The sequence below is a fragment of the Erinaceus europaeus genome, chromosome 1 (genome assembly GCF_950295315.1).
Source record: "Erinaceus europaeus chromosome 1, mEriEur2.1, whole genome shotgun sequence".
NCBI classification, from domain to species: domain Eukaryota; kingdom Metazoa; phylum Chordata; class Mammalia; order Eulipotyphla; family Erinaceidae; genus Erinaceus; species Erinaceus europaeus.
In genome coordinates this window covers 19791573-19862414 of record NC_080162.1, presented here as the reverse complement: position 1 = coordinate 19862414, position 70842 = coordinate 19791573, and the positions used below count along the sequence as shown (strand labels likewise).

The window sequence follows — 70842 nt, the reverse complement described above, 5'->3', positions numbered from 1 at the left end:
AAAAATACAGTTTACTTCATTGCAAAGCAATGTGACTATAGACAAAATGCTAATTTATGAGAAAATATATCAACTAATCAAATATTTAACATAAAAATGGAAAATATGGTAATAGCATGATACTATAAATATTATGACATAATGTTGCAATTAAAATGGAAAACATTAGAAATTCCAGTATTCGCAGAGACCTAATGGTATACTATAATAGGTAAGGACCTATCTTACCTATTGTGAGTAATAATAATTGGAGCGATTGTCATCCTAAAATCTAGAGATTTCTCTGCTTTGTTTTGTTAGTATCTGCTGTTATAGTGATGCAAATGTGAACTGAAATTTCTGTACAGTGTTGGTTTTCCTCCACTGTCCCTTTGTCTTAGACCTGTCCCATAATTAGTCTGATTTTTCTGCTACTGATAGCCATTTGATATGTTGTCCTAATTCTTATATGATAGCAATACTTTAGGCTTTATATAAAATTAAAATATATTTATCCATCTACTTATTTATTAGTAGCAGAGAGAGAAAAGGAGGGAAAGAATCAAAGCACTACTCTGGGGCCTTCTGTTCCCAAGCCCAACGTTGTAATCACTGTACCACCTCCCTGGGCTATTGCTGTAAAGTTTTTACATGGCGCAGAAATGTAATTAATTAAAACCCATATTTCTCACAGCCTGGGAGGTAGCACAGTGGCTATAGCACTGGGCCTAAGAACGTGAGATCCTCAGGTCCTGGGTTTGATCCTTGGCAACTGTGTGCCAGAGTTATGCTCTGGTTCTTTATCTTGCATGTATACTTTTTAAGCCATAGGCTGGGAGGCAACTAGTAGAGCATTAGCCTTGCATTCTTGAGCTTCCTGGTTCAATCCCCAGCATTACATATACTAGAGGGGACTCTTTGCTTGTCTGTCTTTTTCTTTGTCTGATAGAAACTTTTCTTTCATTTACAATAAAATATGGATAAGTAAATGTTAAAAAAAAAACCACTCAATGCTTATATAGCATTTATTTATGTATATAGAATTAATTAATAAACAATGTAAAATTTTAATTAAGAAGGCAAATTAACCAATATTGTTAGGATCAGAAAATTGTGCTGTTAAACTTGTTCATCAAAAATATTTACAAAAGAAAATGCCAAAGGAAATGCATTATAAAGACAAAACTAATCGACCACTAAGAGGCTCTTATCTAAAAGTACATGCAGATATCTGTAAGAAACAGTACTGAGCGTCTGTGTATTATTTGTCATTCAAGGACACAACTGGAAACTGATTTGAAGATTGAGAAGGAATGGAGGCAGACTTTGCAGGAAGATCTTCAAAAGGAGAAAGATGCCCTATCTCATCTTAGAAATGAGACCCAACAAATCATTAGCCTTAAAAAAGTAAATGTTTTGCGGTGGGGAAGGTTGTTGAGCGGGTATAGTGCATGCCTCTCATACAGGAGACCCCAGTTTTAATCCTGGCACTGAACATGATCAAATAGAGCTCTGGTCTCTCTTTCCTCCAGTATCCACTCCTCTCTCTTAGCCTGCTTCTCTTGTCTCTCAAAGAATAAATAAAATAGGGCCAGAGAGATAGCTAACTGTCAGAGACCTGGTCTTGGATGTATGTGGCTCCATATTCAGTCCCCGGCATCGCATATGACAGAGCTGAACAGTACTTTGGCCTTTTACTCTTTCTTTTCTTTCTTTTTTAACCAGAGCACTGCTCAGTTCTGGCTTTTGATGATGCAGGGGATTGAACCTGGGACGTTGGAGCCTCAGGTGTGAGAGTCTCTTCGCATAACCATTGTGCATAACCACCCTCCTAAAAATAAATATATAGTGGCCCTGAAGGTGATACAGTGAATAAAGCTTTGGATTTGCAACCAGGAGGTTCCAAGTTCAATATCTAGTATCTGTGTCATAGGGATAGTCTGGTGGTTCTTTCTCTGTCTCACGAATAAATAAGTGAATCCTTTTCCTGTGACTCAGAGAGGCAGAGAGACCAAAAGAGAGCACAACACTGATGCTTCCTTTAGTCTGCTGGAGGTCTGCACAAACCCGGGTCACGTACATGGCAAACAGCACACAAGTGAGCTTTTTTTGCCAACGCAATAAGTAAATCTTAAAGAGATGTTTTGTTTTAACTTTTTTGGATCATCACTGTAATTTGACTGGTCCAGACCAACTTTTTCAGATAGAAGAAGAGAGATAACAAGAGACACCATAGCACTGAAGTTTCCAGGCTCCAACCTAGGCCATGTGCATGACAAGGCAGGTATGCTCCCAGTGGAGTGATGTCACCAGACCCTATTTTTAACATGTTTGAAATGGAGGACTAGAAGGAGCCTGTGTTGTCTGCTGGGTCCACTTTCACATTTACCCAGAATGTGTGTTAGTATCCCTCACCCTCCACAAAGAGTCACTGTCTGCCCGCAGCTGTCTGCCGTGCGCATTCCTCCCTCCTCGGTTAGTAACTGCGGATCTGCAGATGTAGCTTCTGCATTTTTTTTTAAACTTTTTTTTTTTTTTGGCCTCCAGGATTATCGCTGGGCTCTGTGCCTGCACTACAAATCCACTGCTCCTGGAAGCTGTTTTTTTTCCCTTTTGTTGCCCTTTGTTTATCGTTTTTGTTGTTATTATTATTATTGTTATTGCTGTCATTTTTGTTGGATAGGACAGAGAGAAATCAAGAGAGGAGGGGGACAGAGAGATGTAGACACCTGCAGACCTGCTTCACCACCTGTGAAGCCATCTCCTGCAAGTGGAGTGCTGGGGGCTCGAACCGTGATCCTCACGCCGGTCCTTGGGCTTTGCACCATGTGTGCTTAACCCACTATGCTACTGCCTGGCCTCCAGCTTCTGTATTTTCTTAAATGTTTTTTCATGTCTTTTCCTTGGCTTTGTTTCTTAAATTCCATATATGAGTGATGCATAACTGTTTTTTTTTTTAATTTACTTCATTATTTATTATTGGATAGAGACAGAAATTGGGAGGGCAGAGGAAGATACAGAGGGAGAGAGACCTGCAGCCCTGCTTCACCACTCATCAAGCTTTTCCCCTGCAGGTGGGGACCAGGGGCCTGAACCTGGGTCCTTGTGCACTGTAATGTGTGCGCTCAACCAGGTGCTTCACCGCCTGGCCCTTCATAACGTGTTTTTTTTTTTTTTTTTTAAGAATAAAAGTAAATATAAAGAAATAGCTAAATGGGTATCGTGCAGGACTTGCGTGCCTGAGGCTCCCTATTTGATCTTTGGCACACTGGCGGGGTTTTTGTTTGTCTTCTCTCTTTCTGTTGCTCTCTTACTAGCTCATATGAAATAAATAAAATAGCTGTATTCAGAAATAGCAGCTGGGGAAGTAGCTCAGGTAACTCGTGCCTCCTACTCCAGCTCCCCAGCACCGCATCTAACTTCTGCCTCATATTAAATAACTACTTAAAAATAAAAGTGGACTAGAAGGTTGGGTGATAGCATAATGGTTATGCAGAAGACTTACTTTCCTGTTTAAGCCCCGGTACCACATAGGAGTGCTACAGCACTGGAGTAAGCACTGTCTGTGGCTTCTCCCTTGCTATCTGAAAAACAGATCAATGAAATCATACATGTGTGAGGTCCTGTGTAGAGGGAAACACAAGTAAATCTGGTAAAACTGAAAACTTTATTATTGATTTATTACTTGAGTAGAGTCAGAGAGAGAAGTGGGGGGGGGGAGAGTTAGGTTGGGAAAGAGACAGAGAGACAGCCCTGCTTTCCTCCTTATGAAGCTTACCCTCTATAGGAGGAGACCAAGGGATTGAACCTGGGTCCTTGCACACTGATTTGTTTGATTAACCTGGTGTACTACCGCCTGGCCCCTATTATTTCTGTTTTTCTCAGAGCACTGCTCAACTCTGGTTTATGGTGGTGGTGGTGGGGGTAATGAACCTGGGGCTTTGAGGTCTCAGGCATGAGATTCTCTGCATAATCATTATGCTATCTACCTTCACCCAGAAAAGTTTATCTTGAAAGTTTTTTCCCCCATTTGTGTTGCCCTTATTATTGTTATTGTTGTTGTTGGATAGGACAGAGAGAAATTGAGAGAGGAGGGGATGACAGAAAGTGGGGGAGGAGAAAGATGGATACCTACAGACCTGTTTCACTGCTTAGGAAGTGACCCCTCTGCAAGTGGGGTTCGAACCAGGATCCTTGAGTGGGTCCTTGCACTTTGCGCCATATGCACTTAACCCGATGTGCTACTGCCCAGCCCCCTTGAAAGTTTTTGTTAAACTGCAGAGCTAACACCTTACACATAGAAGATTTTACTGCTCCCAGGATGGCTTTTTCATTCAAACACAGAGACACAGAAAAGGGAGAGACATGTGACCTAGCCAGTGATCTATCTGTTTGATCTAGTCACAGCTAGTTTCAGGGACAACCAGATTGGCTGGGGAGATAGCAAAGATACTCTCATGCCTGAGGCTCTGAGGTCTCAGGTTCAGTCCCCAGCCCCACCATAAGCAGGAGCGGAGCAGTGTGCTGATTCTCTCTCTCTCTCTGTATCTTTCCCTTTGTATCTCTCAAGAAAACAAAACAATTAGATTGTTTTAATTATCAAAAAAGAGATAATCAAATCATAATATACATTTATAACAAGGAAAAAAATATGCCAGTTCTTTTAAAAAATTACCAGTAGAGTGGCTGGGGATAGCTCACCTGGTAGACTGCATGCTATGTTGTGCTTGAGACCCTGGCTTTGAGCTCTGGCATCACTTGGCCACGCACAGCACCTAGTTAGTTCGTTGAATGCTGACGTAGTGTTACGGCATCTCTCCTTTCTCTCTCCCCATTTGTCTCATTTTCTCAAAATAACTAAAGAATAAAACGCTGGGCTATGGAGGCCGCTCAGCAATATTGTGCGTCCCTTGCGACCTGGGGTTCATTGCCTGACAGCAGATTTTAAAAAAAGAAGATGAATTTATAATACACACACACAGCCAAGTAAGTAGATTAAATGAGTGTGAAATAATTAAGGATGAAAACTAGACGTAGGAAGTTCTGTGTTTTTTTTTTTTTTTTTCATTCAAAGCTAAAAGCTATACATGTTCCTAATTAATGATGCGTGTATATGTGGAGCTTCTTGTTTCTCTTAAAGTGAATTTTCTCTCTTACTATTTTGAAGGAGTTCCTTAACCTGCAGGATGAAAACCAGCAGTTGAAAAAAATCTATCACGAGCAGGAGCAGGCTCTTCAAGAACTTGGCAACAAACTTAGCGAGTAATTTCTCTTTTTTCCTTCTGCTAAGTAGTTTTGACTTTCTTAAATGCACAAGTGTGCTAAACTTGTTCTGCTAAAGTCAGAAAAATTTAAATGTAGGAAATAAAGATACGGTGGTCCAGGAGGTGGTGAAGTAGATAAAGCACTGGACTCTCAAGCATGAGGTCCTGAGTTCGATCCCTGGCAACATGTAACAGAGTGATGTCCGGTTCTTTCTCTCTCCTCCTATCTTTCTCATTGATAAACAAATAAAATTAAAAAAAAAAAGATGAGCTATTAAAGAAAACATAACCAAACAAAAACTTTAAAAATTAACAAGACTAGAATGAAAAGATTTTGTTAAAAGTTATGTTCACTTTAGCAACCTTATCTGGCAGCCTTTTCTAGTAGATGAAAAGTAAGACTTCAATTTCTTCAAATCAAAAATTTCAGAAGTTCATTTAATGTATTTTTCTCAGGTTCATAACAGTCAAATTTTCAGATGGAGAAATCTTTCTCCAATTGTTTTGAATAGAAAGCAACATGGGGCTGGGTGGTGGCACACCTGGTTGAGCGCACATGTTACAATGTGCAAGGATCCAGGTTGGGACCCCAGGTTCCCACCTGCAGGGGACAAACTTTGTGAGTGGTGAAGCAGTGCTACAGGTGTATGTCTTTCTCCCTTTCTGTCTCCTCCTGCCCTCTTGAACTTCTGGCTGTCCCTAGCCAATAAATAAAGATGAAAGACGGAAGGAAGGGAGAAAAAGAAAGGAAGGAAGGAAGAAAGAAAAAGACACACTGAGTAGACAGGTGGTGGTGCACTCGGTGGAGTGCACATATCACAGTGTGGAAGGACCCGGGTTCAAGCCCCCAGTGCCCACCTGCAAGTGGTGAAACAGTGCTGTAGATATCTCTCTGTCTTTCTTTCTCTTTCCTTTACCCCCTTCCCTCTCAATTTCTGGCTGTCTCTATCCAATAAATAAAGATAATAAAAAGAAATAGAAACCAACATTATGAGAATTGAAAGGTGTTTTATGCCATTTGGAGTCGGGGGTTAACTTCCTACATTGTGCTGCTATTGCAGTTAATATTATTGGGTTCCTAGAGACAAGATGGAGAAATGACGTTCTGTTTTTCTCACATTTTCTTTAAAACAATTTTTTTATTATCTTTATTGGATAGAGACAACCAGAAATCGAGAGGGAAGGGGAGATAGAGAGCAAGAGAGACACCTGCATCCCTGCTTCACCACTCGTGAAGCTTCCTACATGCAAGTGGGGACTAGGGGCTTGAACTTAGGACCTTGCACACTGTAATGTGTGCACTTAACCTGGTGTGCCACCACCTGACCCCTTTTTCTCACATTTTCTTCCTGTTCACTATACCTGCATTTTGGGTTAGCAGTTCCACTGATGTGCCAAGTGTCTGAGGTAAACCGGAAGGTTTTCGTCTAAACTGGATATACCACTATTATATTGAATATATATATCAATTTATTTACCAGAGCACTTCTCAGCTGTTGCTTAGGGTGGGACTAGGGATTGAACCTTGGACCTCATAGGCTTAGGCATGATAGTCTTTTGTGTAACCATTGTTATCTTCCCAGCCCAGAAAACCTCCTCTTTTATATGTAGCTCTAGAGACTGAACCAAGGGCTTTTCACATGGGTGATACTGCCAGACAAGCCATTCCAAACCTTTTTTTTTTTTTTTTTTTTTTACCACCAGAGTTGTCATTGGGATGCAGTGTCTACTCAACTCCACTATTCCTGTGGGCCATTTTCTCCTTCTCCACTGCACTACCTCTTGGCTGCCCAGTCCAATGTTTTCATTCTATATACTTATGAGTGGAAAGAGAGAGAAAGGGGGAGAGAGGGAGAGAGAGAGAGAGAGATCAAAGCACCACTGCCCCATCCATGGAGCTGCCCACCAGAGCCTCACACATAGTGATGTGTACTACCTGTTGAACTAACTCCTGACACTCAGAGACAGGGCTTCACCTCTCGACAGGGTGACTTTTCCAAATAGAGACAGAGGCAGAGAGAGTGAAAGAGACCACAGCACTGAAACTTCCTTCAGTGCTGTGGGGGCCAGGCTAAAACCTGGATCTCACACAGAGCAAATCAGCACACTTTATTTATATATAGAGAGGACCAGAACACGGCTCATCTCTGGCATAAGAGGGTTGCGTGCTTAGCCACGTGCATGATGAATAACCCGGGTTTGAAACCCCTGTTCACCACATGCGAGTATTGTAGCACTGGAGGAAGCTTTGGAACTGTGGTATCTTTCCCCTCCTCTCCGTCTGAAAGTTATTCACCACCCACAGCGGTGAACCCCAAATAAGGACAAAAAATAAATACACAGACACACAGAGATAGATTTATTTATTAACAGGAGAAGAGGAGAGAGGGGATCAGAGCATCACTCTGGCACATGCAGTGCCCAGGATTGACTTCGAGAACTCCGGCTTGAGAAGCTAGCACTTCGCCCACTATGCTGCCTCCCAGGCTGTTGAGCACATATTGCTGAGCTGGGAGAGACCCCTGCAGCACTGCACCACCACTCAGGAAGCTTTCCTCATGCAGGTGGGGACTAAGGGCTTGAACTTGGGCCCTTGTGGATTTTAACATGCACTCAACCAGGTGCCTACCGACTGGCTCAATTTTCTTTTCTTTTTTTCTAAGATTTGTTATTATTTCTGTCATTGCACTTCTCAGCTCTGGTTTATGGCACTGCTATAGAATTGAAACTGGGGGGTGGGTGTATATAGCACACTGATTACCCCAACAGACCCTTATACCTGAGGTTCTGAAGTCCCAAGTTCAAACCCCCTCCCCCCGTACTTCCATAAGCCAGAGCTAATCAGTGCTCTGGTAGGAAAAAAAAAAAAATTGGGAGTCAGGTGGTTTATTCCCTTTTGTAGTCCTTGTTGTTTTATTGTTGTAGTTATTATTGATGTCGTTATTGTTGGATAGGACAGAGAAATGGAGAGAGGAGGAGAAGACAGAGATGGGGAGAGAAAGACACCTGCAGACCTGCTTCACCACTTGTGAAGTGACTCCCTTGTAGGTGGGGAGTCGGGGGCTCGAACTGGGATCCTTATGCAATAAATATATATAAATTTAAAAAAAAAACTGAACCTGGTATCTTAAAGTCTCAGGCTTGAAATTTGTTTTGCATAACCATATGCAGTGTCCCCAGTCCAGCCTGCTTATTTATCTATTGATTTTTTGATAGAAATTCTACAAACTTTATTTAGAAATCAGGTCTAATGATCTTTAAAATTAGTATAGGCTTATCACTGACCTATCTTTAGAAAAATATTTATTTGTAAAGGAAAGTGGGGGAAAGATCAGAGTATCATTCAGACATATGTGATCCTGGGACTCGAACTCAGAGCCTCATGTTTGTAAGTCCAGTGCTCTATCTCTTTTGCCATTTCCTGAACCATAAGATTTATTTTTATTTCATATTAGTTTCCCATGAGAGGGAGAGGTCAGAGCTCTGCTCTGGTACTAAAATCAATCTGGGGCTAAAATCAGGAACTTTAGACATGGAAGTCCTAGTTGAGGCATCTCTTCAGCCACCACTGTTAACATACTTGCATCTGTGTAATGTGGACTTAGTATTCACAGAGATCAAGCTTTGAACCTTAGTCTTCCCATTACGTTAACATATATCTAGATAAGATGGATATATATAGTTGTTTGTTTTCTTCTTCTACCAGAGCACTGCTCAACTCTGGCTTATGGTGGTGTGGGGGATTGAACCTGGGACTTCACAGAGTGTCAGGCATGAGAGTCTCTTTGCAGAACCATTGTGCTACATACCTCTGTCCCTATTTTTTTTTTTTAATCTTTTATTTACTGTATAGTCAGCCAGAAATTGAGAGGAATGGAGAGGTATAGGGAGACAGAGAGACACCTGCAGCCCTGCTTCACCACTTGCAGAGCTTTTCCCCCTACAGGTGGGGGCTAGGGTCTTGGGCCCCAGGTCCTTGTAGATTGTAGCGTATGTGGCACTACCCAGCCAGCCCAACCTTAGCTTTCCCGATTACCTCTGTGACCTGTTACAAATGACTTATCCTTATCAGGCCTTCTTTACTCTGCACTGTTTCAGTCAGAGCCTAAGTATGTAAGACTTGCTTGTTCTTACCATCATATAGAGGGGCGCCCACAGTACCATGGCATTCCTCTTAGGTGCAAGCATTTGGAGCCAGCCTGTGTGCCATGGCCATGGTAAGGGCTGTCTTCCAGCCTCTACTTTCTTCATTGCTATAAGATAGTTTTCTTTCTTTCTTTCTTTCTTTCTTTCTTTTTTTTTTTTTTTAGACAAATAAGACGATACATACAAAAGTTATACAGCATGGTAGCTGGTACACTATACCCTATAATGATAGCTATTATAATTGTCATAATTTCATGAAATGCCACTATTTCCTTAAAAGTACATTTTGCTTTAAAACATTTAAGAGAATACAGAAACTGCTAGCCAATGGTGATCATAAGTGTCATGCAATAATCATGCTTACAAAAAAATTACGTTTCTAATGAATTACTGAATTCTCTAATTACCTATACTGAAATTTGGACATACTTGTATTCTTTTTAGGTCAAAACTTAAAATAGAAGATATAAAAGAAGCCAATAAAGCACTGCAGGTGAGTAGGAAGTCTTCTTCAAGTAGAAAGGAATGACTACATATATTACTTGAGTCCTAGTATAGAGACAGAGTAAATGGGGAACTTGGTTGACAGAGATCCATCTCTTTCCCATATTATGATGTCGTCAGAAAAGTCATGACACATTTATGCATAGAAATACATGTCGTGACTTTCCCAACAACCCAGTAGAATCAGGTATTAATAACTGTTAGAAACCCGTGGGAATAGTTTTGCCCATTTTCCTACATGTGTCTACAAATGAAATTGCCTTTAAATTTGAGGATCCTTGGGAGTTGGGCAGATAGCCCAGCGGGTTAAGTGTAGGCAGCGCAAAGCACAAGGACCAGCGTAAGGATCCCGGTTCGAGCCCCGGCTCCCCACCTGCAGGGAAGTTGCTTCACAAGTGGTGAAACAGGTCTGCAGGTGTCTGTCTTTCTCTCCCCCTCCCTGTCTTCCCCTCCTCTCTCCATTTTTCTCTGTCCTATCCAACAACAATGATATCAATAACTACAGCAATAAAACAAGGGCAACAAAAGGGGATAAACAAAATAAATAATAAAAACATTAATTTGAGTATCCTTGACTTACTCTACCTATTTTTTGCCTGTCAACAAATGACACACATTACCCATCTGAAATGGGTATATGAATTGAGTAGGTGAAAGGGACTTGCATATAAGGTGTAAAATAATGCCAAGCTCATGCATTTCACATGGTTGAAATATATTCCTAGGTACTGCTGGAGTAAATTACATTTTTCTGTCACTAACAAAACATTTTAGGGGGTCGGGTGGTAGGTAGCACAGCAATAAAACAAGGGTAACAAAAGGAAAAAAATAGCCTCCAGGAGCAGGCACCAAGCCCTAGCGAAAACTCTGGAGGCAAAAAAAGAAAAAAATTATAGAGGGGCCATGCAGTGGCATACTTGATTAAGTGCACACATTACAATGCTCAAGGACCCAGGTTCAAGCCTCTGGTCCCCACCTGCAGGGGGAGAGCTTCATCAGTGGTGAAGCAAGGCTGCTGTTGTCTTTTTCCCTATCTCCCCTTCCCTCTCAATTTCCCTGTCTCTAATAATAATAAAAAAAAAATTATGGAAATGTTTTGTGTGTTGTGTAGCTGAGCCCTCATGCATTTTGATTGTACTGCGCTGGGCTGCTTTTTTTTCAATCACAGTAGAGGAAGAAGCATGACAGTACGAGAGCTTCCCCCTATGCGATGCCGGTGCTACAGCCTGGACTGTATGTAGCAAGGCATACATCCTACTTACTGAGCTTTCTTGCAGGCTCCAGGTTTCCATATATTTAGTCTACAAATATTTTCAGTATGTATCTGTATGTTTTAATTTCTAAAAAATTTTCTTAGCTGAAGAAAATGTTTACAAATGTTAACTTTTAGTGTTAGCAGTTTTCTCATTACATACTTTTCCTCCTGCTAGGGGCTGGTTTGGTTGAAAGACAAAGAAGCCACACATTGTAAACTCTGTGAAAAAGAATTTTCACTTTCCAAGAGAAAGGTAAGGAAAGTTAGTTTACAAGTTTTGGTGCAAAAGAAAAAAATTTTTTTTATTGTCAGGAATTAGGGGCCAAGTTTGTTCCTCACATTTAAACGTTTATCACACATAATCCCAACAAAGAACTGAGGAGAAAACATTTTCAGGAATTTTAAACTTACTGAAGAAAACTGAGAACACCCATATTGCTGGAGAGAGACTAAGAGCAAAAGAGAGAGGCCTGAGAGCCCTCTACTCACATGGCAGCTGGCCCAGCTAGGTAGACCCCAAGCCGAGCCCATACGTCTAGCTTACATATACCCAAGCCTGCCTTCACCGCTTTCTGAGCTTCACCCACACCTGCCACCACTCCCCTTTCCTGATATGGCCTTCCCGCAGGCACACCTATGTGCCAGGGAACATGGGGAAACATGCGCTCTGGCTCAGTGCGAGGTGCAGCAATGTCTGTGTTCCCTTGTTACTGCCCGTCATTTCTGATCTCAGCTCTAGAGGGCATATTGTGGTGTGTGATACGAAACCTAGGGACCTTGGAGCTTCAGGCATGAGAATCTTTGCATAACTATTATGCCATCCCCCTCCACCCCCCGCAGATGACTTCTAAGTTGACTCATAAAGCTTTTTTCCCTTCTCTCTCCCCCCCCCCCCCATTGAATAGCATCACTGTAGAAACTGTGGAGAAATTTTCTGTAACGCTTGTTCCGACAACGAACTGCCCTTACCTTCTTCACCAAAGCCAGTACGGGTTTGTGATTCCTGCCATGCGCTGCTGATTCAGAGATGTTCGTCTAACTTACCCTGAAACAACAGAACTAAACCTTTGTGTATCAAGAGTATTATGATGAATGTTATGAACATGTATTTAACGTATGCAGACAGCCTTTATTAAGCAGCTTTCAGACAGTACTGGTAGCAGTTCTAGCTTTGACATATTTATTATAGTAATTAGGTTGTGTCATTTGATAATCCCTTCTCCGTTGTCACTAATCTTTTTTTTTTTTTAACAGGGCATGCTCTAAATAACTTTAGCCTAGTTTCTAATGGATGTAATTCTTAATACTGTTGAAAGGCCAGATAGCAGAGCTAACACACATTTTGCCTTATTTTGTAAAGACCTTAAGAACAGAGATCATTGTCAAGTTGCTGTTTGATGGTGCCTATGATTTTAATGCACTTTAAAGCTTCGCAGTTCTCAGAAAAATTTCAATCGCAAATCTTTCTTTAGAAACATTAATAATCCAGTTCAATAGATTATTCACCAGTTTGGTTAAGGCTTCAGTTATTTTGCCTTTCCTTTGTCCATTTGGAAACTAGAAAAGGCCAATATTTTACTCTAAAAAATCCTCCTTTTGTACTTCCTTCCTGGGAAGACTGGGTTGCGCAGTGGATAAAGCTTGGTTTTTTTTTTTTGCCTCCAGGATTATTTATTGCTGGGGCTCAGTGCCTGCACTACAAATCCATTGTTCCTGGAAGCCATTTTTTCCCATTTTGTTGCCCTTGTCATTATTGTTGCCATTGATGTTGGATAGGACAGAGAAATCCACTTGTAGGTGGGGAACCGGGGGTTTGAACCAGGATCCTTTCTCAGGTCCTTGCGCTGTGTGCCATGTAAGCTTAACCTGCTGCGCTACTGCTTGGAGTTCTTAAGCATGAAGTAGAGTTCACATATGCCAGAGTAGTTTTCTGGTCCTGTCACTCTCTTCCCCTCTTCTCATTAATACATCTTTATGAAGGAAAAAAAAAAAGTGGGGGGAGGTGGGGAGCCCCAGTGCTGGGGCAGGGCGGAATGCAGCAGTACTTCAGTACGTACCTGTACCTTTTAATGAACAATGGGTTCTAGAGTTAGCGACTCAGCTTAGGCTTCTTGGAGCAGTTACACCACCATCCATTTACCTACTTACTGGTCTTTCCATATGCTGCCTGATTTGTTGTTTTTTAAAGTTAAGCATATATTTCCTTCAAGATTGAAAGCATAAGTCCTTTCCCTGATAAAACCTATTAATAGCAGGGGAGTTCTACTCTAGATAGGCTGTCTTCAAAGCACTAGAGAAACCCAAAAAGCATTAAAACTTTATATGCCTTTCATAAGCTTCATTTAAAAAACTTTTATTACATTTCCATTCCAGTAACTTATTTGTAATGTGGGCTATAGGAGAAAAGTTCACTACATACCTAGTAATTTTATTTTAAGCCAGGGTCTGGAGCAGACAAAGATATGGCCTCTGTCCTGTCCTGCCATGAAAACTGTTTCAAGCAACACTAACCTGTTATGCTTACACCAGGAACATCAAGTATACATAGTTATCCTTATATAGATATCACTACTTGGAATGCCACTTTTATTCTTTTTTTTTTTTTTTTTAACCAGAGCACTGTTCAGCTCTGGCTTTAAGGTGGTGTGGGAGATTGAACCTGGGACTTGAGAGCCTCAGGCATCAAAGTCTCTTTGCATAACCATTATGCTATACCCCCACCCCACTTTTATTCCTATTAGTCTAATTTCAGCCATGCACTTTTAAGTCTGTGAACCCATTCCAGACATTGTAGCTTACATGCATCACTCCTAAGCGTTTATTTATAGGGTTTCTTTTACTATAGTTTCCTTTCCACTTGAGTACGTAATTTCATTAAAGCTTAATATTAAATATCTAAATTGCCAAAGCATGAAACTAGTATTTTACTTGAAATGTTATTTTCTCCAGTAAGCTTTTGAGGTCTTAAGAAAGGATATGCACATTTTTGGCAATTTTAAGTACAGTCATAGAAATGTTCTCAACAACTACTATAATATCGAACTGTTTTGGATCAAAGGGATGAATTAACTTTTTCATGATTGTTAAAAATGAGATGAAGATGAAAATTTTTAAATGCTAGTTTTATTACTACGCTTGGGCCAATTTCAAAACATTTTTTTTGCTAAAAATTCAGTCAACATTTAAATGACCTTTAGTTCCTTTTATTTTCCATTTATACTTTTAGGAACCTGACTTTTATGATAGCAATACAACATAATCCATTTAATTTTGGTTTAAGTTTTCTTGCCAAACTCAGTTCTACTTTGTGACTGGTAAAACCTAAAGATTACCCCACAGTCTATCTTAACACATATTTTCTCGTCTAGCTATCATGGTGCCAATGAATTAATTCTTTTATCCTACAATGTTTAAAAATGTGAATTTTATAAGCCAAATAAATGATCTGGAAAGTTTATGTGCTTTGGAAATTTTTATTGACATTTTATACCTTTTCTAATTAGGTGGTGTGGACCCCTAATGTGTTTCAACAGTGAAAAAAATCAAAGGGTACAAATACAAATCATTGTGGGCAGGGATAGACATGCGCATGCCGGAGGCTCCAAAGTCCTAGGTTCAATCCCCTGCTCCACCATAAACTAGAGCCAAGCAGTGCTCTAGTACATATATATATTCCTAAATTAGATCAATTTATAGTACCCTGTAACAATAGTGAATGTCACACGATTATCTCCCATACAAAAAACAAGTTAACAAAAAAGTTTAAGAACTGAATTCAGTTGTCCAAGAGGTGGCACCATAGGTGCCAGAGTGAATGTCTGGTTCTTTTATCTTTCTAATAAACATTAAAAAGACAAACAAAATTGGATCAATTTAGGAGTGGGGAAAAGCCCCATTGTTCAAAGGAATTGAATGTAAAAATCACCTTAAGAAACATTTTTCAGTACTTAAGTGCTGAAGGGATCAATTCTGGAGTCTTGGGCTAGAATCTGTAATACTCTGACCTCTAGGTAATTATGAATATTCAAAACTCCTATGCCTGATAAATTATGCAAGTCACAATTAATACAGAATTAGTCACCTTCATGCTCCTTTAGGCTTTGTGTTTACAGTATTGTCCAGAAGAAATTAAAGTTACATAAACCACACTATTCTTAGTACCACTGTTTGTAGAGCTAGTAGCAAAATGCATCAACCCAAATCTTAGGGAAACAGCACACGCTTAGAAGTAGTATATAAAAACTCATCAACATCAGTGGCTTGAATATAAAAATTTATTAAGTCAAAGTATGCAACAAATAAAACCTACAGAAAACAGATTTTTTTCCCCCACCACAATCTGTTACTTTACCAAATAATTTGAAAACATTCCATCAGTCATTATAAAGTTTTTAAAATACAAAAGAAAGTAAGTCTGTAAGAAAGTCTAGTAGACCCGATGCTGTGAAGACTTTGCTGGCTTTGCTTTAGTACATCCCACGCCATCCACCTCCACCACTCATGCCACCTTGACCATAGTAACCACCACTGCCTCCACCACCACGACCTGAAGGAAAAGATAGGAAGAATCGTTTAGGAGTTTAGCAGCGTGCAAGATATGAACTACATTAACTTTTGGTTTTCTGCATCACATTCAGGTACTAGCACAGACCGGATCAGAGTAATCAGAGACACTTACCATAACCACCCAAGCCATCAGGAGTACCATATCCTCCACTGTAATTGTTCCCCATTCCCATTCTTCCAACTGACCCATAAGCACCTTGGTTATCTTAAGGGGGGAGATAGAGACCGATTACTAAGTATGTAGCCCTGATTAGAAAAACAAGTTTGAGGTTGACTGTTAAGTGCCCAATACAGCTCATTTTAAAGTATTTTACATACCCATTCCATCTCTGCCGTAGCCTCCCATTCCAGAGCCTCCCATTCCAGAGCCACCTCCAGGAGTAGAATTCAAGAAGAGTTCAATATACCGATGTTCTTCAGGGGGGAGGGGAGAGAGATGGAAACAAAGAAGTCATTTGTGTTGCACAAGGCTAAAAAAGAGATTTCACCAAAAAAGTATACAGTGCATAGGTTTAGGCCTGTTTCTTTTAGCTGTAAGATGAATCATTTCAGAGCCAACTGGTTTACTTCTTGCATGCAGCAGAGTGATGCTCTAGTTGGTATTATCCCCCACAACCGTTAAATATATATGTATCTCCCAGGTTTAATCATAGAACTGGACTTTTAAGATTAACATCTAAGAATTATTTTTATTTAGTGACAAGTAACAGGTAGAGTCAGATTAAAAAAAAAATCACTGGTTGAGAAATTTAACAGCTTAAAAAATGTTTTGGTAACATGAAGCTACTTAAGTTGATCAATATAAATGAGATTAATCTGCAATGGCACAACAACTCTGGAACGTAGAAACAGCATGCCTATTTCCCCCTTATAGAAACTCATATTCCAGCAGCATGTCAAGCAAGACTTCAGAGTCCAAAAATTCACTTTTCAATAAATACTCCCTTATCTGGAGATAGAAGCCATATGGCTTTAGATCCCACACAGCTCCCAATGGTTAAACAGCTATATAGACATCCTAGAAGCTTACACTGGACGAGTTATGGGAAAGTCCTTTCATGTGAGCAAGATCACATCTAAGTCAAGGACACTTACGCATATTATTCTTATCTTTAGACATGGCAGCTACTGCATCTTCATGTGTCACAAATTCTACATCTGCTTCTCCTGTTGCTCTGCCATCTGCTCCAATATCAATATGGACTCGTATTGGATTTAGTGGTGAGAAGAACTAAAAAAAAAAAGATAAATACTTGTCATTTAATAATAATACAATTCCTATATGTAGCTGATTCAGATTGTCATTTAGTTCTAAGCACCATTTAAATGAATTTTTAAAAACTGTCCCAAAAGGAACCTAGAATATAGGTAGGTAGGTTGGTTGGTACCTAGTAAGACTGAGGCAAAGTTTTTTTTTTATTTTTTTTTTTATAGAAACAGACAGTAAGCACACTTACTTGGCTGGCTACTAGGTTTCTATAATTATTCAGTAGTAAGTATGGATGTAATCAAATTTGATTCATGAGCCTTTCACAACCAAACTGATCCCAGTTTTAGACTATTAATAGCAACATCTATTCCCATCATTTCCAACTCCCTGGTCTCCAAGCCCCATAGTCTAGAAAGTAAATTAAATCACTGAACCATATACCATGACCACTCACATTAGCAATGTCGTTTTCAGTTGCACGAAAAGGTAATCCTCTCATATGCACAAAATGACCACCATGAAAACCTGAACTTGCATCACCAGCTCCACCATAGCCATGTCCTCCCATACCTGCAGGGTAAGATTTCCAAAGACAATAAGCTAATACATGTAGAAGAGAGAACATCAGAAACCATGTATTTCTTCCCCAAACACATCTAATTCCTACTTTCACAACCAAGAAATTTAAAAGACTGAAAGGAAAACTTAGCAGTAAAAGTAGCTATATGTAGCTACACATTCATATAAAGTCCTATCTGAAATGTGCCTGGGTTGATTTTTTTCTTTTATACAAAGTCACCCATATTAGACAATACACTAATACTTCTACAAAGACTCTAATGCCTGAGGTGCTGAAGCCCCAGGTTCAACCCCAGGCACACCACCATAAACCAGAGTGGAGCAGTGCTCTTGCCTCTTTAATAAAAAAATATTTAAGTGGTTGCAAAGCAAATCTTAATAAGAATGCCTTTAATATTTACCTCTTCCATCTCTCATTCTGTCATCAAAGCCTTCATTTCCATAGCCATAATTATTATAGCCACCATAGTCATCAAAGCCTCCATAACCTGTATAATTTAAGAAGAGAGATATGAATACACCTTAAAGAAATCTATTTCTAAATTTAATTCACAAAAGTATACTTTATAGTAACCAGCTGGTTACCTTCTGATTACAAGTTTGCAATTCCCAATGTAAACTTAAGTGTATTATTGGGAAATAAAAGCAGTTAGCACTCAGTGAAAAATAAAAAATCTCAAAGGATACATTTAGCTATCAAATATTTCAATATGTCAAACAGAAAATGTGAAAATATGCCAATATTGAAATTTTAATTTCTGATAGAAGTTTATGGAGGTGTCAATATGTGCATCAATCAAGTCCCATAGTTAAACATGGAAATCCATGTTTTCATGAACAGGTTTTAAAACCTAGTAGGTACTGAGATTTCTGCCATTTCTATATTTCTTGACAAAAATGTCAGGAACGTTAAGAAAATGACAACAGAACCTTGTTCATTAGATACACATACCACCATCATATCCATCACCTCCTCGTCGCATTCTGTCATACATACTTCCACGCCCAGCTCCATAATAACCCCCTCTTCCTCCTATCGGTCTATCATATGGTCCCGGTCGCTGGCCCAGCAATCTTCTTGGAGGATCATAAAATCCTTTGATTTCACTCCTGCTACTTCTGAAGATCTCAATATACCTATTTAGAAATGGTTGAGGGTACAGGTTTCAGCATAAATGTATTAGAGTAAATAAGATATGGGGCAAAATGCAAGTTTTTCTATAACTAGTCACACAACCCAAACCCAATTTAAATTGCCTAAATACACTGTAAGTCAACATTTTTACACCTACAAACTTAAATAGTTAATATTTAAGTTTTACATAGACAAATTAGTCAATTGAGAAAATTTAGAAAATAAACATTATTTTAGTTTGTTTCCTTTACATAAATGTTTAGAGAAAATATCTGATTATACAAAAGTATCAATAGCCTATAGAGAATGGAAACAATCTAATTTTAATTTAAGCAAACTTATTAGCATTAATTCCCCACCCAAATCTGTAGTTTGCAAGTTAAATTTAGAGAATCATTAATTTTTAAAACTACCCCAGAAAAATGTTATAACCCCCCCAATTAAGCAATAGTGACCCACAACCCCCAAAAAGAAAATTTAACACCATCCCAAACTCTCCATCCCCACCTGTGCCCTATTCTTTCCTTGTGTTTCCCCAGAGCATTTTCTGCTATCTCCTTTGAAGCAAACTGCACGAAGGCCTCCCCTGTGCTTCTCCCCTGGTAGTCCATCGTCAATGTTATCCCATTTGGCACGATTTCCAACCCTTTAACCCAAGGACAAATAACCCCATCAAGGGGAACAGTGTTAAAGGCTGAAACATTCCCAATCTGAATCAATTATTTAAAACAAGTCAAAACAAAACAAAACAAAACAAAAAACTTAATTTCCCATCACCCCATAATACAAATGCAAGAATTTTAAAAAAAAACATCATTGAATTACATAAAAATTTCTTGCAACCAGTGTCTTAATCATATACACATTCTATAGCCCCACCTAAATTACATTTAAAAAGATCAAATTTAACCATGCTCCATAACTCATGGTTCATTTCATCATACATAATTATGCAAGTTCATTACTCATCAGTTAAACTTTTACATATTCTTTTATACATTCAGAACTGAATATTAGCTGGAGCATATTACATAATATATTACTAAATACAAACTAAAAAAATTCCCACAAATGGGTTTTTAAAAATAAAATTAAATAATACAAATGCAAAATCAAAACACTACTAAACTTTGACTAATACTAGAGGTACCTTGAAAGAACTGAACTATTTCCTCTTTGCTGCAACCAAATGGCAATCCACGAAGTCGCACGGTCCCATCACTAGCGTCATTTGGACCATTATGTTTCATAACCCAATCCATGGCAAAACCGTTTGACTTAAATGCTATAAAAATAAACAAGCACATAAAAAGTAGTCAATCAAAACACTGTTGCCAGAGATACTAAAAAACATCTCTCTGCTTTGCACAATAGGAAATGTAATAACCTTAGCTCACTGACTGCAGCAACAATGTCACTATTCGGGGTAGGCAAGACTGGGTAGATGAAGGGAAATCTGTTCCCTGCCTTCAGCATAGCTCTGGTCCGCCATCAGGTCAGACCGTGCCTCTTCACAATCTCTCAAATTTTCATTCACATTTTCACCTGACCAGCTATAGATTCCTTTAATCTTTCAAGCTGCATCTAGCACCACCCATCCACTTCTACAGTAAGAATCAAAAGTACAATGAATACTGATATTCAAGAAAAACGGGATCACACAAACTTACTAGATGCCCTACAATTTTTGAACACATCACACTGCTTCTGAATGTACAATTCCCATCTTCAATTTAACCTCTAGTTTAAAGAGCAAGTTTAAAAATTACTTAGGTCCAGTTTTGAAAGTAATGTAAAAAGGCTGTTAAAAAAATGAATGCTAATAGTATCAGTGCTTTTTAAAGCCACCTGCTTGGAAATTACTGTAGACATTAAAAAGTGTGGAAAGGTTAACTGAGAAACTCACTTCTTCAAAATTACCCACCCACACATCCAGTTCCACTCCAGAGGCAACCATTTTTTTTTAAAATTACAGAACATTAAAAAAAAAAAACTGGATGCAGAAGTCCTTCAGCTGCAGAAACTTACCAGAATCTTACAAATTTCACTATGCAGCTGTAGGAATCCTACTCACCTGAACATTTCAAACCTTTCCCTCACCACTTCCACCCCTGTAAACAAAACAATTCGTTCACTTGATTCCTTTACACTTGGAAGATTATATTGCACATCAACAGTACTAATTACTTAATTGCATATAATCAAACTATCAGCACAAATGTTCAAGATATAATCTGCAAAGAATAGAATCCCCCCCCCCGAACCCATGCATTTAAATTAATGTAGATTTCCAAATGTGTTTAAATCTCACATTTATATATATGGTTAAAAAAAAAAAAAAAAAAAAAACCCAAGGATCCTAGTAGCCGCTCTACACAGTACAGTTTTTTACCTGCAGTACAACTTGCATGCACATAAATGATACAATACTGAAACAGAAAAACCTCTGGGCTTGAATTACTTTTCTGCCAGGCACTGGTTAATTTAAGTAAGCTTCTATGTTTATAGCAGTGGTGACTATACTTCACTGAGCTGTTTTAGCATTTGTTCACTCTGCTTAGTGTGCAGCCCAAGTTGTTGGATTTTTAAAGAACCCTGTAAAACTACTGGAATATACTCCACCAAAAAAAGCAAGCAAGCAAACAAAGAAACAAAAAAATCCCCACAAAACTACTGAGCCTTGAAGGGTAAGAACTATTCAGTTTTAGGAGGAAACAAAATGAAACAAACATGTTACAGTAGATCTTTTCAGAAGTCAAGGAAAGTTTGAAGAATTTTAAGTATTTGCAGTAGGCATATTTCCTGAAGAATTTTTAAAATACTGTGCTAGAGCAACCTCCTAGAAAGCTGTAGGCTCCAGATCAGTTTTGGGGAAAAGAAGTAGCATCCCATGTTAATTCCTCATGGGAAATTTAAGAACATTGCAAAATCAATCTAAGCTGTTGTTAAAAGATCTAGTTTAGTCCTTCCCCCCTTTCTTTTAAATCATCAAGCACTTTTTTCAATCTACAAAGACTATTTCAGGAAAAATGCAAAATATGGGAACTGACTTCTCTTTAAAACCACTCTAGACTGTTAGCACAATTTTAAATGGGGGGGGGGACTAACCTCATTTATCTACCACGTTCAACATCACACTTAGATTTTATATGTCTAACTCCACTCAGATGAGTATGAAAAAAAGGACACACACAAGAGAATCACACTACTCAAAACTGAATCCAGAATTCTACTTCAAAACCACGACAAATTCTGAAAGTTTACAAATCATTCAGGATAACCTATCTCAACCTTTCTTGCAAGTGTCATAGCTAATCATAATTCTGCTTTAAGAACTCCAAGTGTTAGTACTCACTAAATATAAAATTCTGTAACAATTTAGAGACACTATCTTTGAAGTTTAATGAGCAACACAAGTATTTAATACATAACTTGAACGTTTTTAATGGTAGCCCACTGGTCCTACAGAACAATGCACTTCATTTTTAAGCAAAAAGTGGCTGTAAGGTTTAGCTGCAATAAAAATTGTACCCCCCCCTTTCTAATGCGCTTGTGCTCCTTAAGCAAACCCACTGTTATTAGTACCTCAAGGGAATGTCTCCAAAATTATAACCTACTTCATCAGTTCAGCCACTGTTTACTGTAGTTAGTCAACAAAAAAGAACATGGTTTACTAAAAATACCAGAGATGAGAGGGATATCCAGATTTACTCAGGTTATGGAAAACAGTAAAAAAAAAAAAAAAAAAAAAGTTTCTTTCTAGGTCGATCCAACTACTACAAACAGAGATGGATGTTTTTCAGAGTTCACTGAAATAAACCTTTTCAACAATAGGACTTCAGTTCTTTAAATCTGGAAAAGTAGACAACTTCACGTGAAGGTTCTTACACACATCACTGGGAATTCATTCCGTGACCGTACTGTCTGTCTGTCCCTCTTTTGGCACACTTTACACCAACCTCTCTTAACCCAGACATCAAACCGCAGGACCGCCTTCAGTCTGCTTTTCTGCCGACCAGGCATATATATTTGCCAAAATACTGCTGTGCTCCCACCCCAAATAAAAAGATTGCGTAGAGAATAACCCGCATCTCTCTCTGTTCGTTCTTTTTCTTTTTCCTATCTTGCCTGTACGCTCCAAAGGACAAGCATCTTCACCTTAAATAAAGGAAGCCGCTTCCCTTCTCGGCCCGCACGGACCATCCTGCACAAAAGCCAGTGCGCACACCCCACCCCTAGAGGACCTGTTTGAAACACGCTCATTCCACATGCCTGTTTGACAAGTTACCTGGCGTTTCTGCTTCAAAATAGTTGACCCATCAAATCTTTAAACACGTTTTAAGCGTGGGGGTGGGGGAGGTGGGGGGGGGGAGAAGAGAAAAGAAAAAAAAAGAAAAAGAAAAAAAAAAAACACCTTGGAAGACGAGTACGTACTCTGTTTCGAAGTTCCAAACCTGCCATTTTAAGGGCTGGCTAAGCGTCCATTACTCCTCCCCGGAGACCTTCCGTTTATCTAGCTGCCCTAGAGACCAACACGCGCGGCCGAGCGCGCCCTTCCGCTCTCCCCGTCAAAACCTTCGCCAGCGGGCGGCGGGCTCACAAAGGAGGGGCCGTCCGCCTCCTTTGTCCTGGACTTGGGAGCTGAGCGCCTTCGTCGCCGTCGGCTTTCCGCCCCCAGCTCGCTCCCGGGGGTGCGCGTCCCAGGCCTGTGGCGGCCCCGCCGGCCGAGGCTGCGGAGGAAGGAGGCGGAGGCGGAGGCGGCGGCGGCGGCGGCGGCGGCGGCCGGGCCCGTCGGCGCCATTTGCACCGGGGAGCGCGCCGGGCCGTCCCCGACCCTGCCCCTCCCGACTCCCCCAGCCGGGCCCGCGGCTCGCCTCCTCCCCCACCTTCGTCACCCTCTTCCAGGGCGCAGCGCTCACCCCCCGGCCTTCTAAGGCAGTTTGCGTGTGCGTGTGTGTTTGGGTTTTCCCGGAGCTGAGGGGCAAAGAGTAGAGAAAGGGAAGGCCGGAAGCCCAGGTGGCCGCGCCACCCTTCTTCCAAGATGGCGGAGGCCGAGCCAGCCGGGAGAGAGGCCGCTCCCGAGTCCTCCCCCTCCGGCCTCCGCGGCGCCCACTCACTCGCACCGAAGGACGCCCCGCTCCTGGCCCGGGAGGTCGCCCTCTCTGAAGCGGGAGGTCGCCGGGGGGCGCAGCTCGGCAGCCTCCGAGCGGCGACCTCCACACTCCGCAGCCGCCGCCGCCACCCCCCGCACCCCCAGCCGCCTCCCGCGCCGTCCCTTTCGTCCTCCCGACTCCGTTCTGGAAGCCGCCAGCCCAACCTACCCCCTTTTACTTCAGATACCCTGTCGGGCTACAGTAGCGCCGACGCCGGTGCTCGCGAGGTCCGATCGTGCGGAGAGAGAGGCCGCTTCTGGGACGGGAAGCTTTTCCACAACGGACCCTCCCAACCGTCTCCGGCTTTGGCAACCGCTCAGCGAGCTGCGCAGCACAGCGACTGGCTGGGGGGATGGGAAGGAGCGAGCGAGGCGGAGGGGGTGGAGCGAGAGCCGCGAAGACCCGCTAGCTCCGGTCTCGCGAGGATAAAGGAAATCGCGCGTAGCCGCGGGCCCTTCAATTGCGCGCGCGCGCGCGCGGGCGGCGGACGGCCCAGTTGTGGAGGGGGAGAGAGAGGAGCCGGGCTTTCTCGGAGAAAATGCCGTCCGGGGCTCCGCCTCGCTTGCTGACAGTAACCCCCTCGACTCTTCCCAACACACCTTTCCGACTTGTCTGGGGGGCTGCTGAGGGGCGGCACTGGCTGGTTCGGAGGGAACCGTGCTGGATGGAGCACGATGGAAAATTCCTGCCGCCGGCCCCGCCTCGCCCAGAACGGACGGCGGCGAGGGGCCCCGCGTGCTTCCGCGTCGCCGCCATGTCCGCCGTATGCAGGGGCGGGATTTGTTTTGTTTTGTTTGCCGCGAACGTAACAGTGGCGTCCGCCAGGCCCTGATTTTGGCGCTCTCGGCAGGAACCCCCCAACCTTACCCTTCTGGGTCACCCCCGCAACGGGGCCCGAACCCCGGGCCCCTCCGGCCACCGCTCTTGGCTCGGCCCTGGCCTCTCCGCCAACTTCAGGTTTGCAGAATGAAGCTCCACACCTTGAAAGATGGTTGGCACGAGCGAGACCTCGTACTTTGTGACCTAGTGATTCCAATCTAGTACTTCCCCCCGCCCCAGGATGATCTCTTAGGGGCCTTTGAGGGAGATAGGCTAATTATGCAAAGGGACCCACGCCTGAGGCGCCAAAGTCCCAGGTTCAAGCCCCTCACCCCCATCAGCCAATGCTCTGGGGGGAAAAAAATTTACTAGGGGTAGATAGCATAATGGTTATGCAAAGAGATTCTCTTGCCTGAGGGGTCAAAGTCCCAGCTTCAATCCCCCTCATCCCCGCCATAAAGCAGAGCTGAGCAGTGCTGTGGTAAATAATAATGATACTACTACTACTACTACTAATAATAACCTGGTTGAGTTCACACAATGCACAAGACCAGGGTTTGAGCCCCCGGCCCCCACCTGCAGGGGGAAGATTTCACGAGTGGTGAAGCAGGGCTGCAGGTGTCTCTCTGTCTCTCTCCCTCTCTATCACCCCCTTCCCTCTTGATTTCTGGCTGTCTCTATCCAATACATAAAGATAATAAAAAAATGAACAATAATAATAATAAATTATTGATGGGAGAAGAACCAGAGCATTACTCTTGGCACAGGAACAGTGAGGATTTGCCTTTCATGGCATTAATGCCCCTTCAGATCTGCTGAAGACAGGTAAAGAACTGGCTAGGTCAGGGGAGGGACGATGTAGGCATCTTCGCAGGTGGTAGAAAAACAGAATAATGTAATAGCAATGGCTCGGATGTACTGAGGATTTGTGGAGCTAGTGACTGTGTTCAATCCATTGACTTTTTGCAATGCTAAAAGATTATTTTGGTTGTCACTGAGGCCTCACCACTCCAGGTACTGACTTTTCCAGATGAGATAACAGACCACAGCTTCCTACAGTGAGATGGTGGCTGAGCCTGAGCCTGAGCCTGGGCCACGCCCGTGACAAAGCAAGTGCACTGTCCACGTGAGCCCTGTTGCTGGCCCAAGGTGATGATGGTTATCGGATTTTAGAGCTAAGCTGTGAGAGTGCCAGAGACATGGGAAGAGTCGCTTGCCCCAGCTATACAGCTGGTAGTAGTAGAAGCTAGAATTTGAACCCAAATGATGTTGCACCTCTCACCCAGGGGCTCATACTTAGCTGTGATGTCAGATGGGCAACTCTTGTGGCGTGATGAACGTTACAGATAATTTACCCATGCATTATAGAAACAAGCTTCCAAAAAAAAAAATTTTTTTTTTTAATTTAGGTTACATGAAGTTACATCTAACAAATACTGGACTTAACCAGTTACTGACTGAATGAAGACTTTCTAAGAGGCCTGAAACTTGATAGTCTTTTTTTTTTTCTTATTTATGTACCTATTTATTTATTTATCTATTTATTTTAATGAGAGCAAGACAGATAGAAAGATGTACAGAGATTGAGAAAAGAGACTGTTTAGCTCTGTTTTATCTTGGTGCTAGGGCTTGAACCTGGGACCTTGGAGCTTCAGACATGAAAGTTTTTTGGTAGAACCATTATACTGTCTCTTCAGCTCCCTTTTTCTCTCTTTTTTTCCTTCTTTCTTTCTTTCTTTCTTTCTTTCTTTCTTTTTTAATAGTTACTATTCCTCCAACCACCCACACTTCATCTGAGTACTTTCCTTGGTCTTTCTTCCATGGGTCCCAGTTACATTGCTTTTTTTTTTTTTTTTTTAACCAAAGCACTGCTCAGCTCTGGTTTATGGTGGTACAGGGGATTGAACCTGGGACTTCGGAGCCTCAGGCATGAGAGTCTCTTTGCATAATCATTATGCTATCTCCCCCTGCCCCCCAGTTACATTGCTACTTTTTCAGATCTTTTAATCTGCCTTGGTAGATGGGATGCAGTAGTTCTTTTCATCTTTGCCTGAATCCAAACAATCTATTAATGCTAGATTAAACTGAACATTCATTCATTCATTCATTCATATCATACTTATATTGTATGCTTATGGATCCCATTCTGAAATAATTAATGACTTCATCATACTAGACAATGATGTTTTCTGCTTTTCTTTTTGTACAACAATTTATTTTTGTACTGAATACCATTGCTTGCCAGTAGGAATGCTTCAGGAGGTCTCGAAACTGTACATCAGGCTCAACCTGACGCTGTTGACTGGCTACGGAAGAAGGGCCAATGCTAGAAGAAGAAGAAGGACTTGAAATTATTACATGCGCTCCTTTTTCCTTTTTGCCTCCAGGGTTAGCGCTGGGGCTCGGTGCCTGCACTAGGAATCCACTGCTCTGGAGGCCATTTTTCCCGTTTTTGTTGCCCTTGTTGCTGTTGCTGTTGCTACTGTTGTTGTTGGATAGGACAGAAAGAAACCTAGACAGGAGGGGAAGACAGAGAGGGGGAGAGGAAGACAGACACCTGCAGACCTGCTTCACCGCCTGTGAAGCGACTCCCCCACCCCCCCTGCTGGTGGCGAGCCAGGGGGCTGGAACAGGGATCCTTACAGCCGTCCTTGCACTTGGCGCCTTGTGAACTTAACCCACTGTGCTACCGTCCAGTTTTTTCTGTTATTATTACTCTAAGTAAGAAATTTTAGTTTAAAAAAACATCATATTGAGGTAAACTTAATTTTTATTTAACTTATTAAAATAAGTATATTTCTCAAAACAAACAAACAAACCAGAAAGTATCAGCTAGTCCCATGAGATTGGCTCAGGTCTGTTGCAGTGATCTCCACTGAATTGTTCCCAGATTGATCTCCATGGAATTATTTCCATAGAGATGGTTAGACCTAAGGATTCCCAGGTGCTTTGGGGATTTACTTTTTTCCTTCTCTTCTTGTCTTCCTTTTTGTCATTTCATTGTTTTTCTGTTAGCATAGATATCAGAGGGACTCTGGAGAGGTTATGTTAGAAGTCATAAAGCAATAGATGAAAAAATGAGAAGGAAATAAAAGTTCTCCCTCTAGCCCCAGGAAAACAAAACAAGGAACACGTCATCCTGTATTACACCATCATGGTGAAGAGGAAAGGAAATTTCCATGTAGAGTCTGAGAAGTTGAAAGGGATTGCATTTTTTTATGGGGAGGGAAGACATTAACTGAAAGTCGGTTAAGATGCCATATCTTCAATGACATTCTAAAGTAGCTCAAAATCCAATTATCATAATTAATCTTTTTCTTTATATGAAAAAAAGCAGGTAAACTAAAAACATAACAAAGCCTACAATAGGTTTCTAGAAGTGTATGTAATTAAGTCCTTTTTGAACACTGCCTTACTAAGATTTTGTGAAATGCTTATTCTTTGATTTAATTTGCCTAGAAATGATTTAATTGAAAGCAGTGCTTTTCCTTATCATGATTACACACTAACCAGTGGGAACTCAAAAAGGAGAAAGCACCTAACATATATTTCTACTTTTTGAAAGTCATTAAAACTTTTTTTTTCTTTTGCCTCCAGGGTTATTGCTGGGGCTCTCTGCCTGCGCTGCGAATCCACTGCTCCTGGAGGCCATCCCCCCACCCCCCAATTTTGTTGTCCTTGTTGTTATTCCTGCTGTTGTTGGATAAAACTTTTTTTTTTTTTGATAGGACAGATAGAAACTGAAAAGAGAGGGAGAGGTTGGAAAAGAGAGACACCTGCAGGCCTGCTTCAGTACTTGCTAAGCTTACCCCCCTATAGGTGGGTAGCAGGGACTCAAACCCAGGTCCTTACACATGGTAATGTGTGTGCTCTCAGGGTGGTGCACCACTACCTTGCCTGCAAAACGGTTTTTTTGTTCCAATGTGAAGAACAAAGAAATCAAAAGATAGTTACTTAAGGAATCGGAATAAAATCATTGTACTACTTTGTATGTTTTGTAACTGCTGTAAAACACTACACAAAGGGGGCCAGACAGTGGTGCACCTCTTTAAGCGCACACACTACAGTGCGCAAGGACCCAGGTTCAAGCCCCTTGTCCCCACCTGCAGGAGGAAAGCTTCATGAGTGGTGAAGCAGAGCTGCAGGTGTCTCTGTCTTCCCCTTCTACTTCTATCCAATAATTATTAAAAGAAAGAAAGAAAACATTACATAAATAATAGAGTAAGAGACGATCTCCCATTGCATGTGACTTTTAAGTTTCTGTGTGGTAGCTACAAGCTCAGTTTTCTGGGGGCCAGGTGGTGGTACACCCAATAAAACATACAAGTTACCATGTGCAAGGGCCTGGGTTCAAGCCCCCAGGCCCTCCCTGTAATGGAGAAGTTTCACAAGCAGAGAAGTTCCACAAGTGGAGCAGTGCTGCTGGTGTCTCTCCCTCTTTCTCCCTCCTCTCCCTCTCTGTTTCTACCACTATCAGAATAAAAGAAAATGAAAGAAGAAGAAGAAGAAAAAATAAAAGGCCACCCGGATATGTGGAGTCATCATGCAGGCGCTGAACCTCAGTGGCATATTCATCTTTCTCTCTTTAAAATTTAAAATATATTTATTTACTATTGTATAGAGAAACTGAGAGGGGAGTGGAAGAGACAGAGAGGGAAAGAGACAGAGAAACATCTGCTGTAGCCCTGCTTCCCCACTTGTGAAGCTTTCCCCTGCAGGTGGGGACCCGGGGCGTGAATCCGGGTCCTTGCACATTGTAATTGTGCTTAGCCAGGTGTGCCATCCTTAACCAGGTGTGCCATCCTTAACCAGGTGTGCCATCCTTAGCCAGGTGTGCCATCCTTAGCCAGGTGTGCCATCCTTAGCCAGGTGTGCCATCCTTAGCCAGGTGTGCCATCCTTAGCCAGGTGTGCCATCCTTAGCCAGGTGTGCCATCCTTAGCCAGGTGTGCCATCCTTAGCCAGGTGTGCCATCCTTCTCTTTCTGGCTTATCTCACTTAACATGATTCTTCCAGGTTCCACCCACGATGAGGTGAAGAAGGTGACTTCATGAGAGAGGAGACACGAGAAGCTAGAGTATAACTCTGCTACATGTAGTTCCACGAACTGATCTGGGAATCTCAGGCATGAAAGTCTGATGTTATCCAGTTGAGCTATTTCCCCAACTGCAATCAAAATTAGTTTTACGGAGCAAGAGAGAAAAAAAAGGGAGGGGCCAGGCGGTGGCGCACTGTATTAAGCGCACAATGTACAAAGGGTAAGGACCTGAGCAATGATCCCGGTTCGGGCCCCCCCTCCCCACATGCTGGGGTTCACTTCACAAGCGTCAAAGCAGGTCTGCAGGTAACTATCCTTCTCTCCTTTATCTTCCCCTCCCCTCTCAATTTCTCTCTGTCCTATCCAAAAAAAAAAAAAAAAAAAAAAGAATGGCCACAGGAGCCATGGGTTTGTAGTGCTGGCACCGAGCCCCAGAGATAACCCTGGAGGCAAAATAAGAGAAGAAAAGAGAGGACACATACTTGCATATATGAGGTCCTTATTTCTTTTTTTAAATATTTTTAATATTTTTATTCCCTTTTGTTGCCCTTGTTTTATTGTTGTAGTTATTACTGATGTCATTGTTGGCTAGGACAGAGAGAAATGGAGAGAAGAGGGGGAGACGGGGCGGGGGAGAAAGACACCTGCAGACCTGCTTCACTGCTTGTGAAGCAACTCCCCTGCAGGTTGGGAAGCTGGGGGCTGGAACCGGGATCCTTACGCCGGTCCTTGCGCCATGCGCCATGTGCGCTTAACTTGCTATGCTACCTACCGCCGACTCCCAGTGAGGGCCTTATTTCATCTCTGACACCACTTAGGAGGACGTGTTCACTGATGACCTTGCACATGGAAGGCACTCTCAGGGCTACATTCTTCTAGGTTATGGGGGTAGGTGAGCAAAGTGCAAAGGACGGAAATGGAGAAAGAGCATCTCTCAACCTCTAGGGGCGACACTACACTTGACTGACAGTAATCCAAACCAGAGAGCTGTGGTGGGAGGATGAATCAGCAGGTGGAGTATATGTTTTGCGTGAGTGAGGAGGTGCTCTGGTCTCGGTCTCTCTCTCTCTCTCTCCTTCTCTCTCTCTCTCTCTCTCTCATCCAGGGATAAGGCTGGAGACTCTGTCCCTGGTGCATATACTCTGGATGATAAGGACCAAAGTCTGGAAGGCTGCTGACTGGGAGCAGAGGGGCAGGTTGTGCTTTGGGAAGGCTATAGGTTACTGGCGACTCTAAGGGATGATGCCTTTGTAGCCTTTAATTGTGGCATGGTGAATGCAGGGTCTGGTTGCCTGGAGTTAACACTCCTGATAACAAGGTTATAGAGGGCATCAGGATGGTGACTGGCAGGACTTACTCTATAGCCAGTAGTTTCTTGCTTCCAATTGAAGTGTTGCAAATATAGCATCGTAATAGGATCTGGCTGCAGGAGTTTGGTATAACTTGCACTTTAGGTTATCTTCCCAATTTTAGCTTGTTATTCATGTTTTTTTTAATATTTAAAAAGTATTTTTATTTATTATTGGAGAGAGACAGAGAGAAATTGAGAGGGGAGATAGAGATAGAGAGGGGAAGAGACAGACACCTGTATCCTTGCTTCACCGCTCATGAAGTTTTCCTCCTGCAGGTGGAGCTAAGTCCTTGGGCACTGTGATGTGCTTAGCCAGGTGTGTGGGATGCATTGGATCGACCTTCCCGAGGTGCATCCTGTGAGTACCCATTCATTGGGGAAACTGACGATCCTTCCTAGCCGACTGAATCCACATGGATCCCAGTCACTTTCAAAGCCATTAACTGGCTACGGAAGAAGGGCAAACGCTAGAAGAAGAAGAAGCCAGGTGGGCTACCACATGGCCCCAATTACGGGGTTTCTTTTTTGATGGGTGTCTCTCTTAAGTCCTCACTGCCTGGATGCTGACTTTTTAAAAATTATTATTAATATGCCTTTACCTTTTAAATATTTTAAAAGTTTTTTCTTTTTTAATAAATATTTTTATTTATTATTGGGTATAGAGACAGAGGGAAATTGAGAGGGGCAAGGGAGCTAGAGAGGGAGATAGACAGAGAGACACCTGCAGTCCTGCTTCACCACTCTTAAAGCTTTTCCCTCGCAGGTGAGGACCAGCGGCTTGAACTTGGTCCTTGTGTACTGTTATGTGTGCACTTAACCTGGTGCGCCACTGCCTGGCCCCAGTGTTGACCTTTTGTTGTTGCTTGTGGAAACTTGTTCATCTGGGTTTCATGTTTGTTTCTATGTAGATTGTTCTTGTTCTAGATATTACTTTTACTGTGGGAGGAGGTAAGCTTAGACCCGTCTTTCTGGAAAGTTTTATTTTTACTATATCTGTATCATGAGCTCAAATAATACATTAGTTAAAGCTTGAAGTCGCTTTGATTGTCACTTTGATTGTGTTAAGTGGCTGATGTGCCTGGTTGTGTTAAGCGCACGTGGCGACGTGGCGCAAAGCACAAGGACCAGTGTAAGGATCCCGGTTTGAGTCCCTGGCTCCCCACCTACAGGGAGTTACTTCACAAGCGGTGAAGCAGGTTTGCAGGTGTCTGTCTTTCTCTCCCCCCTCTCTGTCTTCCCCTCCTCTCCCCATTTCTCTCTGTCCTATTCAACAACAACGATATCAATAACAAAATAATAACCACAACAACGATAAAAAAAAACAAGGGCAACAAAAAAAAAAAAAGGGAAAAAATAGTCTCCAGGAGCAGTGGATTCATGGTGCAGGCACCTATCCCCAGCAATCACCCTGCAGGCAAAAAAAAAAAAAAAGACTTACTTATTAGTGGAAAAGGGAGAGAGAGTGATCGAGAGTATCACTGGCACATGTGATGCCAGGGATATAACTCAAAGATCTCATATCCTCCAGTGCTTTACCCACTTCTAAGTTGCAGAGGGCATTGTTATCATTATTTGCCTGCAGGCTTATCACTGGGGGTCTGTGCCTGCATGATCACTCCACTATTCCCAGCAGCCTCTTCTCTCTCTCTTTTTTTCCTCTCTTTCTTTGTTGACAGAGGATGAGAAACAGATATAGATATGGAGAGAAATACGGAGGAAAGACACCTACAGCACTGCTCCACCATTAGTAAAACTTGCACTCTGCAGATGGGGTTGGGGGCTTGAACCCAGGTCCTGGTGCATGGTAAGGTGTGAACTCTACTGGGTGAGCCACCACCCAGACCCATGGATGGTATTATTGAGGGGGGTTGGTGGTGGTGCACGTGGTTAAGTGTACACATCACAGATCACAAGGATCTGGGTTCAAGCCCCCACTCCCCACTTGCAGGGGGAAACCCTCACAAGCAGTGAAGCAGGTCTATTTCCCTCTCCCTTCTAAATTTCTCTCTGTTCCATCAATAAATACAGTTAAAAATAAAATAGGGGGAGTGTTAGCAACATGTCTGTCCCACTGCCCAGCCCCCACACTTTATTGAAAATATAGCCTAAGCTAGTTTGGAGTGCTCTAATAAAGATATACTCTGATAAAGATATATCAGTCATACAGCATGTTTACAGTGTGAAATGTCAATACAAAATCTGAAAAGACAATTTTCTGTTCATCCAATATTTTAAAACCAATTCAGTTCAGTGATGTGAAAAGAAAAATTAGGGCATCATGTACCTTTAAATGTAAGTGTGTTCAAATAACCACCAGACTTGTTATGTAGGCCTAAGGTACAGGTTAAAGGGACAGATTCAGGGAAAGTCAGATGCCTTCTGCTTTCCTGACACTGATTACCTATGACCTACATTGCAGACGAGCCTAGCAGGACTGGAACGTAGGCAGGTTGAGGAACTCTTAATTAAGATATAAAAGGAGGGTGGGTACATGGAACATACAGAATGTTTACAGTGTGAAATGCCGATGCAAAATTGGAAAAGAATTTTCTGTGCCTGCAGTATTTTAAAAGAAATTCAATTCAGAGACGTGAAAAAATTAAAGAGTTATGTGTCTTTAAATGTGGGTGTGTTCAAATAACTGCCTGACCTGTTATTTAAGAGCTGCTAATTGCATCTCCATACCAAATAAAACATTAACTTTCTTTTTTTTTTTCTTTTTGCAACATCAAGAAGTACCTGATCTACCAGTAAGTTTGAAAACTTGCAAAAACAACTTACAAGGAAAAATGAAGCTTCCAATTTTCATAGCAGATGCTTTCACAGTGAAAGCATTTCGTGGGAACCCTGCTGCTGTTTGCCTCCTAGAAAATGTAAGTATCTGGTTTGGAAGTGGAACAACTAAAAGTCTAGATTCCTGTAGGAAAAGTATTGCTTTATAACACAAATCAACCTCACCTGTTTACCTCTTTGGTTTGCATTGTTAAATGTTACCAATAGTCTTCTTGCCTGCAGACTGATTTTGACCAAATTATGTGACAAGAGGAGTTACAGCTAGGTTATGTCCATAGAAGTGGAGATTCATGTTGAAGCAGATACAAAGTAGATGACCTGGGTAGGGAGAGAGCATAATGGTAATACAAGTGACTCTCATGCCAGAGGCTCTGAGCTCCCAGGTTCAATCCCCAGCTTTACCATGAGACAGAGCTGATCAGTACTGTGATTAAAAATAAAGTAGATGAGGCAATTTATTTCAATGTTTTATTTATTTATTTATTATTTGAGAGCAAATCAGAGAGAGAGAGAAAGAAAGAGAGTTGGGAGTCGGGCCATAGTGCAGCGGGTTAAGCGCAGGAGGTGCAAAGCACAAGGAGCAGAGTAAGTATCTGGGTTCGAGCCCCCGGCTCCCCACCTGCAGGGGAGTCACTTCACAGGCAGTGAAGCAGTCTGCAGGTGTCTGTCTTTCTCTCCCCCTCCCCCCATCTTTCCCTCCTCTCTCCATTTCTCTCTGTCCTATCCAACAACGACAACAATAATAACTAAGACAATAAAACAAGGGCAACAAAAGGGAATAAATAAATAAATATTCTTAAAAATTAAAAAGAGCTCTGATTGCATGTACAAACTATTGTATTTACTATTGAATGTAAAACATTAATTCCCCAATAAAGAAATAAATTAAAAAAAAAAAAAGCTCTGACTTATGGTGGTGCTGGGATTGAACCTGGCACCTTGTAGACTTAGGCAGGAAAGTCTTTGACATAAGCATCATGCTAGTCCAAATGAGTCAATTTAATGAAAGAACTAACAGAGCTCTCTTTAAAACACCACTTTTCATTTACTTAGCACCAGGGGTGGAGGAGAATGAAATTACGGGAGTTTTATATGACAGGACATAGATAGCTATTATAGCATTTAGCATAAAAATGTCTCCCTGAATGGATAGCTAACCTTCTCTTTCCTCAGAAAATTAGAAATTATTTTCAGAGTTAAGAAAGTGAGATATTTTATAATGAATTCAGAAATTCAATAGAAAGATAAAAGAAGGGGCCAGGTGGTGGAACACACAGTTGGTTGCACATGTTACCATGTGCAAGGGCCCAAGTTTCCAGTCCCTGGTCCTCACCTGCAAGGAGGACAGCTTTGTGAGTGCTGACGCATAAAGCTGTCCATTTCCCCCTTCCCTATTGAGTTCTCTGTCTCTATCCAACAAATAAAATCTTAAAAAGGAAGAAATTGAACTTTAATGCAGGAAGTGCCTCATTTTACCAAAAAAAAAAAATTCATTTTAAAGATAGTTTGTTTGGGGGAGGAGGTGAAGAGATAGCATATTGGGTCTGCAGAAAAGACTTTCTTTGTTTGTTTTCTTTTTTTTTTTTTGCCCCTAGGCTTATTGCTGGGGCTAGATGCCTGCACTACGAATCCACTGCTCCTCGAGGCTATTTTTCCCATTTGTTGCCCTTGTTGTGCTTGTTGTAGTTGTTATTGTTGTTATAGCTATTGTTGTTGTTGGATAGGACAGAGAGAAATGGAGAGAGGACGGGAAGACAGAGAGGAGGAGAGAAAGATAGACACCTGCAGACCTGCTTCACTGCCTGCGAAGCGACCTCCTGCGGGTGTGTGTGTGTGGGGGGCTCCAACTAGTATCCTTATGCTGGCCTTGCACTTTGCTCCATGTGCGATTACCCCGCTGCACTACCGCACGACTCCCCAGAAAAGACTTTCATGCCCAACACTCCAAAGCCCCAAGTTCAACTCCCCACCTCCACCCCCACCAGTGTTCTGGAAAATAAAAATTGTTTGTTGGAGGTAGGTTAGAGAGAAGGGCACAGGATTTACGTGTGTGAGATCTGGACTTTGAGTCTGGCTCTAAGTATTCCAGATGGTGTTTCGGTTCTCCTCTCTTATTAAATACACAGGTAAACAAATCTTTAAAATGATTTGCCAGTTAGGGTAAATATTAACAGGACAGTTAATATTCCTTGACCTTAGGCACTTTATACTAATACTTGAGCACTGGGAAACAAGCCAAAGGGCCCTTCAACTCAGAACAGTTTTTAAAATAATAGATTATCTGAGAATTACTCCAGAAGTACAGTAGACAATTTATTTTTTATTTTTTATTTTTTTTTATTTTTATTTAAGAAAGGATTAATTAACAAAACCATAGGGTAGGAGGGGTACAACTCCACACAATTCCCACCGCCCAATCTCCATATCCCACCCCCTCCCCCGATAGCTTTCCCATTCTCTATCCCTCTGGGAGCATGGACCCAGGGTCATTGAGGGTTGCAGAAGGTAGAAGGTCTGGCTTCTGTAATTGCTTCCTCGCTGAACATGGGCGTTGACTGGTCGGTCCATACTCCCAGTCTGCCTCTCTCTTTCCCTAGTAGGATGGGTCTCTGGGGAAGCTGAGCTCCAGGACACATTGGTGGTGTCTTCAATCCAGGGAAGTCTGGCCGGCATCCTGATGACACCTGGAACCTGGTGACTGAAAAGAGAGTTAACATACAAAGCCAAACAAATTGTTGAGCAATCATGGACCCAAAGCTTGGAAAAGTGGAGAGGAAGTATTAGGGAGGTACTCACTGCAAACTCTAGTATACTTCTGCTTTCTTACTTTGGTGCCATACTCCAAACTCAGTCAATTTCTGCTTTGCGTTTCTACTTCTTTTTTTTTTTTTTTTACATGCATAACATTCCCCAGATTCCCATTTAGCAATACAACCCCCACTATGTCATTCATCATTTTTCATGGACCTGTATTCTCCCCACCCACCCACCCACCCCAGAGTCTTTTACTTTGGTGTAATACTCCAATTCCATTTCAGGTTCGACTTGTGTTTTCTTTTCTAATCTTGTTTTTCAACTTCGGCCTGAGAGTGAGATCATCCCATATTCATCCTTCTGTTTCTGACTTATTTCACTCAACATGATTTTTTCAAGGTCCATCCAAGATCGGCTGAAAACGGTGAAGTCACCATTTTTTACAGCTGAGTAGTATTCCATTGTGTATATATATATACCACAACTTGCTCAGCCACTCATCTGTTGTTGGACACCTGGGTACAGTAGACAATTGATTTAAATATGTCTTTGTTAAATTTGTCAAAATATGTGATGGGAACTTGAACCGTGTTGTATCTCAAACTGACCTGCACATTATATCACCCAAGAAGTATAAAAGTTCCATGCCATGGCAGTCGGGTGGTAGCACGGCAGGTGGTGCAAAGCATAAAGATTGGAGGAAGGATCCCGGTTCAAACCCCCCCTGGCTCCCCACCTGCAGGGGACTCACTTCACAAGCAGTGAAGCAGGTCTGCAGGTGTCTTCTATCTTTTTCTCCCCCTCTCTGTCTTCCCCTCCTCTCTCCATTTCTGTCTGACCTATCCAATAACAACGATAATCAATAACCACAACAATAATGATTACAACAATAAAACAAGAACAACAAAAGGGAATGAATGAATAAATAAATAAATAAATAAATAAAAAGTTCCATGCCCAGACTACATCACAAACCAGTTATACCAGTCTCTCAGGGTGGGGACCCAGGCTGCATTGTTTTTTAAGCTTTCCATGTGATTCTAGTGTGTAGTCAAAATGGAGAATGGCCGAGACTTCGCTGAGACAGGCGAAGACTATTAACTGAAGTCCTGCTGCACTTATTTCCTCCCTCCAACGGAGCAGTAAAACGGTGATCGAGAGTCTTCGTTTCACCTTGATACACTCATTGTGCAACCTTGCAGCTGGCATTTTCCAACCACAAAATGCAGAAAGTAATTAAGTTAATAGACTTTATCAAGCTATGCAAATACTTAGGAGGACTAGTGATATTTTGTTTTAAATATTTTTATTTACTTATTTATTCAGTTTCCCTTTTTGTTGCCCTTTTTATTGTTGTAGTTATTGTTGTTGTTATTGATGTCGTTGTTGTTAGGACAGAGAGAAATGGAGAGAGGAGGGGAAGACGTGGGGAGAGAAAGATAGAAGACACCCGCAGACCTGCTTCACTGCCTGTGAAGCCACTCCCCTGCAAGTGGGGGGAGCGGGGGACTCGAACCTGGATCCTGAAATGCCGGTTGTTGCGCTTCGCGCCACGTGTGCTTAACCCGCTGCACTACCACCCGACTCCCGACTAGTGAGGTTTTTAAACTGTCATTAGAAGCAATCTAGCAAACAACTTTATGGTGCAGAATTGTAGAGTTGACGAAAACTGCTTGTCAAGAAATTAGTATTGTGAGCCTGGGGGGTGGGGAATAGCATAACAGTTATGTAAACAGACTAAACAGACTCTCATGCCTAAGGCTATAAGGTCCCAGGGTCAATCCCCTGCACTACCATAGGCCAGAGCTGAGTAGTTCTCTGGTTTAAAAAAAAAAAAAAAAAAAAAAAAAAAAAAATATATATATATATATATATATGTATTACTTGCCCAATGACCCTTTGTAATGTGCTTTTGATGAGTCTAAATATTTTTAATTGCAATTTTTTTTGTGAAGAAATAATGTATTTTAAATATTGAGGAAAAATAACCATTTACCCAGAACTGTGTTGTAAAATGTTTCACATTGAGAAAAATAAAATTAAATTACTCGAAGAATAGAAATATTTTGGAAAGAAGGAAAATGGCATATATGTGTATATATATATATATATATATTTTTTTTTTTTTTTTCTTTCCTGAACAACCTCCCCCCACTCCACCACAGAGTCTTTGACTTTGGTGCAATACACCAGCTCCAGTCCAGGTTCTGCTGAGTGTTTTCTCTTCTGATCTTGTTTTCAACTTCTGCCTATGAGTGAGATCATCTCATATTCATTCTTCTGTTTCTGACTTATCTCACTGAACATGATTCCTTCAAGCTCCGTCTGAGATGGGCTGAATTAATTGAAGTTACTTTTTTCCCTTTTTTAAATTTTATTTTCACTTGATAGGACAGAGAGAAATTGAGAGAGGAGGGAGAGATAGAGAGGGAGAGAGACACTGTTTGTGTTACTGCAGGTGGGAACTGGGCTCTTGAACCTGTGTCCTTGCTCCTGGCAATGTGTGTGTTCAGTTGGGTACACCACCATCTGGCCCTTAAATTTTTTTTAAAAAAGATTTATTTACTAGTGAGAGAGAGGGGGAGAGAAAAAAGAGAACCAGACATCACTCTGGTACATGCACTGCAGGAATTGTACTCAGGGCCTCATTCTTGGGAGTCTATCCTGCTATCTACCTCCGAAACTGCTTGCTGAGTTTTGAAAACAGTTTTGAGTGATGCATATAGTGACTTTTCACCGATGACAATAATTTGTAAGGCTGCATGGTGGTGCACCTAGTTGAGTGCACATGTTATCATGAACAAGGATTCAGGTTCAAGCACACAGCCCCTATCTGCAGCAGGGAAAGCTTTGTGAGTGGTGAAGCTGTGTTGCAGGTGTCTCTCTATCTCTATCACTCCTTTCTCCCTCAATTTCTCTCTGCCTTATCATATAAAAAAAAGAAGTATTGAAAACAAACAATTTGCATCATTCCCCAGCTTATTCCTCTTTTGTCAGTATGCTCACTAAACACTAGATTTAAATATTTCTCTTCTTTAAGATATATTTTATATACCTGAAAAAACTATGGGATAAAATTGAGCAAAGAATTTGTAATATGGTTCAAAAACTATGACTCATGAATGGAAGAGAGAATATAATGGATGAGGAAGTTCATGTTTTAGAAACATTCTAAATAGTCACCTTGTTCACTTAGGGGCCTTGGCCCAGTAAAATGAGGCTAATTTGATTGGGACAGTTAAATAGGGACTTCAGGACTAGTTATCTAGTTTTTTCTTCTGTGGACATGAAAACTGTTCTTTTGGAAGCTAATTTAACTTTCACCCAATTCTTATTCAATAAAAGTAGGTATGTTTAAATTAATTAAGGCTCTGTCTTCTTTGGGCCTTTCTTTTAGATTGTTAAGCTAATTTGGTCTAAGTCTAATAGATTAGAGAATTTATGGTGTATGGCAATACAACTAGGATTATAGGCTTATTAGATCTAAGTCTAATCATTAAGGACTATTGCATGGTATTGTTTGAGTTATATAATTGCCCCTAGTTTATGGCTATAGTACATTGGTCTTTTGCATGTGAGATTCTACTGCTTCAGGGCCAATTTTTTTCATTATATGTATGTATATATATATATATATATATGTATGTATATGTATATATATATATATATATATATATAGAGAGAGAGAGAGAGAGGGAGAGAGAGAGATTGAGAGAGAGAGAGGGAGAATGATACAGACAGAGACAGAGGTAGAGAGAAGAGGGGATACAGCTCAGCACTGCTGCACCCTCAGTGGAGCGTCCCTAGGTCTTGTGTTGTTCCCTTGTGGTGCCAGGGTTTGAACCAGAGACTTCATGCAGTGTAAGGGATTCACCCTACTATGTCATCTTTCTCCTGGTCCCCACATTATTGTTCTTTTAAACGTAATCATCTTCACACATAAAGGAGAAATAGCTTTACAGTTTTAAAATTTTTAAAAAAATATATATTTATTTTCCCTTTTGTTGCCCTTATTGTTGTAGTTATTATTGTTGTTGTTATTGATGTCATTGTTGTTGGATAGGATAGAGAGAAATGGAGAGAGCAGGGGAAGACAGAGAGGGGGAGAGAAAGATAGACACCTGCAGACCTGCTTCACTGCTTGTGAAGCGACTCCCCTGCAAGTGGGGACCTTTGGTGTCGCAGGCATGAAAGTCTCTTTGCATAAACATTATGCTATTTACCCCCTCTCTTATTAAATTTAGAAAACACTCTTTACAGTTTGCTGTATTTTGTATTTGAAAACTGGTGTATAATAATGTGTTCATCCCACATTTTTATTCATGTGGGAAATTTACAGTGCGCTGACCAATTGCATACACGGTGCCTTTCTTTCTAGAGAGGGTGGCCGGCTGTTGTGAGCATACTGGGTTAGGGACTTCTGGGCATTCGAGGATGCTGCAACCTCATATCTCATGTTTATGTCCAGAAGAGGTGTGAGAAGTACAGAAAGGGGGCGGGGGAGATACCATAATGGTTATGCAAACAGACTCTCATGCCTGAGGCTCCTAAGTCCCAGGTTCAATCCCCCACACCACCATAAGACAGAGTTGAGCAGTGCTCTGGTGTTTCTCTCTGTGTGTGTCTCTCTGAATCTCTCTCAAAAACAAAATAAATAAAAATTTAAAAAAAAGAACAGAAAGGCTTCTTCTAGGGCCTTGAAGTATTTTCTCCTGGTTAGTGTTTGAGGGAAAAGCCTATTTATTTATTTATTTATTTATTTATTTTTAAATGTTTTATTTATTTTATTTATTTATTAAAATAATTTATTTCTTTATTGGGGAATTAATGTTTTACATTCAACAGTAAATACAATAGTTTGTACATGCATAACATTCCCCAGATTCCCATTTAACAATACAACCCCCACTATGTCATTCATCATCTTTCATGGACCTGTATTCTCCCCACCTACCCACCCACCCCAGAGTCTTTTACTTTGGTGTAATACTCCAATTCCATTTCAGGTTCGACTTGTGTTTTCTTTTCTAATCTTGTTTTTCAACTTCGGCCTGAGAGTGAGATCATCCCATATTCATCCTTCAGTTTCTGACTTATTTCACTCAACATGATTTTTTCAAGGTCCATCCAAGATCGGCTAAAAACGGTGAAGTCGCCATTTTTTACAGCTGAGTAGTATTCCATTGTGTATATATACCACAACTTGCTCAGCCACTCATCTGTTGTTGGACACCTGGGTTGCTTCCAGGTTTTGGCTATTACAAATTGTGCTGCCAAGAACATATGTGTACACAGATCTTTTTGGATGGATGTGTTGGGTTCCTTAGGATATATCCCCAGGAGAGGAATTGCAGGGTCATAGGGGAGGTCCATTTCTAGCCTTCTGAGAGTTTTCCAGACTGTTCTCCACAGAGGTTGGACCAATTGACATTCCCACCAGCAGTGCAGGAGGGTTCCTTTGACCCCACACCCTTTCCAGCATTTGCTGCTGTTACCTTTTCTGATGTATGACATTCTCATAGGAGTGAAGTGATATCTCATTGTTGTCTTGATTTGCATTTCTCTGACAATCAGAGACTTGGAGCATTTTTTCATGTGTTTCTCGGCCTTTTGGATCCCTTCTGTGGTGAATATTCTGTCCAAGTCCTCCCCCCATTTTTGGATGGGGTTATTTATTGTCTTGTTGTTGAGTCTGGCAAGCTCTTTATATATGTTGGTTATTAAACTCTTATCTGATGTATGGCATGTAAAGATCTTCTCCCATTCTGTGAGGGGTCTCTTGGTTTGGGTAGTGGTTTCTTTTGCTGTGAAGAAGCTTTTTAATTTGATGTAGTCCCATAGGTTTATACTTGCCTTAGTCTTCCTTGTAATTGGATTCGTTTCATTGAAAATGTCTTTAAAATTTATGCAGAAAAGAGTTCTGCCAATATTTTCCTCTAAGTATCTGATAGTTTGTGGTCTAACATCCTAGTCCTTGATCCACTTGGAATTTACTTTTGTATTTGGTGAAATACAGTGATTCAGTTTCATTCTTCTGCATGTTTCAACCCATTGTTTCCAACACCATTTGTTGATGAGACTCTGCTTTCCCCATGTAATAGTCTGGGCCCCTTTGTCAAAGATTAGATGTCCATATGTGTGGGGCCTCATTTCAGGGCTCTCAATTCTATTCCACTGGTCAGCGTGTCTGTTCATGTTCCAGTACCAAGCAGTTTTGATGACAATGGCCCTATAATACAGTTTGAGATCTGGGAGTGTGATGCCTCTGGTTCTGTTCTTTTTTCTCAAGATTGTTTTGGCAATTCTAGGTCTTTTCTGGTTCCAGATAAACATTTGTAGCATTTGTTCTATTCTCCTAAAAAATGTGCTTGGGATCTTGATGGGGATAGCATTAAATTTGTAGATGCCTCTGGGTAATATATTCATTTTGATGATGTTAATTCTACCAACCCATGAACATGGAATATCTTTCCACTTCTTTGTGTCTTTTTCAATTTCTTTGAGTAGTGACTCATAATTTTCAGTATACAAGTCTTTCACTTCTTTGGTTAGGTTTACTCCTAGATATTTTATTGTTTTTGTTGCTATAGAAAAAGGAACTGATTTCTGGATTTCAATTTCTTCTAACTTAGTGTTTTCATAGAGGAATGCCACTGACTTTTGAATGTTAATTTTGTAGCCTGACACCTTACTGTATTGCCTGATGATTTCCAAAAGCTTCTTGCTGGATTCCTTAGGTTTTTCCATGTATACTATCATGTCATCTGCAAATAAGGAGAGTTTGACTTCTTCTCTTCCAATCTGTATGCCTTTAATTCCTTGCTCCTGCCTGATTGCTATGGCAAGAACTTCCAACACTATGTTGAATAGTAATGGTGATAGTGGGCAGCCCTGTCTAGTACCTGATCTGAGGGGAAATGCTTCCAGTTTTTCACCATTGAGTATGATGTTGGCTGTAGGTTTGCTATATATAGACTCCACTATCTTCAGGAATTTTCCATCTATTCCCATTTTTTGTAGTGTTTTGATCATAAAGGGATGTTGTATTTTGTCAAAGGCTTTCTCTGCATCTATTGATATGACCATGTGGTTTTTGGTCTTGCTTTTGTTGATGTGGTGGATCACATTGATTGACTTACGTATATTAAACCAACCTTGCATGCCTGGGATAAACCCCACTTGGTCATGATGAACAATCTTTTTGATATACTGCTGTATCCGGTTGGCTAGAATTTTGTTCAATATTTTTGCATCTATGTTCATCAGAGATATTGGTCTGTAGTTTTCTTTTTTGGTTGTGTCCCTGTCTGCTTTTGGTATCAGGGTGATGTTGGCTTCATAGAAGCTGGAAGGGAGTATTCCAGTGTCTTCAATCTTCTGGAAGACTTTTAAAAGTAGAGGTATTAGTTCTTCTTTGAAAGTTTTGTAGAATTCATTTGTAAAACCATCTGGTCCAGGACTTTTATTTTTGGGAAGATTTTTGATAACTGTTTCAATTTCATTAGCTGTGATGGGCCAGTTATTTTATTTTTGAGAAAGATGCAGTGAGAGAAGAACAGCAGAGCACTGCTCATCTCTGGCTTATGGTGGTGCGGGGGATTGAATCTGGGACTTTGGAGCCTCAGACTTGATGCTATCTACCCCCACCCTGAGCCTATTTTCTTCATTCTGTGAGATCTTAGCCCATTCTGACTTGTTCCACCTTACTAGCCTATCATATGGGAGGCCCTAACTATCTGTCAAGTGAAACGAAAACTGTTATGACCAATTAAATAATGGCAAAATTTCCTTTTTAGAATTCTAGTGAACTAATAAGTACTAATTACATACTGTCCTTGGTGGGCCACTGCAGGTGGGGTGTGCAAAGTGATTATGAGCTTTAGCATCTGTGATGCAACTGGAGGGACTAAGCATCTCTAAGAACCATTAGAGACAACAGAGACAATAAAGAGCAACAACAAAAAGAGCCATTCCGAACAGCTTGAGGTGGCTTATAACTTGAATGCTATGCTGTGTGGATCAGAATTTGCAGTGAGGTATCCAGGTGCCCCAGAAGGAGCCTCCCATTTCTTTCTGTATGATTTCAAACTTTGTACACCGAAGTGTTTTTCCTTTGCTGGAGCCTGCAACAGAGGGACAAAAGAACAGATTATTAGCAGGACAATCATGTTTGGGCTGTCATATTTCTAAACTGCCACAAGATGGGAGTATTTAAAAATTTTACTCTGGTTTTCTGATCTTTTGTGGATTAAATCATGATAGAAATTCATTGTTCAAGTGCATTACATTGGGATTTAGAACAGAAGAAGAAGAAAGGAAGGAAGTGAAGAAAAGAGACATGGTTCTATTTTTATTGTTTGGATTTTGATTCATGTGGTATTGCCAAAGGCTACTAAAAGAAGAGGAAGGCCAGCTAGTTCATTTGTTGTTTATGTTGTATATTGAAAATAACCTTTTAGTCTAAAATGGAAAAAATATGCAAACTAAAATTAGGTATTTTTATTTTTAATATATTTAAATCATTCATTCATTCATTCATTCATTACCAGAGCCTTGCTGAGCTCTGGCTTACATTGGTGCTGGGGACTGAACCTGAAACTTTAGAGCCTGAGACTCTAAAGTTCTTTGCATAACCATTATGCTATATCCCTCACACTGTTTAAAAAATTTTGCAGATTTATTAATGAGAGGAGAAAAAGAGAATCAGAGCATCACTTTGGCATATGTGGTGTTAGGGATCAAACTTGGGACTTCATTCATACAAGTCTAACATTTTATCCACTGTGCTTCCTTCCTGGCTGCTATTATATTTTAATAAAAAAAATTTTTTTTACAATGAAATGTGCTCACATAAAGGGAAACCACAGGAAATATAAGACAGTATAACAAAATAGGACACATAAATCAGGTAAGAACAGTAGTTATGTATGTACAAACTATTGTATTTTACTGTCGACTATAAACCATTAATCTCTCAATAAAGAAAATAAAAAAGAAAAGTAGTTATGATAAAGGTCATAATTTGAGTCAGCAGGAAAATAATTATTTGATTAAAATGATTCTGAGGGAAAAAATGATTCTGAGGGAAAAAATGATTCTGAGGTAACTGGTTAGCACTTGAAGATGAAAAGTGAAGTCTCTGAGTTGTACTGTATAACAACCAAATCCAAATGAATTGAAACTTCACCTGTAAAATATATAATGAAAGTAGTAGAATAGTCAAGCAGTGTGGGCTCTGAGTTGAGTGACCACTATGTATTAAGTAAAAAATGATTTAACTGAATTACCCAAAGTAATACACCTCATGCATAGCTGACTAGGATTTGAACGTAGGCAAATTGACTCCAGGGTCAAAGCATTTATATCATGCCCTTTTTTTTTTTAATATTTATTTTATTTATTTATTCCCTTTTGTTGCCCTTGTTGTTTTATTGTTGTAGTTATTATTGTTGTTGTTAGATAGGACAGAGAGAAATGGAGAGAGGAGGGGAAGACAGAGAGGAGGAGAGAAAGATAGACACCTGCAGACCTGCTTCACCGCTTGTGAAGCGACTACTCTGCAGGTGGGGAGCCAGGGTTCGAACCGGGATCCTTATGCTGGTCCTTGTGCTTTGCGCCACCTGCGCTTAACCCGCTGCGCTACAGCCCGACTCCCATCATGCCCTTTTTTATTCTTTTTTTTTTTATTATTATTTTTTTACCAGAGCACTGCTTAGCTCTGCTTTATGGGAGTGGTGGGGGTGGGGTGGGGTGGGGTGGAGTGTGTGCACGTGTATGTGTGTGTGTGTGTGTGTGTGTGTGTGTTAACTGAACCTGGGACTTTGGAGCCTCAGGTATGAAAGTTTTCTTTGCATAACCATTATGCTATCTACCCCTGCCCCAGCATTTACATTATGCAAAGGGTGAAAAGCATAAACAAAGTTTATGTAATTCTAGGAAAGTGAGTGCATTTAAAAAAATATTTAGCTCTAAAAAAATATTTAGCTCTTTTAATTTAGTAAGCCACATAGGTGGCTTTTTTTTTCTTCCCCGTTCAGTCTCACTGAAATGGGTTCCAGACTTCTCTTCATTCATCCAATAAGAAAGGGAGGTAGTAAAGTTTCCATTTGTAGAGACTTATTTTAGAAGAATCACACTCTTATACAGGTTTAAAATATTCTGATAGAAAATAGACCAAACCAGTCTTTCAGATTCTATTCTAACTTGATTTATATACAAGGGTGCTGTAAGCATGGATTTCTGAGAGAGAAAAAAATTATGAAACTTCCTTGAACTCCTTGGTAATTATTTCCAAGTGTGTAACTTGTAATAGTAAAAGACTGCATTATTTTTTTCTAATTTTTATTAGTGATTTACAAAATAAGATAATAGGGGTATAGTCCCACACCATTCCCACCACCAGAGCTCTGTGTCCCATCCCCCTCTAGTGGAAACTGCAGTAACTCTCCCAAGGTCACAGATAATGGGCTAACTATGTATCAGTGTCTGTATGTCCGTCTATTTACCTATCTATATTTCTGCTCATTTTTGTTAATATACTGCATTATTAACGACTGACCCTGTTGCCCAAAGAAGTCTGTTTCCTGAAGTCTTGATGACACTTTATTTTTCATTTAGCAACTGGATGAAGACATGCATCAAAAAATCGCAAGGGAAATGAACCTCTCTGAAACTGCTTTTATCCGAAAACTACACCCAACTGACAACTTTACACAAAGTAAGTATGAATTTTAAACAGTATTCTTATGTGGCACCCCAAACTGCTTCTCCAGAGGGGGAATGATATGGAAGGGAAACACCCATATACTGTTTGGAGGGCGGGTGGGAGAGTCGGCTTTGTTTCTCAGTATATACAGGCGAGGGTGAGTGTTGGTTAGTTTGAATGTTTCAACTCAAAATCTAGCACTAGGGAGCCAAAGACTACTTGACTATATTTCATTCTTCCTTCTAGAACATATTCCAACTATTAATCATGCTAGTGAAACATTTAGCAAAGAATTTTTTAAAAAAGAATTTGTTGGGGGAGTCGGGTGGTAGCGCAGAGGGTTAAGCGCACGTAGCGCAAAGCGCAAGGACCGGCTTAAGGATCCCGGTTCGAGCCCCAGCTCCCCACCTGCAGGGGAGTCGCTTCACAGGCGGTGAAGCAGGTCTGCAGGTGTCTTTCTCTCCCCCTCTCTGTCTTCCCCTCCTATCTCCCTTTCTCTCTGTCCTATCTAACAACAACAACATCAACAACAGTAACTACAACAACAATAAAAGAAAAGCAAGGGCAACAAAAGGGAAAATAAACAAATATAAAAACAATAAAAAAATAAAAGAATTTTTTGGGACTGGGATTACCATGTGTGAGGACCCAGGTTCAGATCCTTGGGCCTCCTCCCCCATACACACACACACCTGCAGGAGGAAAGCTTTATGAATGGTGGAACAGTGCTGCAGGCATCTCTGTCTCTCTGTTTCTCACTTTCTACCAAAGAGGAAGAAAGAAATGATGCCAGGAGCAGTGGCGGAGCAGGCACTAAGTGCCAGCAATAATACTGGTGGCAAAGAAAAAAAAAGAAAGAGAATAGTTTCTCACCTACTTGTATGGGAATGATCTCACCTCTGGATTTTTTTTTCCTCCCTCTGTAGGTTCCTGCTTTGGATTAAGGTGGTTTACACCGGCAAGTGAGGTGCCCCTCTGTGGCCATGCTACCCTGGCTTCTGCAGCTGTGCTGTTTTACAAAATAAGTAATGTGGTTTTCTTTTATGAACCAAACACAATAGAACTTAATGAATAGCAAATCATCTTAAAATATCCTCACACGGGAGTCGGGCGGTAGCGCAGCGGGTTAAGCACACATGGCGAAGCACAAGGACTGGCATAAGGATCCCAGTTTGAGCCCCGGCTCCCCACCTGCAGGGGAGTCGCTTCACAGGCGGTGAAGCAGGTCTGCAGGTGTCTATCTTTCTCTCCCCCTCTCTGTCTTCCCCTCCTCCCTCCATTTCTCTCTGTCCTATCCAACAACAACGACATCAATAACAACAACTACTACAGCAACAACAAAAAGACAACAAGGGCAACAAAAGGGAAAATAAATAAAATAAAAAAATATCCTCACACTCTCTTTCTGCTGATACACAGTAGGTGAGATAAAGGCATTATAGAGATTGCAGAGTTTATTTCATGCCACTTCTTCTAGCGTTTGCCCTTCTTCCGTAGCCAGTCAACAGCGTCAGGTTGAAAGCTGTCAGGAGCTGCTTGTTTCTGGCTTTGAAAGTGACTGGGATCCATGTCTGCTAGGAAGGATCGTCAGTTTCCCCAATGAATGGGATGCACCACGAGAAGGTCGATCCAATGCAACCCACTGATGATGCAGAAACAAAACCTTCGGACTTCAATAGCAATTTGACCTTTCCAGTCTGTGTCAGTTGGAAAGCCATGGTTGTCATTTCTTAGAACACCGTTTTGTTATAAATAGGGCCTTTGTGGTCTCCGTGACTACTACAGGGAGAAAGTTCACATGGGCAGAATAGGAGTCTTGAATGAGGTGCTACAGGGATCAGAATAAAGGCTGGGTGGTGGCACACCTGGTTGAGTGCACATATTGCAATGTGCAAGTACCCAGGTTCGAGCTTTCGGTCTCCACCTGCTGGGATGGGAGAAAGCTTTGAGACTGGTGAAGCAGGCTGCCGGTGTCTCTCTGTCTCTCTCCCTCTCTGTTTCTCCCATACTCTCAATTTCTGGCTGTTTCTATCCAATAAAGATATAAAAACATTAAAAAAAAAAGAAAATTGAAGAAAAAAGAGATTTTTTTAAAAGTGGTTGTTTAAAAAAAAAGAAGCAGAACATATTTTGCCTCAAATATGTCCCCACTCTTACTGAAATGCATTCTCCTTTAGTCTGAACTCTGAAGATTTATGAATCCCAATTTTGTTCATTTACCTCACGAAGATAAGATATAGCACCTCATTTCTACCAGTTTCCATCTTACTTGTGTTTAGTTTAATAGATAAAGACCAGGGTTTTGTGGGAACAGGACCAAGAAGAGATGCCTGGTACCCTAAAAAGGAAGGATGGATGCATCTGTCAGCAAGGCTAGAGAGTGGAGAGTTGAAGAAGTAGGCTCTTGGGGACTTGATGTTGGTGGGAATACCAAAGGCAGATATCACAGGGTAGGTTTCCCCAGAAACAGACTGAGACTCAACTTGCATGTCAGAAGAATTTGGCTTTTGGGGGGATCATTATTATTGGGTTAGTTATTTAATATTCTGGGATCAGTATTGCTAGAACTACAGGTGATGACAGCAAAGAAAGGGCTAGATTAAATCCACATGGAGATCTGAAACCATCACGATCCTTCAAGCAACATCCCTCCAAACAGAAGCAAAGCCTTTCAATACCCAGATCCACAGCAGTGCAGAATGACTTTCGGTGAGGTCGCTCTATTCAGCCCAGGGCAGTATCAGAACAGGACTCAGCTGAGTGCTGTCAGCCATCAGTTTGGACTGGGTGGCTGCTGAGGCGACCAAGGTCTCAGCATGCACACAAAAGCAATTCTGTGCCTCCGGTACTTTGCTGCCTCATGTAGTCCCGACTCTGAGAGGCGGGTGGAGGGCAAGATTCTGAACAACCCAGAAGGGGAACTTTGAGTTGAAGAACAGAACAGCCATCTGTGAAAAGCGTGAAAGTGAAGGGGACTTCATTATGGGCAGTAGCATATCTAACTAGAACCACTGGATTATTCTGAGGGCGGGAGTGACTGACAGGAGATAATGTTGAGAGGTCAGTTTCTCTTTGTGTAACATAGCCTATTATAAACTTATAAAAGACAGTTTTGATATCTGAAGATAGGGAACAAGTGAGGCAAACATATGTCTGGAAAAAAAAATAAAGATTATGTGGTCCAGGAGATAGCACAGTGGATAAAGCACTGGACTCTCAGCCATGAGGTCCGGAGTTCTGTCCCCGGCAGCACATGTACCAGAGTGATGGCTGGTTCTTTCTCTCCACCTATCTTTCTCATTAATAAATAAATAAATTCTTTTTAAAAAAATAAGGATTATACAAAAGTTGTATTGAGTATTTTTTGAAAACTCCATGCTAATTGCTAGAATACTAACATTTGTAATGGTAAGCTTTGTGGCCAGGCTGTAGTGTACCTGGTTAAGCATACACATTACAGTGTGCAAGGACTCAGGTTCAAGCCCCTGGTCCCCATCTACAGAGGGAAAGCTTCATGAATGGTGAAGTAGAGCTGCAGATGTCTCTCTGTCTCTCTCCCTCTCTACCTCCCCTCTCTCAATTTCTCTTTGTCTCTATCCATTAATAAATAAATAATGAAATGGTAACCTTTGGATCTCCCATAGGGTGGCCTCATCTAATAAGGTAAAAACTATGTTTTCTAACTGAAAATGCCTTATACAAATTATAAAGAGAAACTTCAAATTTTGGGTTCTAGAATGTCAATTTTATAAGCAATTTTATAAGTAAACTTAGTAAAGTTAATAAGCAATGCTGAATTTTCTCACCTTTGAGATATGATTAAGTATAATGCTTAGAAATAATGGTGGGGGGGCCAGGTGGTGGCGCACCTGGTTGAGCGCACAAGGACCCAGGTTTGAGCCCCTGGCCCCCACCTACAGGGGGAAAGCTTCACAAGTGGTGAAGCAGGGCTGCAAGTGTCTCTCTGTCTCTCTCCCTCTGTATCACCCCCTTCCCTCTCAATTTCTGACTGTCTCTATCCAGCAAATAAATAATTAAAAAAAAAAAAAGAAATAATGGTGGGAAGGGATTAGGTCACAAAGCTTTTTTAAAAAAATATTTTAAAATTTATTATCTTTATTCATTTGATAGAGGCAGCCAGAAATTAAGAGGGAAAGGGGTGCTAGAAAGGGAGAGAGACACTTGCAGCCCTGCCTCACCACTCATGAAGATTTTCTCCTGTAGCTGAGGGTCAGGGGCTTGAACCCATGTCCTTGCACACTGTAATCTGATAGTTTGATTTCTTCAAAACAAGCCATGGAGGCTGGGCAGTGGCATACCCAGTTAAGTATACATAGTACTATGCACAAAGACCAGCACAAGGTCCTGGGTTCGAGCCCCTGCTCCCTACCTGCAGCTAGAATGCTTCCTGAGCAGTGAAGCAGCTCTGCAGGTGTCTTATCTTTCTCTCCTTTTCTCTATTTCTCCTCCATTATCTCTCAGTTTATCTATGTCCTATCAAATAAAATAAGAAAAAATAATGCCACCAAGAGTAGTGAATTTGTAGTGCTGGCACTGAGCTCCAGTGACAACCCTGGTGGCAAAAAATAAAATGAAATGAAATAAAACAAGCCTATTTTATTTACATCAAGCTCTTGTTTATAATCTGTATATTCTATTTGTCACCTGCATGGCATATCTCATACTAGTGGAGTTTATAACTATAGTAATTACAGGTTGATGTATATATATTTAAACATTTATTTATTTGTTATTGGAGAGAAAGCTGGGATATGGAGATTGGGTGGTGGGAATTGTGTGGAGTTGTACCCCTCCTACCCTATGCTAATTTATCCTTTCTTAAATAAAAAATAAATTAAAAAAAAGCGAGAGGAGGGAGAGATATGTAGGGAGAGAGACAGAGAGACACCTGCAGCACTGCTTCACCACTTGTGAAGGTTTCCCCTTACAGGTGGGGACCAAGGGCTTGAACCTGGGTCTTTGTGCACTGTAACATGTGTGCTCAACCAGGTGTGCTACCACCTGGCACCCCATACAGGTTGATAGTTAAAGATCTGCATTCAAATACACTATAGCATCTTTGTGAGGTTCAGTTGTTACTCCATTTTACTGGTAAACTGAAATCAGTATCAGCTTAATTACTGAGGTTTAGGGAGGCTAATTTGATCCAGATTACAGGCAGTAACTTTTTTTATTTATTTCTTTATTGGGAAATTAATGTTTTACATTCAACAGTAAATACAATAGTTTGTACATGTATAACATTCCCCAGTTTCCCATTTAACAATACAACCCCCACTATGTCATTTATCATCCTTCATGGACCTGTATTCTCCCTACCCACCCACCCCAGAGTCTTTTACTTTGGTGCAATACGCCAATTCCATTTCAGGTTCTACTTGTGTTTTCTTTTCTGATCTTGTTTTTCAACTTCTGCCTGAGAGTGAGATCATCCCATATTCATCCTTCTGTTTCTGACTTATTTCACTCAACATGATTTTTTCAAGGTCCATCCAAGATCGGCTGAAAACAGTGAAGTCACCATTTTTTACAGCTGAGTAGTATTCCATTGTGTATATATACCACAACTTGCTTAGCTACTCATCTGTTGTTGGACACCTGGGTTGCTTCCAGGTTTTGGCTATTACAAATTGTGCTGCCAAGAACATACGTGTACACAGATCTTTTTGGATGGATGTGTTGGGTTCCTTAGGATATATCCCCAGGAGAGGAATTGCAGGGTCATAGGGTAGGTCCATTTCTAGCCTTCTGAGAGTTTTCCAGACTGTTCTCCACAAAGGTTGGACCAATTTTCTTTCTTTCTTTTTTTTTTTTATTTAAGAAAGGATTAATTAACAAAACCATAGGGTAGGAGGGGTACAACTCCACACAATTCTCACCGCCCAATCTCCATATCCCACTCCCTCCCCTGATAGCTTTCCTATTCTCTATCCCTCTGGGAGCATGGACCCAGGGTCATTGAGGGTTGCAGAAGGTGGAAGGTCTGGCTTCTGTAATTGCTTCCCCGCTGAACATGGGCGTTGACTGGTCGGTCCATACTCCCAGTCTGCCTCTCTCTTTCCCTAGTAGGGTGGGGCTCTGGGGAAGCTGAGCTCCAGGACACATTGGTGGTGTCTTCAATCCAGGGAAGTCTGGCCGGCATCCTGATGACATCTGGAACCTGGTGATGCAAACTCTAGTGTACTTCTGCTTTCTTACTTTGGTGCCATACTCCAAACTCAGTCAATTTCTGCTTTGCGTTTCTACTTCTTTTTTTTTTTTTTTTACATGCATAACATTCCCCAGATTCCCATTTAACAATACAACCCCCACTATTTAATTCATCATTTTTCATGGACCTGTATTCTCCCCACCCACCCACCCACCCCAGAGTCTTTTACTTTGGTGTAATACTCCAATTCCATTTCAGGTTCGACTTGTGTTTTCTTTTCTAATCTTGTTTTTCAACTTCGGCCTGAGAGTGAGATCATCCCGTATTCATCCTTCTGTTTCTGACTTATTTCACTCAACATGATTTTTTCAAGGTCCATCCAAGATCGGCTGAAAACGGTGAAGTCACCATTTTTTACAGCTGAGTAGTATTCCATTGTGTATATATACCACAACTTGCTCAGCCACTCATCTGTTGTTGGACACCTGGGTTGCTTCCAGTTTTTGGCTATTACAAATTGTGCTGCCAAGAACATATGTGTACACAGATCTTTTTGGATGGATGTGTTGGGTTCCTTAGGATATATCCCCAGGAGAGGAATTGCAGGGTCATAGGGTAGGTCCATTTCTAGCCTTCTGAGAGTTTTCCAGACTGTTCTCCACAGAGGTTGGACCAATTTTCATTCCCACCAACAGTGTAGGAGGGTTCCTTTGACCCCACACCCTCTCCAGCATTTGCTGCTGTTACCTTTTCTGATGTATCACAGTCTCACAGGAGTGAAGTGATATCTCATTGTTGTCTTTATTTGCATTTCTCTGACAATCAGAGACTTGGAGCATTTTTTCATGTGTTTCTCGGCCTTTTGGACCTCTTCTGTGGTGAATATTCTGTCCAAGTCCTCCCCCCATTTTTGGATGGGGTTATTTGTTGTCTTGTTGTTGAGTCTGGCAAGCTCTTTATATATGTTGGTTATTAAACTCTTATCTGATGTATGGCATGTAAAGATCTTCTCCCATTCTGTGAGGGGTCTCTTGGTTTGGGTAGTGGTTTATTTTGCTGTGCAGAAGCTTTTTAATTTGATGTAGTCCCATAGGTTTATACTTGCCTTGGTCTTCTTTGTAATTGGATTTGTTTCATTGAAAATGTCTTTAAAATTTATGCGGAAAAGAGTTCTGCCAATATTTTCCTCTAAGTATTTGATAGTTTGTGGTCTAACATCCAAGTCCTTGATCCACTTGGAATTTACTTTTGTATTTGGTGAAATACAGTGATTCAGTTTCATTCTTCTGCATGTTTCAACCCATTGTTTCCAACACCATTTGTTGAATAGACTCTGCTTTCCCCATGTAATAGTCTGGGCCCCTTTGTCAAAGATTAGATGTCCATAGGTGTGGGGCCTTACAGGCAGTAACTCTTAAAGAATGTAAAATGAAACCTTGTAGTGCAATGTGCAGTTCAATCAGTTACATACCTGGCTCTCAAGTTAGGCCCCATGAGGATGTTCTCCACTGTAGACCCCAGAAATTCAACTTGGGGCCCCACCTGTGATAGACAGCACTGCCGGAGATGCAAAGACAACACAGTGGTAGCTAAAACAGGAAGGCAAAAGGCCTAGGCAGTGGGGGAAAAAAAAAAAAAAAGGAAGGGAAGGCAAACATATAGCAAATTCTTGTTCTCCTGTTTCTTTATTCAATTTTAGTTTTTTAATTGACAGACTTTTTTCCTTTCAGAAAATGTGAATAGCACTCTATCCTTTATTACTCTGAGTGGGGAACTAAAGGCCAGAAGAACAGAAGATAGCATTGTCCTGGACTTTCCTCTTTATCCAGCCAACCCCATGGTCAGTACTTTCCAGCTGTTGATGTAATCTGTGTACAGCTAAGAACTTGCCTGTTTCACAATGGTTTTCTTTTTTTTTTTTTTTTATATCCTCGTCTAGGACTCCTGTGAAGTGGACAACTTGATAAAGGTGGGTCAGGAGAATCAAAAGCTGAGCTCATGTGCTTTGGTTCCTTGTTATTCTTGGAAGTCAAAGACTCAGTACCAGTTGATCCTCACAAAGAGACCTACCTACAGACGTGTTCCAGTTTAGCCTAGGATGAGTCATGCATAGTGTGCTTGAGGTTTGGATTTTAATATTAAATCTATTCGGTGAGAATGTTGACCTATTCTTTCTGATTTCACTGTCAAGTTTATTAACCTCCATAATTTGAGGATGGTGAGAGGATGCTGTGATGGGCTAAGAGTGAAAGAAGATACTAGACACTGCTGAGTAGCTGATGGTCTTTCCATCAGTTTCTGTTGGTGGTGGGATTGTACTTTGGTACAATTGATTGTACTTTTAGCACAAGAAAGCATGGCTACCAAAACAGAGAAAGTGACACATACAGTCTAGCTTCTCAAGGAGCCAACAGGAGCAGGGCTGAATACTACTACTAATAATAATAACTTATGTAATTATCATACAGCACATTTTGAGAATCTATGCACTATCGCATGCCACGTTTCGTTGTAAGTATCAAATTTATTCTCATGGTTACTCTGTGAAGGTGGCACCTTAATCGTCCCATGGAGATTTCAGATGCCCAGAACAGCGTTGGCCAATCAGCAGTTTTGTAGAGAAAGAAAGGCTTAGGTCGAGAGCAGGGTTGCCACAAGCAAAGGCAACTCCATAGTGTGGTTTATTCTGGGTGCCACTGGGGTGACTTTTCAACTGCAGCATTTATCACTTCTTTAGTGTTTTGCTTTGTCTGTCTGTCTGTCTGTCTGTCTGTTTGTTTATTTCCAAAGTACTGCTCAGCTCTGACTTATAGTGGTGCTGGACATTGAGCCTGAGACCTTTGGTGTCTCACATGAAAAAAAATTTTTTTTGCATACCCATTATGTTATATCCCCAGCCCCTTTGTCTAACTTTTCTTTTCTTTTTCTTTTTCCATCTAAAAAGTTTAATTCAAGGTACCAGAATTTAAATTTTCTCAAACTCAGAAAATAATGTTCTCATACTTCTTTTTATTTATTTATTTAAAAAGGGAGACATTAACAAAAGCGTAGGATAGGAGGGGTACAACTCCACACAATTCCCACCACCAGATCTTTATATCCCATCCCCTCCCCTGATAGCTTTCCCATTCTCTGTCCCTCTGGGGGTATGGACCCAAGGTCATTGTGGGTTGCAGAAGGTGGAAGGTCTGGCTTCTGTAATTGCTTCCCCGCTGAATATGGGTGTTGACTGGTTGGTCCATACTCCCAGTCCTCCTCTCTCTTTCCCTAGTAGGGTGGGTCTCTGGGGAAGCAGAGCTCCAAGACACATTGGTGGGGTTGTCTGTCCAGGGAAGTCTGGTCGTCATCATGCTGGCATCTGGAACCTGGTGGCTGAATAGAGAGTTAACATACAAAGCCAAACAAATTGTTGAACCATTATGGACCTGAAGGCTGGAATAGTGCAGATGAGGTGTTGGGGGGTATTCACTGCAGACTATTGTGTACTTCTGCTTTCAGGTATATATTTTACTCTAGTTTATGGATACATGTGAATGTATGCTCTATCTCAGGTGACCTGGCCTATATTTAGGTTTTGGGACTTTGTTAGGAAGTGAACCACCTGGAATGGAGTTAGAGAGTACTATGAAAGGAAAAGGTCTCACCCGAGTAATGAAGCTGAAGGGTTGTTATTCCACACCTGAAGTCTCTGGACACAGTCTGAAGTGACACATGCTGGCGTGACACTCATTGCATTGATTAGGTTGCTATCGGCAGATGCGATATTATTTGATATGAATTGAGAGAAACATGCAGGAAAGTGCGCCCCACCCTAAGGTTCCAGGACTGGGGGAAATATAGGCTCTATAGTGGAAAAGTGAGGTTCCTGCTGTCTTAGGGCTCAAGAAGACAATGGATAGTTATTGTTATCATCTCATTATTTGGTAATTGGGTTGACTTTGAAAGGTCCCTTTGTTAGGGTTTGCTGTATAAATACCCAGCATCTTGTATATAGCTGTGCCATCGGTTGCTTCTGTTCTTCCTGGTCTAGGCTTTTGAGAGAGTCAACATAACAAAGACTCAGCCTATGTATTAAAAAGACTCAATCTGTGTTTTAAAAAGTTTGAGACATACGATCATTTTTTCTCCTCTCATATTAATTAGTGATTTATATGACTGCAATTTAATAGGAGTGGACATAAACACCATTCCCACCTCCAAAAGACTGTGTCCCATGCCACCCACCCACTCCCATCCCACCCCCGCCGCCACACATTCGGAAGCCGAATGTCCACCCTCCCCCTCACCACAGGGTTTTTACTTTGGTGCCCTACTCCAGATTTAGTCAAATCCTGCTTTTAGTTTCCCTTTCTGTTCTTCTTTCTCAGCTTCTGTTGATGAGTGGGATCATCCTATACTCATCTTTATCTTTCTGACTTAGTTCACTTAACATAACTCCTTCTAGCTCCATCCAAGATGGGTCAGAGAAGGTGAGTTCATTGTTCTTAATAGCTGCGTAATATTCCACAGCTTTCTCAGCCACTCATCTGCTGTTGGGCACCTGGGTTGCTTCCAGGTTTTAGCTATTATGAATTGTGCTGCTATGAACATAGGTGTACACATATCTTTTTGATTGGGCATTATGGAATCCTTGGGTATATCCCCGGGAGAGGAATTACTGGCTCATATGGAAGGTCCATGTCTAACTTTTAAAAAAAATTCTTGATGTATTTTATTTGTTTGTTTATTTATTTATTTATTTATTGCACCCAGGGTTATTGCTGGGGCTCAGTGTCTACACTTCAAAACCACTGTGCCTGGAGGCCATTTGTCCCCATTTTTGTTGCCCTTATTGTTGTTGGATAGGACAGAGAGAAATGGAGAGAGGAGGGGAAGACAGAGAGAGAGGGGAGAGAAAGACACCTGCAGACCTGCTTCACTGCAAGTGGGGAACTGGGGGCTCGAATTGGGATCCTGGAATCCTTGTACCGGTCCTTGCACTTTGCACCATGTGTGCTTAATCCTCTGCGCTACCACCAAGCCCATCTAACTTTTCAGAGTATAACCAAGCCCGAGGGCTGGGGAGATAGCACAGTGGTTATGCAAAAAAGCTTTCATGCCTGAGGCACCAAAGATCCCAGTTCAATCCCTATAAGCCAGAGTTGAGCAGGGCTCACCCAAGCACCGATTTTACACTAAGTCCTACCTATGACTTGGGAAACAAGCCAAATTTGTAAATATTCGTCTTTAGTCATGTTGTCAAGAAAGTAGACAATAGTTATAGTGGCAGATCTTGCTCATAATAGAACGGCATTTATAAAATGGAGCTTATGATTAATGTTAGCTACACTTCGGATTATCATTTTGTAATCCTAGACACTGACAATAAGATTCCCAAGTGAGAATGAAACTTTTGAATTTATACAAGAATCCACATAGAGGAAGATCATCTGATGCTTTAGAGAGTGAAAAATCCCAGAGAGCAGATAGGATACAAGTGTGGGAAGTTTCCATTTCTAGAGAGAGAGAGAGAGAGAGACGTGGCAAACGCTAGAAGAAGAAGAGAGAGACGTGGGTCAGTCAGCTGGAGGGAGGCTCTGCCTTGGGACCTAGAGCATCTCAGTCCCTAAAGTGGGTTAGAGAACATGAAGTTTCCACTTGACAGGCACACAGCTACTATGTAACTGTCATCTGCTCTGCTGGGAGCTGGCATAGGTGATACAGGTTGACCTGGAGGATTTCTTTCTCTCTCCCTAGTCTCCCTCAGCATCCTAAGCCGTCAAACAAAAAGTTTTTGAATATGAGCAAGATTGCATGTAGTTTTAGGTGAGGGGTGACTCAAAGTAGATGAAGGCAGTGTACTTGTCAAACAGAACAGCATTAAGATGAGTCCTCTAGGGAGTCGGGCGGTAGCGCAGCAGGTTAAGCGCACGTGGCACAAAGTGCAAGGAGCGGTGTAAGGATCCCAGTTTGAGCCCCCGGCTCCCCACCTGCAGGGGAGTCGCTTCACAAGCGGTGAAGCAGGTCTACAGGTGTCTATCTTTCTCTCTCCCTCTGTCTTCTCCTCCTTTCTCCACTTCTCTCTGTCCTATCCAACAAAAACAACATCAATGACAATAATAACTACAACAAGGGCAACAAAAGGGAATAAATAAATATTTAAAAAAAGAGATGAGTCATCTAATCTTGACTTCCAGACTCACTGCTTGCCCTGAACTCTTGACATGTAGAACATATTAATTACCATTGTAGGAACTCCATGTATTATTTCATTTAAGCCTCATAGCAAGTCTAAGAAGTGGCTTTGAAGCACTTTGATCTCTAAAAACAGTAACCATTCAGAGCTTTTACTCGAGTCCCCCTCCAACTGCGTGTATGTGGGTGCCTGTGGGTGCCTGGGCCTCTCCGTCTCTCCCCTTCTCTGTGGGGAAAACACCTGTTTGGGGGAGTCAGATGTGCTGATGCATAGTGACACTATCAGCGAGCAAGGCCTACCTGTGCTCCCACGATAATCAGCTTCTCCTAAAGGCCTCTGTGGTTGTCAGAAAGCTGGTCCTCCTTGGGAAATCCTTTTGAGTCCTGAAACTGAATTAAAACTGTTGAGATTAAAGATGGTGGTGTGCCTAATACACAGCAGATGCTATTAAGAAATCATTCCGGGGAGTCGGGCTGTAGCGCAGCGGATTAAGCTCAGGTGGCGCAAAGCACAAGGACCAGCATAAGGATACGGTTCAAACCCCGGCTCCCCACCTGCAGGGGAGTCGCTTCACAGGCGGTGAAGCAGGTCTGCAGGTGTCTGTCTTTCTCTCCTCTCTCTGTCTTCCCCTCCTCTCTCCATTTCTCTCTGTCCTATCCAACAACGACAACAACAATAAATAACTACAACAATAAAACAACAAGGGCAACAAAAGGTAATAAATAAATAAAATAAATATTAAAAAAAAAAGAAGTCATTCCATGGGGGTGGAGGCAGGCAGCATAATGGTAACGTAAAGAGACATTCATGCCTGAGGCTCCAAAGTCCCAGGTTCAATCCTAGGCACCATCATAAATCAGAGTTGAGCAGAACTCTGGTAATAAATAAATAAATACATAAATATTTTTAAAAATTTAAAAAGAAAAATCATTCTATGTAGAAAAGATCATGAACTTGATCCAGCACACCCCTGAAAACTTTTTGGTCTTTCTCCCCAGACGGCAATAGGTGACACACTGGTCCAGGACATTCGATATTCTCCAGATACCCGGAAGCTGCTTGTCAGACTGAGTGATACCTATGACAGGTAAACAAGATTTTTGCTTTTGTTGGTTCTTTATGAGACAGCTGTGCACCCAGGTTCTAGCTCTGACTTTGTTTGGCTGTGTCATGTCCAGTTAGAGCAGGACCTAGTCAACAGAGAGGTTTGTTCCCTAGTAAGAAGCTTACCACCTGCTCTTCCTTTTGCCCCTTGCTTCTTTGGGCAAGCTGCACCTGGTCTGTTTTACAGATCTCGTGTAAGTGGATGGTCTATGAAATAGATCTCTCTTAATCCACCCTATCTATGATCTAGGTCATTTCTAGAGAACCTAAAAGTGAATGCACAGAACCTGCTGCAAGTTGAAAACACCGGGAAGGTGAAAGGACTGATTGTCACCCTTAAAGGGAAGTCTGATGGGCAGATCCCAGCATTTGACTTTTACTCCAGATATTTTGCACCCTGGGTTGGCGTTGCTGAAGACCCTGTGACAGGTACTTTCTGGGTTGGTTCCATGGGAGAGTTTTTCACAGTGAAAAAAGAGCTTACAAAAATAGCTCGCTTGGATAGTGCACCTGCTTTGCCGTGTGGGGAGTGCAGGCTTGGAACTGGCTCTGATGCATGGGAGGAGGCTTCTGTGCTGTCATCCCCCCCCCATCTTTCTCTCTATATCTGGAAAAGTTGCCCCAGAGCACTGGTCCTCTGGCAACAGCCAAACAACAACAATAACAATAAAGTAGCAAGAGGGTGGGGACACAGAACTTTGGTGGTAGGTGTGGTGTGGGACTATACCATGTAATCTTAAAACCTTGTAGCCTCCTGTTAGTCACAAATAAAAAAATGAGAAAAAAGTTAGAAAGAAAGAGGACAACAAGTAGCTGCTGAAGTGCCCTTCCTGTGCCCTTTCAGGTTTCTCAGGCTGCATGCTTCCTTTGTTTCCCTTTCTGCTACCTCCCTATCCCTTCACTTAAGTCTCATGTAAAAAACACAGATAGGGGCCTCTGGTCCCCACCTACAGGGAGAAGCTTCATGTTTGTTGAAACAGTGCTACAGTTGTCTCTCTGTCTCTCCTCTATCTCTCCCTTCCCATTTGGTTTCTCTCTGTCTCTGTCCAAAATAAATAAAAATACATAAAATCTTAAAAAAGAGAGAGAGAGAGAGAGAGAGAGAGAGAAAGACAGAATACAGACAGATGGTAGCTCATATAGTAGGGCACGTGCCTTGCCAAGCGTGTGGCCCAGGTTTAAACCCCAACACCATGTGGGAGCACCACAGCATTGAGGGAAACTCTGGTGCTGTGGTATCTCTCACTCTCTGTCTCTGAAATAAAAAGAATGAAAAAGTTAGTTCAGAAGCAATAAAATTATGCACGCATAAGACCTTGGTACCAGCAAAGACAAAACACAAACAAACAAACAAACAAAACCCACCTCAGAATAAAGATGTTGGTAAAATGATTAGACCTTAGTGTAGTGCATCCTAGTCTGGGGTTCCCTAGCTTAGACACTTTTAACTTTTTACGAGAGAAGCTTTCTCCTTATAAAACATGGGTAGGTCACATGCCATGCACACAGCTCATGTTTGAGCACAGGCAACATGTGGGAGGCGTTCTGGCACAGGAGGAAGCTCTGGTGCTGCGATGTCTCTCCTCTGTCTCTCTGTCTGAATGAAGAAGTCATCAGGAGCAGTGCTGCTGCGCATGTGCAGAGCTCTGGCTTTGCAATGAAATGAACTATAGCCATATATATATGGCCTGTAAAATACCTCAGTCCCTTCAGAGGGCTGTGTCAGCACAATGCATAGTAAGGGCAGAAGGAGTTTGGGCTGAGACTTTGAGGCTTCTATTCTCGTCAGATGACAGGGGACCAGTTTGACTTCAGAACTTAATTTACTCTCCAAGGAATGAAACGCAGGAAATTAAAGCCAAACTCCTTTTAAAAGGACATTGCTCTGTGAGATCCAGACAATACGAATCAACTCTTCTCCATGGAAAAGAAGTTCTGAGAGAATTTATACATGCCTAACTGTGTCACAGTGGTTTCAAATGACTTAGAAGACACGCTTTTTCTCCTCTACTAACACTTTTCCAAAGTAGGAAGGTATTTGGATTGTATGGCCGGCAGTCCTATCAGTTTGCTTGTTGTGAGCGATTTCTTGCAATACAGGACCTTCAGTGCTAAAAGCAGGACAATCTCGGGCAAACTGGGATGACCAGCTACCCTATGGGGAATTTTCAAAACAAATATTGTGTATATTTGTTGTTGTGTGCCGCGGAGAAGAGAGAGAGGAGGTCCGGAGCGAAGAGGCAACACAAATCTTTATTTGCGCTGGCACCTCAGAGTTGGGTGCTAGAGAAGCAGGTTGGGCCACGTGGAGGTAGCGAAAATGGCCACTTCACTGCAGTAACCTTTCCTGCGTCTGAACACCGAAGTGAAGCGCTGGCAAGAGAGCGAGGTGCGGAAGAAGAAGGGCTTTTATAGGAGCAGCTTTCGCGAGAATGGGAAGGGGGAGGAGTAACCATAGCACTCCAGGATAGGATGATAACTCTCATGAGAATGGGAAGGGGGAGGAGTGACCAAAGCACTCCAAATATGCGGGGAAATAGACAATGCCCTGAGGGCACAACATGGCGAAACAGGCACTCCGAGAATGTCCCAACTCTCGGTGGGAACTAGCAGTAGCCTGAGGGGACAACATGGCAGATGTGACTGCATCGGCACAGTATCCCAGCATATATTGCTACCAGGGTCTGTTGTTGGGGCTCTGTACCTGCACTTTTTTTTTTTTTTTTTTAGATAGAGGGTGAAAGATAGAGAGCAGGGAGGAGGGGGGAAAGGCAAAGAGGTGAGAAGAGATACGATCGCATTGTTCTACCCTTCCTGAAACTTCCCCCAGCCATCACATAGGAGTACTTGGCTGGGGGCTTGAACCTGGGATCTTGTGCGTGGTGAAATACCTGGTGAGCTGTCTCTCACCTCCCTCGTAACATTTAATAAGTTGTCCTGAAGGTGGAGCCCTTAGTTCCCCATTCTTTTCACCTTCAAAGACTTTTCTGTCAATTGTTACTTATCATTTTGTTTTTTCATTTCATTTATCTGTTTAATTTTTAAAAATTATCTTTATTTATTGGCTCGAGACAGCCAGAAAATGAGAGGGAAGGGATAGACAGAGAGACACACGCAGCCCTGCTTCATCACTCGCAACAAAGTTTTCTCCCTCACGTGGGGATGGGGCTTGAGCATTGTAACGTGTGCGCTCAACCAGGTGCACCACCACCCAGCCCCTTGGTTTTTCATTCTCTTACCTGTTTTCTGAACAAAACCTAGGTCACAGTCATGTGGAAAAAATGCTTCATTAAAAAGAAAGGTTTTCTGCTATTAAAAGTCTAGGTAGGGAATTTGGCCTTTTGTCAGAGTTCTGACTTTTCATGCACGTGTCCTAGAAGAAGAAGGTGTACTTCCCCCTGTAACACGTAGAGATTTATGTGAAGGTTTTAATTTTCCTACAGTGAACTAACAGACAAGGAGTAAAGCCTGCACTTTAATTTAACCTTCAGGAAGTGTAAATGCAATGGATATGTCATTTGGAGCTTACCTATACATTCTATGCTTTCTTTCTCCACGATTCTATGTTCTGCTATGGCTCTGACTAATATAATGATTGAGTCACCTAAGGTTTAATCAGATTGGATTATTGATTGTTTTGGCTTACAAATTTGTCCTTATTTTCTTTGGAACTATACTATAACTTCATTTCTTTTAAGGATCTGCACATACTGTTCTTAGCAGCTACTGGTCTCAGCAACTAGGGAAGAAAAATATGCACGGTAGGGCATCTTTTTTCAATTTTATTTTTTATTCACCTAACTTTCATCTGATATTCCTTCTCACATAATTCTACTCACTCAGAAAAGTCATGAAATGTGTGGTCCGGTAGGTGGCTCAGTGATAAAGCTTTGGACTCTCGGGCATGAGGTCCTGAGTTTGATCCCTGGCAGCACATGTGCCAGACAGAGTAATGTTTAGTTCTTTCTCTCTCCTCCTATCTTTCTCATTAATAAATAAATAAAATCTTAAAAAAAAAAAAAGTCCTGAAATGTGATGTAGTGCTCATGTGAAAAAGGTCAAGTTCTTTCATTTTGAACCTTCTACTCAAAAGTGTCATCTGCCCCAGCTATTTCTCTCCTCGATCACTCCTAAGACAGAGACATTTCTAACACAGTAAGTACACAAAAAATATTTATTGAATAAAAATATCTAGCTCTATAACTGTGATCCAGAGAGGTTATTTATAATGTGGCAAATTGAGATTGGATGACCTTATAAGTGTCTTACTGCTATTGCTATTTACAAGACCAAATCAAACAGATTTCTTTTTTTTAAAAAAATACTTATTTATTCCCTTTTGTTGCCCTTGTTTTATTGTTATAGTTGTTAATGATATCGTTGTTGTTGGATAGGACAGAGAGAAATGGAGAGAGGAGGAGAAGACAGAGAGGGGGAGAGAAAGACAGACACATGCAGACCTGCTTCACCACCTGTGAAGCGACACCCCTGCAGGTGGGGAGGCAGGGGCTTGGACCAGGATCCTTGCGCCAGTCCTTGCGCTTTGCGCCACATGGGCTTAACCTACTGCGCTGCCGCCCGACTCCCACAGATTTCTCTTGAACCAAATCATTTAGTGAGTAATATATCGCACAGAGAAAGAAAAAATAGATCATATCCAACAACAGAAACTACATAGCTTTTATTATCAAAGTACAACTTCAATCCTAAAGCATGCAGGTCTTACTTAGTGGGAGAGTTAGACCTTTATGAACCCAATTTGGTGACAGCAGAGAGGCTGTTCTCTTTTTTTGTTGAGCCTAGTTACTCCCATAAGCAAGACCGGAGCTATGTCTCTCATATGTGCTTCCTAGTTAACCACAATGAGTAAATAGACATTCTTTGTCCTGTTCAGAATTATGAAGATGGAACCCTGTCAGAAGGGCCAAAACAACTCCTCTTTATCATCTTGGACATGTAGCCTGTAGCTTAATTAATTAGTTAAGCAATCAATTTCAACAAGCCAAGGAAATCGTAAGTGAGGTGATCTAAAACATTAGAGGAAGTGGTCTAAGAAGGGGAGATGCAGAGTTTTGAAGTTTATAGATCAGATTGTATTTGTATCTCCTCCAGCCCTTGGGAGAACCAGGAAGTGGGGGAGGGCTTGTGAGGTGGGCAGGGGCGTGGGCACGGTGCAGTAAGCAGATGGAAGAATGTTCTTTTCACATCGACCTGGGAAGTCTATAGAGCTTGTAATAAAAAGCTTTTTCTTTCATCATGTTGCGTTAATTTAAAAGACTGAAAACACTCTTGATCTGTGACTCATGTTGTATTTTCTTTAGCCTTTCAGTGTTCCAGCCGAGGAGGAGAACTGGAGATCTGTCTGCGCTCTGATGGGAGAGTTGACATTAAGGGAGGTGCTGCTGTTGTCTTAGAGGGCACCCTAGCAGCCTAGAGGTGATCAAGTAAGCTGCTGTCTTGAGCGACTAAATAGTTTCTGCATAAAGAGAGATTCAAGAAGCTGCCCTTGGCAGATGTGAATTGTAACCCACTTAATTCTCATGTTAAAGACAGAAAAATAAAGACATTACTGGAAATTTAATACTATTTTCTGACTAATTAATTGATGGAGTTTTAGTTCAACCTGAGTTTATCTGAAATGTAAGTAGCTAGAGCTGGCAAAATAGTCCGCTTAAATAGTGCGCTTGCTTTGCTATATGTGTCACCCAAGTTTGAGCCTGACCTCCATGACATTGGACGAAACTTCATTCAGTGAGGTGGTGTCTTTTCTTTCTTTCTTTCTTTTTTTTTTTTTTTTTCCTTTATTGGGGGGAATCAGTGGTTTACAGTCAACAGTAAGATATAGTTGTTGTTGTTGTTTTTTTTCTAGAGCATGGTTCAGCTCTGGTTTATGGTGTTGTGGGGGACTGAACCTGGGAGCCTCAGGCATGAATGAGAGTGTTTGCATAACCATCATGCTATCTCCCCCACCCAAAATACAGTAGTTTGTACATGTGTAATATTTCTCAGTTTTCAACATAGCAATTCTTCTAGGTTCTCTGTCATCGTATTCTAGGAACTGAATCCTCCCCACCACCCCAGAGTCCTTCACTTTGGTTCAGTACACCAGCTCCAGTATAAGTTCTACTTTGTGTTTTCTTATTTTTCAGTTTCTGTCTATGAGTGAGATCATCCCATATTCATTCTTTTGTTTCTGACATATCTCACTTAACATGATTCTTTCAAGCTTCATCCAAGATGAAGTGAAAGTGAATTCACCATTTTTATTTATTTATTTATTTATTATTTATTGGGGAATTAATGTTTTACATTCAACAGTAAGTACAATAGTTTGTACATGCATAACATTCACCAGTTTCCCATATAACAATACAACACCCACTAGGTCCTCTGCTATCCTTCTTGGATCTGTATTCTCTCCACCCACACACCTACCCCAGAGTCTTTTACTTTGGTGCAATAAGCCAATTCCAGTTCAGGTTCTACTTGTGCTTTCTTTTCTGATCTTGTTTTTCAGCTTCTGCCTGAGAGTAATTTCATGCCATATTCATCCTTCTGTTTCTGAATTATTTCACTTAACATGAATTTTTCAAGGTCCATCCAAGATGGGCTGAAAATGGTGAAGTCACCATTTTTTATAGCTGAGTAGTATTCCATTGTATATATATACCACTACTTGCTCAGCCACTCATCTGTTGTTGGACACCTGGATTGCTTCCAGGTTTTGGCTATTACAAATTGTGCTGCTAAGAGCATATGTGTACACAGATCGCTTTGGTTGGGTGTGTTGGGTTCCTTAGGATATATCCCCAGGAGAGTAATTGCAGGATCATAGGGTAGGTCCATTTCTAGCCTTCTGAGAGTTCTTCAGACTGTTCTCCACAGAGGTTGGACCAATTTGCATTCCCACCAACAGTGTAGGAAGGTTCCTTTGACCTCACACCCTCTCCAGCATTTGCTGCTGTTACCTTTTCTGATGTATGACATTCTCATAGGAGTGAAGTGGTATCTCATTGTTGTCTTTATTTTCACTTCTCTGACAATCAGAGACATGGAGCATTTTTTCATGTGTTTCTCAGCCTTTTGGATCTCTTCTGTGGTGAATATTCTGTCCATTTCCTCCCCCCATATTTGTTTTCTTGTTGTTGAGATTTGCAAGTTCCTTATATATTCTGGTTATTAACCTCTTGTCTGATGTATGGCATGTAAAGATCTTCTCCCATTCTGTGAGGGGTCTCTTGGTTTGGGAAGTAGTTTCTTTAGTTGTGCAGAAGCTTTTTTATTTGATGTAGCCCCATAAGTTTATACTTGCCTTAGTCTTCTTTGTAATTGGATTCATTTCATTGAAGATGTCTTTAAAATTGATGCAGAAAAGAGTTCTGCCAATATTTTCCTCTAAGTATCTGATAGTTTGTGGTCTAACATCCAAGTCCTTGATCCACTTGGAACTTACTTTTGTATTTGGTGAAATATAGTGGTTCAGTTTCATTCTTCTGCATGTTTCAACCCATTTTCCCCAACACCATTTGTTGAAGAGACTCTGCTTTCCCCGTTTAATAGTCTGGGTACCTTTGTTAAAGATTAAATGTCCACAGGTGTGGGGGCTTACTTCTGGGCTCCCAATTGTATTACACTGGTCAGTGTGTATATTCATGTTCCAGTACCAAGCAGTTTTGATGACAATGGCCCTATAATACAGTTTGAGATCTGGGAGTGTGATGCCTCTGGTTCTGTTCTTTTTTCTCAAGATTGTTTTGGCAATTCTAGGTCTTTTCTGGTTCCAGATAAACATTTGTAGCATTTGTTCTATTCTCCTAAAAAATGTGCTTGGGATCTTGATGGGGATAGCATTAAATTTGTAGATGCCTCTGGGTAATATATTCATTTTGATGATGTTAATTCTTCCAACTCGTGAACATGGAATATCTTTCCACTTCTTTGTGTCTTTTTCAATTTCCTTGAGTAGTGACTCATAATTTTCAGTATACAAGTCTTTCACTTCTTTGGTTAGGTTTATTCCTAGATATTTTATTGTTTTTGTTGTTATAGTAAAAGCTGAGGACTCAAACTGGGATCCTTACACCAGTCCTTGCGCTTTGAGCCACATGTGCTTAACCCACTGCGCTACTGCCTGACTCCCTAGAAACTGTTTTAACCTTATGCTACTGTATTTTCTTTTTTTTTTTTTAAATCCCTCTCTGTCACCTCCCTTCCTACCCCCCACCCCACCCCTATCTGAAATTTTAAGAAAAGAATGAAAACCTTTGGCTCCAGGAGTGGTGGAATCATGCATGAGGCTGTAACACTGAAAAAAAAAAAAGCTATTTGATACATCTGAAATCTGAAGAGACTGTTTATCAAATGTCTCCAAATCTTATCCACTTTTACAATGTCAAGTTTTTTTTTAAATCACCTATCTAACAAAGGACAGTTGAGTAGAGGAGGCAGGATAATTGATTATATGCTTACATACTGTGTTTACTTGGTCAGCGCATGGAAGATCGACTGAGTGGCATTAGTGTAAACAGTGCTCTAGACACAGCAGAGAGGGAAGCAGAACAGGCACACGTGAGCAGCTAATGGAAACACTGGGTAGCGTGTGCCACCCCTAGGATTAGTATACTGTCGAGTGCGGAGAGGGAGTTTTCTGCTAATACAAGTAAGACAGGTGGGAGGGTGTTTTTAAAAATCCTAGTTTCAGGGGCCGGGTGGTGGTGCTCATGGTTGAGCCCACATGTTACAATGCACAAGGACCTAGGTTCAAGCCCCTGGTCTCCACCTATAGAGGGAAAGCTTTGCGAGTGGTGAAGCCGTGCTGCAGGTGTCTCTTTCCCTTTCTCCCTCTCTATCTCCCCCTTCCCTCTTGATTTCTGGCTGTCTCTATCCAATAAATAAATATAATAAATCATAAAAATCCTAGTTTCAGCAGTGCTTTTTATCTCTGCTTCCTCTACTTCTGCCTACCTGTCATTATCTGATCTTACTAAAAATGGACATTGGGAAATGTGTAAGAGAGATTATTAGAGCTATATCCTAACACTAAGCACTGTATTGCCATTGATTGAAAAAGTTGCACCGCCTGAAGTGCACGTTCCCTGTTGTATTGTGTTAGACTAGCTTATGTTAAGATATTAAATATTTACAAAATCGTAATGGTTTGCTGTAACATTTATTTGCCCTCATATCACTTGTCTAGCACAAATCAGCAGGGGTTCTCTTCCTCATGGAAGAGACCTTCAAGACTCAGACTGTTTTGCTCTCTTTCATCTCAGTATCTCACTTTTTGGCTTGGTGACAGGTGTCGACTTTACATACAACCTTTGAACCAGAACTCTTATCTACACTTCCTCAAATAGAACGAGAGCTGACAAATGTGAAACAGCTTATGTATATATTCTGTGTATAGGAAATGTAGTTCCCGTACCTGAGAAGGATTTAGGGCATTCAAATAGTTGCTTCTGGGACTGAGTGGTGGCACACCTGGTTGAGTGTACACGTTACAACATGCAAGGACCCGGGTTCAAGCCCCCAGTCCCCACCTTCAGGGGGAAAGTTTGTGAGTGATGAAGCAGTGTTGCAGGTGTCTCTCTGTCTCTCTCCCTCCCCTCTTGATTTCTGGTTGTCTCTAATGTAGTGTGATGGAATCCTAATGTATTACTAAAATAGGGAGTTGATCAGATCTTGATGACCTCGGCCATTTAGGTCCATATGGGATGATCCCACTCATCAACAGAAGCTGACTAAGAAGATCTGAAAGGGAAACAAAAAGCAGGACCTGACCAAATTGTAAGTAGGGCACCAAAGTAAAAACCCTGTGGTGAGGGGTAGACGTGCAGCTTCCTGGGCCAGTGGGGGGTGGGAGTGGGTGGGAGGGATGGGTCACAGTCTTTTGGTGGTAGGAATGGTGTTTATGTACACTCCTAGTAAAATGTATTCATATAAATCACTAGTTAATATGAGAGGGGGAAAATTAATTGTATGTCTCGAAGTTTTTCAAAACACAAACTGAATTTTTTCAATATATAGGCTGTGTAATTGATATGCAGACTCTCAAAAGCCTAGACCAAGTAGATCAGAAGCAACCAATAGCACAGCTATATACAAGATACTGGGTACTGTACAGCAAACCCTAACAAAAGGA

At 41.4% G+C, this 70842-nt stretch overlaps 3 protein-coding genes across 11 annotated transcripts in view; 2 read left to right on the top strand and 1 right to left on the bottom strand.

Annotated features, from left to right (window-relative positions):
• RUFY2 (RUN and FYVE domain containing 2) overlaps nt 1–14603 on the top strand; it is a 68710-nt gene extending 54107 nt beyond the window's left edge. For both annotated transcript variants that reach the window (XM_007524161.3, XM_060195524.1), the window contains exons 14-18: nt 1257–1386; nt 5147–5241; nt 9834–9882; nt 11324–11401; nt 12054–14603. In XM_007524161.3, coding sequence (XP_007524223.2) covers nt 1257–1386; nt 5147–5241; nt 9834–9882; nt 11324–11401; nt 12054–12197 — 496 coding nt within the window. In that variant the 3' untranslated portion in view covers nt 12198–14603. The remainder of the gene's footprint in view (nt 1–1256; nt 1387–5146; nt 5242–9833; nt 9883–11323; nt 11402–12053) is intronic.
• Nucleotides 14604–15408: 805 nt separating this feature from the next.
• On the bottom strand, nt 15409–24108 carry HNRNPH3 (heterogeneous nuclear ribonucleoprotein H3). 6 transcript variants are annotated; one of them, XM_007524162.3, is made up of 10 exons: nt 23979–24108; nt 19789–19923; nt 19146–19284; nt 18456–18640; nt 17905–17991; nt 17379–17494; nt 16810–16945; nt 16033–16128; nt 15827–15919; nt 15409–15694 (listed from the first exon to the last, which is right to left on the bottom strand). In XM_007524162.3, exons 2-10 carry the CDS (start codon nt 19898–19900, stop codon nt 15615–15617), a joined length of 1044 nt encoding a protein of 347 aa, XP_007524224.1. In that variant the 5' UTR covers nt 19901–19923; nt 23979–24108; the 3' UTR covers nt 15409–15614. The 6 variants fall into 6 exon arrangements, with proteins under 6 accessions (XP_007524224.1, XP_016044077.2, XP_016044078.2 ...); XM_016188591.2 differs by having other exon boundaries at nt 23960–24100; XM_016188592.2 differs by having other exon boundaries at nt 18501–18640; nt 23960–24100.
• A 9630-nt stretch (nt 24109–33738) lies between these two features.
• On the top strand, nt 33739–66282 carry PBLD (phenazine biosynthesis like protein domain containing). 3 transcript variants are annotated; one of them, XR_009550847.1, is made up of 10 exons: nt 33739–33871; nt 47163–47262; nt 48177–48275; nt 55153–55262; nt 55362–55391; nt 60596–60684; nt 60952–61130; nt 64400–64462; nt 65596–65714; nt 66023–66144. XR_009550847.1 is itself a non-coding variant. In XM_060195266.1 (10 exons), the coding sequence occupies exons 1-9, from the start codon at nt 33788–33790 to the stop codon at nt 64833–64835; spliced, it is 795 nt and encodes a 264-aa protein (XP_060051249.1). In that variant the 5' UTR covers nt 33739–33787; the 3' UTR covers nt 64836–64856; nt 66023–66144. The 3 variants fall into 3 exon arrangements, 2 of the variants coding, with proteins under 2 accessions (XP_060051249.1, XP_007524226.1); XM_060195266.1 differs by lacking the exon at nt 65596–65714 and adding an exon at nt 64795–64856; XM_007524164.3 differs by lacking the exon at nt 65596–65714 and having other exon boundaries at nt 66023–66282.
• The last annotated feature ends 4560 nt before the right edge of the window (nt 66283–70842 follow it).

Bases quoted from the DNA above. Each gene is read 5' to 3' on its own strand.
- HNRNPH3 (XM_007524162.3), bottom strand. From the start codon at position 19,900: ATGGATTGGGTTATGAAACATAATGGTCCAAATGACGCTAGTGATGGG. The intron at 16,946-17,378 runs GTGAGTGGTCAT...TTTTTTTTTTAG, and splicing joins CTGAAAACGACATTGCTAAT to TTCTTCTCACCACTAAATCC. The intron at 15,920-16,032 runs GTATGTAAAATA...TCCCCCCTTAAG, and splicing joins CTACGGCAGAGATGGAATGG to ATAACCAAGGTGCTTATGGG.
- PBLD (XM_007524164.3), top strand. From the start codon at position 33,788: ATGAAGCTTCCAATTTTCATAGCAGATGCTTTCACAGTGAAAGCATTT. The intron at 48,276-55,152 runs GTAATGTGGTTT...TTTTCCTTTCAG, and splicing joins TGTGCTGTTTTACAAAATAA to AAAATGTGAATAGCACTCTA. The intron at 55,392-60,595 runs GTGGGTCAGGAG...CTTTCTCCCCAG, and splicing joins AAGTGGACAACTTGATAAAG to ACGGCAATAGGTGACACACT.